The sequence below is a fragment of the Pomacea canaliculata genome, linkage group LG12 (genome assembly GCF_003073045.1).
Source record: "Pomacea canaliculata isolate SZHN2017 linkage group LG12, ASM307304v1, whole genome shotgun sequence".
NCBI lineage: Eukaryota > Metazoa > Mollusca > Gastropoda > Architaenioglossa > Ampullariidae > Pomacea > Pomacea canaliculata.
In genome coordinates, this window is record NC_037601.1 from 22,135,358 (window position 1) to 22,202,551 (window position 67,194).

Sequence of the window (67,194 nt, forward strand, 5' to 3'; positions counted from 1 at the left end):
TTCTAAAGGTGAAAAGCTGTGTTGATGAAGCATCAGGCTTCACTGAAACTAGAGGCAGCCATGGTCTGCTGGGAATGCACCTGTCCTCATTAGTCCCCAGTACCCGTCTGCTCTCTCAACAACATTGGCTAGAAACGGGGCTGGGCATCAGGAACTGAGGGTGAATGTAGTTTGCTGACAATGATACGAAGACATTTCATAGCAAGAGCAGACTTTGTTCAGATGCTGCACAGGGAGCGATGAGCCCACTGAAATCAGTTGACAAAACAAGATGAACCCTATCAACAGCAACAATGGAACCCAGTGGCAGTCTCGGATGGTTTTTCTCTTAAAGTATTTTTTTGATTTTGAAATAAAATGTCGATGCGTTTCACCGATCGTGCGTGACAATGTAGGGTTAGTGTAGATGAGTGAGTGAGCGAGTGAGTGAATGGTGAGTGAGTGAGTGAGTGAGTGAGTGAGTGAGTGAGTGAGTGAGTGAGTGAGTGACGACAATCATGGTGAGCATTCAGTGAAGTGATTACACCTCACCAAAAAACAAACAAACAAACAAACAAAGCAGCTCTAGTTGACGCGTTGGTCGGTAGCGGCGCTGTTAGACTGTTTACCTTGACTCGCCGCCATTTCAATGAGCCCCAGTTGCGTGAAGAAGGTCCAGCGAGGCAACAAATGCGGGCATCAATCGTAGCTGCCCTTCGTCACACAGAATTTGCTGTTGAAAGAGTTAATCGACATTGATTTCTTCGAGCGACTCTCGGGATGATTTACTTGGCGAGCTTGCCATTTGGGTGGCAGGCAGAGAGAGATAGCGGACTGGGGAGAACAGGGAGGGGGAAGAGAAAGAGAGACAGAATATATGGAATACACGGACATAAACACTTCAGCGAGAGCAGCTCGTAAATTGAATACCTCGTTTGAAGTGAAGCTGTTTGCAGTCCTAACATTGCACGAGTGTTTAGAATTCTTTCACATCTGTTTCTAAAAATGCACGGAAACAGTTTCCTGCACTTCAGCCGCACAGACACGATTGTCCGACCTGTTCCTCCACTGGCTCCCTACACCAACAACAAGATGGCACAGACTGAGACAGATGGAGCTGAGCCAGAGACAGGTACAATCAGAAACAAATGCACACTCTCATCATCTATACCTTCCATCCCTCCCCTGTTTACATCGAAATACCTGCAAAACAACAACAGGTGAGTAGACCAGACACATTATCTCATGTTTTGAAAGGCATAAAGCCACAGAAAATTAAAAAGACTTCGTTTTACAATGATTACTAAAACATGTCCGACGGGTAAAAAACATTTCTTCCATGCAACTGCGTCTTGTCAGACTGTCTGACACTAACAGAAATCTTGTCTCCAGCTTTCCATGTAGCAGTTAGGAAGCCATCTCTGTCCAAGGCAAACATCAGATGGAAGCAGTGAGGGACAGGCGGGACAACCCCGGGCTTCGTGTCGCTCTTATTTCCTCACAAAAAGCTATGAGTTATCGTTCTTGTCCGACTCGCTAATCGATGGAGCAGATGATGGATTGCGACAATATTCTGCTTAAGTAGTTGCATGATTGTTTTCCTGTGAGTTTTTGGTTGGAGACTTCAGTCATAATGGCTTTGTGTTTCACTCAGGCCTTAGTAATGCAGCCAAGCAACAAGAAGGCGATGATGCAGATAAAAAAAAAATAAATAAAAAAGAAATAAAGGCCGTCCCCAAACTTTTCGGTAGTTAGGGATTGATGGTTTAAGACCAGACTTTTCTCGCGAAAGCTGTTTGTGATGGTAATGCCAATCTCTTCTCCATTATAAAGTCTCTCTGGAGTCAGGTACGTATTCCCAACAGCTGGGTTGAGTGAAAGGTTTTCATTGTACCATACAGGTATCGAACCAGTACACCTCCACTAACAATAAAATCAATTACAGTTTTAGAGATGATTGTAGTAACAAGTCACGGACATGCAAATTTTTTTCTAAAACTAATATAGCCCTTGAAGGGCCAATCACTTAGTCATGAAGTAATTTGAATATAATTGGTTGGAGGAGTAGAAGTGGGCACGACTACAAAGCGTTAAGACGAAAGAATGAAGGGAAAGATGAAGGTATATTTTTGCACTCTCCGTATTTCCTCTCCCATTAAGGCTCATGAAGGTCTTTGTGTACTTTGCCCTTAGAGGCAGCGAAACGATATCTCGGTTATTATTTTTTATTTCTAATGACCTGGCTATTAAATCATGTCATGGTCTCAAAGCCAGCATCCTTAGCTTCTTAGTAAGTCTCTTTGTCCTTTCAGAAATATGATCCTGATAAAATATTCGATTTAACGGATAAAATATTATAAAATTTAAAATGGGTCAGGGTTTTGAATTAATAGTTCTTCGCTTTCATCCAATCGATTTTATCTTATTTTTTTCATCATTCCATGTTCCGGACATCAAGCTTTCAATCTCGTCTCCCATTTCAAATGACACTTTCCTGCTCTCCCTTGTGAAGATCAGGAGGACCTTTAGGTAAACAACATCCAGAGCACATCATATGTAGGTGTATACAAATATATCACCAGCAGTCCGTAATCTCTGAACTCGTTGACCAGACCGTCCGTTGACATTTTCTGGTAATTTCAGACTGAATAATCCACTGGCTGTAATAGGCTCTCACACAAAATTAAACAAACAGTTGGGTTTGTGTTAGTCTGGGCGGTTGTTGGCAATGTTTGTTTACATGAAGATGCTAGAGCGGATAAGGAGCATCTACAGTTTGGAGGAGATAGGTATAGTAACTAAGCTTTTAAATTAACAATTACATAAAGGGTTTTCTTTAACAGATATTTACAAAGAAAAATGTCTTACTAACAATTCATGAATAAAAAGGTATTGTCTTTGACAGCTGTTATTAATACAAATAAAGTATTTTTTAAAATATTTTGTGAGTAATTTAAATTCTCGTTAGATCGCAGTATGAACTGGTTTGTGGATTTGCGTATGTGTGCCTTAAATCGATGGGAGGAAAAAAAATAGTGAAGAACAAAGAGAATGATTGTGTATGCATACGTGAACTATAGTCTGGCTGGTGGCAAAAACAAACAGACGTGAGGCTGTGAGTGAGAGAGAGAGAGTGGAAGTTTGGACAGAAATACATACAGGAAGAAAAGTAAAAGACAGGTGGATGGGCATACAGAACGAAAAGCTGCAGACAGACAGACAGACAGACAGACAGACAGACAGACAGACAGACAGACAGACAGACAGACAGACAGACAGACAGACAGACAGACAGACAGACAGACAGACAGACAGACAGACAGACAGGCAGACAGTATGCTGCCAAGAAGAATCTAAAATTTCACAAAATACAGGGAAACATGAAGGCGATGTCTTATAACGTTTCACGTCCTCCGTCGTAGTCGTCTGCCCGACATCGATTTCGTGTGTGATCACGTGACATGGTTGTGTTGGAGAGACTGGCAGCATCGCAAGAAAAAAACAGACTTATCGACGGACGAGGTAATTGGCGGCCAGCAGCAACAACGACAACACTGCTGCACGCACCAACGAGCCAACCGACAGTTGACATGGGAGGGTGCACGCCTACACACTCACGCACACACGCACTCGCTGACGCACACACACACACACGCACTCGCTGACACACACACACACACGCAGGCACCAAACTACAGAAGTAACCCCGACTGCTGTACTTTACGAGAAACTCATTATGACGAATAGAGAATACCTAATAAAGGTTAAAGGTTACACGAGGCAGGGACTGAAGCTTTATGTGAGCTCAGGTTGAAGTTTGCGGGTTAGATATTGTATGAAGTGACATTATTTTAAAACATTAGAAAAATAAAAAAGACTCATCGTGGAGATTAGAATAAAAGGGGAAGGGTAACTTGTCATTTAAAGCTCTGTAGAATCACTGCTTGATCACAATGCCAACAAAAACCTGAATTTAAAAATTAAATATAATATTAGAAAAAACAATATTCAACAAACAAAATCCTTAATTTAAATATACATAAAGACATACAACAGTAAATCCTCACCTTTCGCGGTAAAACTCTTTGATTAAAAGTTCACTAATAGTACGCTTTCCGTTTTCAATAAAAACAAAAACAAAACAAACCAGAAAGTGTGTTTCATAAACCTTTCGCTAGAAAAATCAGCAAGCAATAAACTAAAATTATATTTTTCATTTTCAACTCCCCGACAATAGTATTTATGTTGAGGGGAAATGAAAAGAAAGTTGAGACTGACACCTACGTGTAACCAGAATACATCGCCAAGCCAATCAGTTCCCTGTGGTTGTCTGTGGGACTTGAATGAACTGATGAACAGCGCGTGGGCGGGTATCGACCTCCTCCCACAGCAGTCAGCATCTCTGTGCCACAGCCACTGCAAACAGTTGGACCTTCCCCTCAGCTCCTCATTCATCTCATTTAGTCCTAGACCCTGAATAAGTTGCTCCACACAGACTACAGAGCATCACGGGAATTCACAATGAACAAAAATAATGACACGATATTAGTCTGGTCATCAACTTTACTCTTTTTACAGACTAGAACTGAAATAATTGCAGAATTATGAAACAAACTGCGATATTTAGTGTCAGATGAAAGCCCACGAAACAACATGATGTAAGGTATGTAACAAAATAAAGTTTGTGTTGAAGATGCATTAATGGAGCTTGAAATACTTCAGCTCGGACTAAACAGTGTGTGAAACAAAATTTCTGGTTTTAAACTCGTCTCACTGAGCAAGTCGAACTGAATAACCGCGAACAGACTCGAGAAAAACATTCTCTGATGAAAGTAACCTTGTCACACCACACAAAAGCATAACCTCGCAGCTACATCACGTGACCACAACAACAAATGGTCAGAAATGATATGGGAGGGGGAGGATGGCTGAAGAGAGAAGATCTCAACAGAAAGAGCAAATGCTAGACAGACCCTACAGTCAGGCCAAAAACTCCTTCGGTGTTCATCATATCTTGTGTCATGTGTTTAAAAAAAAGCTGTTATAGAAACAAAATATCATGAAGCTTTTTTCTGCAGCATCGGAGCAAACAGGAAGTAGGATTGGGTGAGCGAGTGTGGGAGTGAGTGGGTGTGATCGTTTCTTGCCAACCGTTTTAATCATAAAAATGAAATTTTATGTAGCTCTGTGCAGAAATGATATACAGACTGAATCACCAATATTATATTGACACTTTAACACATATATACACACACATACACAAAGTAAATACAGACACAACATGTGTGATGATGCGGCAACTGTGAGGTCGGTAGTCACTATTTCCTGTTCATTCATTGTTTTGGCTGTGTTTTGTGTTTATTCATTTTAAGAAATATTTATATAATAGCAATTACACACTGAATTGTCCACTGTGTATTCCGAGGAGGATATCCACTAACGGTTATGTTAATGACATGCGAAGGAAACAATAATTTCCGCAGAAATGAAAGTGCTTTATTGGCTCTCATCAGCACTTACCGCTCACATGCTTTGATGCGAGCAAATTAAATACAAGCAGCACTTAAATTCACTAAATTATTTACACAGCATGAAATAATTATTTACACTAATACATTTGCGGCTCACCTGCGAGTTTAATTAGCAGGTGATTGGTAGGAGTGACAGACAAAAACACGTTCATCACCCAAACACATTTCTGCAAAGATCGAGGCAGTAATTTGTCTTTCTCTCCAGAGCATGGCGTAGCACGAAGATAATGAAAGTTTGGTTGACTCTTCCGAGAGACGACAAACATAATTATTTTATGTTGCATAAAAGTTCATTAAAATGAATGACACGAACAGAGAACAAACGCAAATGATGTATCGTCCATATATAAGTCAGACTGTGAGGAAGACCGTATGTCCTGCTGACCTGCATTAGTGACATCATCATCGTCATCATACGAAATAGATAAATTGTCTAGAATTTATGTAAATATATACATATTCATGTCATATTAAATATTGGATTGTCGGAAAAGTCATGATTTTGCTGTAGATGGCGCTTGTTCATTTTCGGAAGTACTAAATTCGTACAGTTGTACAGGAAAGAATTTCATCTGAAGTGCAATCAAATCGTTTTTTTTTAACTGAAAACTTGTCATGTTGGACACTTTGGCCTGTGGATTGTGTTAATAATAAACTCTTTCAAAAGATCATTTACATATGAAGGTTCAGACACTGTAACTGAGAATAGATTAATCACCGTTTAGTATTATTCTGATCGGGACTTCCTTTAGATATATTTTCTTACTATACGTACAGATAAGAGGTTAAAAAAATTGTTGGTGGCAGTACCACGATCAGCTCACCCGGAATAAGAATGAAGAATTAGAATACGTTTCCTGCTTTAATTCGATTTCTGTTTTCATTATTTTTGAGAGCTCATTACTCAGATAATAGGTAATCACAAGTTTGTTAAAGAGAATAAAATAAACTGATTGAAAGTTCCGAATGAGCTAAGATTTAAGGGGAAAAGTGTTTTTTAGAAGAAAACCGGCCACTAAAAGAAAAAGTAGGATAAGCTTTGGGAATTCGTGTAAGAAGGAGAAGATTTAATTACACTCTTCTTACATCTGCTCACTAATAACAAAAGGCAAGGAGAGGTGAGAGAACAACAGAAATGAAGGGGAGGAAAGGGTGGGATACTTATCTGAGTATTCATACCTGACCATGTAATTAAGCCAGATGTCGAAATGTCAGAGATAACATCAAAAGTTGGATCGTAGGTCTTGAATGTAAGAATGTAGACCAGAATTGTTGCACAAGAGACAGACACAGAGCAACCACAAATATCGCAAAGCATGGAATTGTACAAAGCTGGAATATCTTTTTTTTAAAAAAACACGAACTGGCCTCATTCGCCTCGTCCTTTATTGATAAAACTGACTTTCATCAACATAGACAAAATAAAAAAAAGAATGTTTTTCCACTTTATGGTTGTATTCAAAATGACCCAATACCGCTATAGTAGCTTACTCCGCACAACATTTGAGGAACCAGTAAACATGCAGTTCATCAACATGCGGCAACATGTGCAAGTATATGGCGATATCCTAGCAATTACCACACTTTTGCTTAGTTTATCATGGAATTCGGTAGTAAAACTGTCCAAAGACCTGAAGAATGATACTTCAGTACTTTTTTGTTGGGGAGTTTCTTAAAAGTCTTTTCACACTCCATACCGAGCTCTGCCATTCTACAGAACACTTTTCCACTAACAAACAATTCCACTGATCAGTTTTGCCTGAGTTTGCTTTATATGTTCGATCAAATTTCCCAAACGCTTGAAATTTTCTCTAAAACATGCAAAACCACTCGAATTACTGAAAGGGAGAGCTGGGTAGAGATCTTAGACTTTGGTTCTTATTGAAACCATGTCACTCTCGCTGGACCCAAAGTCCTCAGGGATGTGCGCCATCAGCAAATGCTTTTTGCCTTTCTTGCTGGAGTGCAGGCTGGACAGAGGCGTGTGCTCCGTGTGCATGGAGGTCCAGGAGGAGTAACTTTCCTTACTGCAGCATATCAGTTCCGCGATCTGCTTCCGGAACTTCTGTCCCGTGGCGCAGTACAGAAAGAAGTTGATGGAGTGGTTGACGTACATCAGCAGTTCCGTGATGGTCTTGGCCAGGTTGAACTGCGCCATCTGGCGTTCGCTGTGTTTCTGCTGATTCCAGAAGGCCGTGACGATCAACGAGATGTTCATGGGCAGCGTGGTCAAGAGAAAGGTGAAGGACACGGTCAGCAGCATGACGGTCAGCTTGGTGCCCTCCCCTGGGCTGCTGAAGCGTCGGCAGCCAAAGACAGTAGCTGCGGTCGAGCGCCGTTGCTGGGGTCGTTGTGGTCTCTGCTGATGGTAATGGTACTCGTTCATGCTCTGCAGGTTTTGACGGTGAGTGCGCGCCTTGACGACCTCGGAGATGATGAGGATGTTTAGGATTAGGATAGTGACAAAGGGTAAGAAGGAGTAGAAGCAGGCATCTACCCACGGCCAGATTTCGTCCACGAGGTATATGTGTGAAGGCGTCGCCTGGCAGTTAGTGACGTTGTTGCTGTCCTCGACCAAGCTGACCGTCCAGAAGAAGTGGATGTTGATGCAAAAGATGAGCAGTGCGATGAAGCAGATGACAACTTTAGCCCGGTTTGTGTTGCACATGGTGCAGGCTCGTAATGGGAAGCAGACGACAATATAGCGTTCCACCGTCACTGCTATGATCATCCACACAGACAGATCGCTGGCTATATATCCAAAAGACACCATGAGCTTACAGACCCAGTCAGAACTGTTGTGGAAATCCACCTCAATCAGCTCAATGAGCCAAAGGCGGAGAAGACCAATATACAGCACCAACGAATCGGCGACAGCCAGCGAGGCGAGGTATAGATAGGACGATACTTTGCACATGGCCCTCCGCCTGAGGACGATGAAGGAGACGATGTTGCCCAAGGTCCCCAGCACGATCAGAACGGGCGGCACATAGGTGAGCAGGAATTTCCTGGCCTGGTCCTCCGGCATCGCCGCTATCACCGTCGTCTCGAAGCTTCTGTTGGCCCCGCTTCTCTTCTGCAAATATGACAACAACTCGCTCTCGCTGCTGATGCCTTCGGAGTCGAGGAGGATTTGGAGATCATCATTCGAGATGCCCTGCAGCATCGTCAAAAGGTCGGCCAGGGAGGCTCCTTCATGAACCATCCTGGAACACAAACACATTCGTGTCAGATGATCTAAACACCAAACTAGTCCATCATAACATCACAGCGATTTCCACTGTTGTACAGAAAGTTTGCAACTTCGCCTTACCGACAGTCCTGCATATTTTTTACAGGTTATAGATTGTTAAAGTCTCTTGTCTAACAATAGAATCATATTTAAGGATGAGGGCTCATTTACAGATAATCCCATCATTCTAAATAAATATAGGTTACCCAACTTTTTATACAGTGCATAGATGCGTGTCATCTAAATTCTTTCTGACGATCTACTACACAAACGATACAATGTCTAGAATCTAATATGAAATTATAAGGCCATGGAAATGTCTGTAAGAACCAACGAAGAGCAGTGTAGTGTACAGCAACATTTCCTATTTGCCATTTGTGATTAAATGGAATTTAAGAACTAATATCACACTAAACAGACAAGGCTCGGTGAGCAAGAACATAGAGAACTGCTTCAATGAGTCTCAAAGGAACTCTGTGTGGGAGTTTATTTATGATTCGTTTGTCATTTTGAAACTCTCAGAAGGAACTTCAATCAATGTCCTCCGAGAACATTCTGTCATACTATGACTCCCAGAGGCAACATCAATTATTGCCATTGAAAAGCTGTTATGTCATATTTTTAACTCCCAGTTAATGTCTTTCTAGAATCTTTTACGCTTTACGATGCAGGGTTTCATTTCATTTTTATTGTTTCTGAGAACGAAGGATAGATGATTAATTGATAAAAACAAGAGTGAGATTTATTTCTCGTAACGCTAGCAACCATGTCCGAAATAGAGTTCGTGACCAACAAGAAGAAAGTTGTGAGTTAGATAAAGGTGGAAAAAAGTGATACTTTTCTGTCTTTATCAAACAGCATCGAATTAAATCTCAGTTTGTAGAATATAGTGACAATTCAACATGCGATGTATGAAAGACAAGCTTGAATGAAGATTAATAAACCTCAGCACAATATACGTAAAGACGTAGGTAAAATAAATAATAGTAACTGTGTTGATATAAAAGGTAGAAAAACGTGCCCCATCTAAGTAAAAACGACTCTACCAGTGGTGTCTGAGCGAATTATACAATAAGAGTATATACTTCCGGCGTTTGACTTTGTAATATAATAATGTAAAATAAAGAAGTTAGTCGGTTTTGGGTATGAAGGGCCTCCGCGGTCAAAGGGAGGCAACATGCCATATGAATAATAATTAAGGGTCCCCGAGTTTCTTCCCCATGGCAGAAGCTTCAGACTATTCGTTGTCAATTTTTTTTTACACAAAAATCTTTATTTTCGTTATTTAGGTCCATCCCATCGGCATCCAATCGTTTCCTTTTAAAAGAGAATAGGGCTCTATTATCAAATTTAAAATTTTTATATCTGTTTTGTTTTTGGTGTAATAGTAACCTTTTTGGGCTTCAACACCCCTTTTAATGCTTTCCTACCCTTTTTTTACATTTTGGTTACTTATTATGCTGACCTTTAAAATTTATCATGTTTATAAGAATTAGGAAGTTTTTATTCCAAAACCTTTAAAATTACAACTACTTTCTGCCGTGATATAGCCATAGTTGCTAGCACGGCATAAAACACAAACCATGGTCAAAGAGAGACAACTCTTGCAACAGTTGTAGATTTTCGTAACGTGTTAGTTTCCCTTGAATCGTGAGCCCTCTGCTCCCTCTTTACGCTGTCTTCAATCTTTATCGTCGTAAGAACTGTAGTTTCTGTTTGTCTGGCAGGACTTGTACTGCATGTCAAGCTTCAATTGCTGGTTGTTGAAGCATCCTTTCGACCTTTTACTCTTGTTTTTGGTCTTCTTGCACTATTTTGTTCACTTTTTTCCTTCTGCGTGGCGCAGCAGTTAGCGCCTGTCACCAAGTGAAGATTTGCTGTCCTGGGTTCAGCTCTCGTCTCGAGCACGCTGTTTTTACTCTGCATGTGGCATCTGTGGCTGGCTGCTTTGATATAGCCTTAGTTGATGGCTTAGTGTGAAACACTATTTCCTTCCCGCTCTTACTGCATTCCTTCCACCATTTTTTAAATATCTGTTACTTATATTAAACCTTGATCTCTCTATAAACATAGACGACATTATCGATATTTGGAGAAAGAAATAATGTGGATGTTAAGAAGAAAATGACAAAGATAACCGATCATGAACATAAATGAAGTACGGCACAAGGGAGAAAACTGTGTCCAAGTAATTTAGTTTGCTGTCTTTGTGTAGCCTGCGTTACCATGGAGACGGAGTTTGCACAATTACGATGCATGTCGCACGTAGTGTTGAAGTAGAGCAGCCCCGTTAGTTGCACTTGGCATCTCCGTTCACCTTAGTTTCCAGATCGAGCTTCTAATTAAACATCAACAAATAGCTCAGGCTGCAGGATGGACAGAAACGGTTGCAACGCACTGCACGCGCAGTTATTTTGAACCCGCCTTCACCTGCGGCTTCTAGTCATTAATAATGCTTTGTGAAATACTTCCTCCATCTGCAGGGAGCGGTTAGTTCTGCAACTCCGGCTTCAGTTCCAGAAGCTGGTTCACTGCCGCTCGATGACAATACAGCTTCTATTCAAAAGAGGTTTTTTTCTTTTGCAGACTGATGTTTTTTTCTGTTCCTTAAGTACCTCTTCACCACCCACTCTTCTGAGTAGTTTGAAGTAAAAGGGGCCACATTTCAAGTGCAGACTCTATGGACAAGCGAACACAAAACCATTTGTAGAAAACCGCTCACATATCAAAGGGACTATTCCCCCTCTCTCTCTCTCTCTTACAGTGACAGTAAAAAATAATGCTAACTCTTGTAGTCAGGCTTCCCGCTCTTTACAACCACAAAGACACAAACACAAAGCTCTGAACTGTAGACCTTTCTGTGGAATGAAGGGAATGCCAAGATGTGAAGCCTGAGATAAGGCCAACAGTTCAAGAAGTCATTTGACCAAAGCAGAGAAGATCGATGATGAATCAGGAAGGTACATGAAATTGTTAAGAGATTTGTAGTATTTACATGAATAACAAGCAGAGAAAATTGCATTAAAATGTTAAACCAAGGCTTTAAGGCTTTGATGTGCCTTAGCTAGAGAAGACTGGCCGCCGGTTAGAAAGTTAAAGTCAACTCAATCTAACACAAAGCTGAAAAAACAATTTAAAAAAGTGTTTGTCAATATAATGACACTAAAACCACAACAAACTAAAGCAGAAAAGGAAAACTGTGGAGAGCTGGCCACTTCGATCATGTCGGGCGAAGGGACACTCCTCTTAAAGTGCGAGACAACTGCAGGCATTCCTCAAAAATGAAATAAAAGTGCGATAAACAGAAGTGCTTACATAAATAAATATGAAAAAAGGAAGATTACTCCTTGATTTGTGCTCTGTAGCAGTGGTGATGCAGGGACAAAAAGCACCCGACAAAACCTGCTGCCGTCCTGAGGTTGACACCCGGTGACTGAGGTGGGCACCCGGACTGACAGAGCACTCGCCTCCGCCTTTGAACGGAATCCTGCGAGAATACTGATGTGTGGGAGAATGACAAGAAAAGGGAAACCATTCCCCAGTGAGAAGATCAAAGGTGCCCAGTATTTCTTCCCTTCCGAACAAAAAGTATGAACGAACGACAAATTCCTACTACATCACAAAAATGTCTTTTGAAACACGCTTTATGATTAAACCCAGAGCAGATATTATGAGTGTCTGACCTCCTTTGTATTTTTATTGACGAGTAATCATAATTTGATATTTTGGTTTTTGATGGTAAAGTTGTGATTGTTTTCATCCTAAGCTCTTGTTGTCATGGTTGTCTGCTGTTGACATGGCGCGTTGTTGTGTCGTGAAGCTTGTGTCACAACAAAAGAAGTGAGTTGTAATTTATTGGTTTCCCTGTACAAACCACAGATAATCCATATTTATTACATAGTTCTTCACAGAAAACGTGTTACACTAATGGTGAGGTTTCTCCTCGCAGTTTTGCTTTTTGCTGGCAGTGTTACCTGTGAGTGAGCAATAACATGCCATTGCGTTTGCCGTAACCATGGTGACAGAGCAAACAGATAAATATTTTAACTGCGTGAACACCTGCACGGTGCGGAGTCCTGCTTTCTTTAATGGGCCTCAGTTACACTCGCTATCTTAGTTTAGATTACAGCAAGACATAACAATAGGGGCCATTCACACTTCATAACATTAAATGAATTGTGGTAGCAGTGTCTGTAGTTAATTGCTTTATAGTTTTTATATTAAAAAATATCTGGAACATTTTTACATATGATGTTATGACACATAAAAGGATAAACAGAAAGGTTCAGACGCTCGGCCACAAAAGCGAGAAATGCTGCTACTTAACAGGCATTGGCTTCCAAACGACTGTAGACCGTTTTGCTGATTGGCATACTTCACACAGCTAACAGCGTATCGATCTGTCAGTCTGGATGTCGATATGTATCATCTGGGGCATGTCGATATGCATCTGCAGGAAGTCCGTCTTCCTACATTTCTGCCAAAGGAGGTAGGCTGCATCGAGCTGACGGAAATTGTGGCGAGCGACAGACCGACAGTCCCACAGGCTGGCTGCTAGTCAGGCGGACCTGATGACCAAACTTCAGACAAACGAGGGAAGTTTAAGACCTTCTGGGAACGAGAGTCACATCAGAGTCCTCGATCCACGCGAAGTGGACACGGGGAAGTAACTCGCCAGAGACCCACGATGCAGCTGATAATATGGCGTCTAGACAGCAAGACTTCCCTCCTTAGAAACGTTTCCATAATTTCATGAACGTCTTTAGTAGGATTGTCACAATCGGATGCAAACGTGGATGTCCGAAAAAACTGACGAAATGAAGTTTGTTTATTAAAATTGACTCTTGACATAACAATGTGTAGCTGTTAAATCAGTTTGTAAACTACGACAAACGGCAAGTATGTTCGAAGTGGAGTATTAGCTTAACGTTTTCATTATACGCAAAAAGAGGAATTGTAAAAAGTAGGGTATACGTGTCTACATCGGTGTATGAACAGGGATGTGAAGGTGGGGGTGCAAAGATGGGTACATGCTTGCGGTGTGTACATGAGCTTCAATAATACTGTAACTGGCAGGAGTGTTTGGACATTTGTGAGACTGCTGCACATCTGAGCCCCAGAACATTAGCAGCATCATCAACAGCTGCTCGGCCTGGGGTGGCGTGCTTCTTAGACAGGTCTGCGCCATGGTCGATGCGTTCGCACGCTGCCGTCACGCGATGGTCGAGTGATCTCAGGCCACCTACCCAGCGGCACACAAACTACAAACCGCCAGCACCTGCACCTCCAGCACCTATACCTCCAGCACCTGTACCTCCAGCACCTGTACCTCCACTCCACATCTAGAGAATTGGTTTTGTCATTTCGCTGGCATGCCCATCTTTGAAATGAAGTTAAAAAAGAAGCTTCATTAGCGTGGACGCATTCAAATATCCTGGAAAGTAGTTCTTACCAAATTGAAGCCATTCAACAAAAGGATGCCCCTGTCAACTGTATGAGTTAAAAGAACCAGGATGTATTGTGCTGATTGGTAAAGCTTCTGCCTTGGCAGCAGGGTAATGACACAAACATGGAAATTAGTTTACAAGACATGTGTAGCGCACTGACCTGTGAGGTCAAAGTATAGGCAATAATAAACACGCCATCTGATTATTAGGTGCTGCATGTAAACAATAACATAACAGTCATTCAGTAAAGGAAACATTGTCACACCGTAGAGGCCCAGTACCTCCTACATCATAAGACAAGCCACGCACAAGTAAATACAACAGTCTTGAGATTTCAGCAATCCAGACACAGGAGCTTTTACACGAACTCTAGATAAACTGAAGATTGAGGAACTTAACTACCAGAGGATGCACGTGCAACATTGTTTACCTGACTGAAAACACACGTGTCCGCACATTTCCGGTTTCATCACCTCATCTATTAATGATTTGTTATCCGTCATGACATGACATTGTACAGAATCATTCTTAAACTTCATTGGTTGAAATTCTTGTTTCTATAGGGATGAACTGCTAATGATTCAAAATTGCTGGGTGTAAAATTCTTAACAGAAAACGAAACACTGAACACCACATTGTAATGATGTTTACAGAAACATTTTACAGAAATATTGCCGACGATTGCACCTGGTGACAAGCTAAATATGTCCCTCTTTTGTACACAAGTGTTTACAGGTGATGGAGGTTTTGATGGTCTGTTTTTATTTGTGTGGGCCGTGAGTCTAGAGCATAATAGGCCATTATTCCAGCTAGCTAAACTTGTCTGCAAACCATATGGATGTGTTTTGATGGCTTGAAGCGCTGAATCAACGGCTCCCTGCTTGGGAAAAACAAATTAGCAGACAGCACATTTTTGGAATGTACGATAATGCGATCTGTGCTTTTTTCATTTAAATGGGTATCATGAGAAGGACTAGGCACTCCACATGTTATTTGCTCAGCACATAAAAATACACCTCTTGTTACAAGGACAGAATAAAGCCCAACACTGTTTGTGAGAGCTATTTGTAGTTGGCGAGTGGATGTCGCAGCAAATTAGTTTGTCCGACAGTTAAAAGCTCGTCCAGTGTTGGTTTGTCTGCTTTGTTGCTCCGTCTATTACACTTTCGATGTGAAAACTCAACTTTTAAAAGAAAGTTCTACATTGCCAATAATGACTCTGCCCCTCTTATATTTCCTGAACCGTTTATGCACGGAATTCAATTTCAAGACACGCATGCGTAGAAGTGGACACAGGTCGGCAGCTCCTCCCACAAAAAGTCCAAGATGAGGTTAATGTAGTGTAGACACCTTCTGAACAGGGCAATAAATGTCCTCGAACAACTGACCAAGCTTGGCAAAGTTGTGTGTGAAAGTCACTGGAAACGAATGGTTTGGAGCAAACGGTCTTTGGAACTTTGGTTGACATGATGTTTGTCAGTATATTGGCCAAACTAACCCTGGTATTTGGGGAGTTTTGTCCGGCATTTTGGAGGTTTGATGCTTAGGATCTTTGCCTTGTTAAGAAGAAGCCTTAAAGTAAGTGTTATAATTATGTACAGTAAACACTTGTTAGTGTCTAGGGAAAGCAGTTCATACTTTTAGTAAACATCTTCTGTTGTTGTGAGTCAACAATTATACACCAGAAGTGGGTAAAACTGTTTTTGATCATTTGGTGAGCTCAGTACAAGGAAGCATTTTAGTCCCCACATAGTCCTCTGTCCACTCTGTTCACACACACACACATATATATACGCACACACTTACGATGAAAGGTTAAGGTGTTCCTGTAAGGGTGTTCCAGATGTTTCTCGTTAGCTAGGGAAACAGTAGAAATGGAAATACGATTCTCCTGTGATAACACTGAGCCGACATTACGAGTGAAGAAAAACTCTGCAGATTGTAAAATTGCCCACATGCAGCCCACAGGGGACACAGTTGGCCTTGGGTGATGTGGTCGTTAATGATCGACGATACAGTCAAACGAGTAAAAATGTCTCTTGTGGGACATATCACTTGGGCGTCCCTGCAGCCAGCAGATGTCAAGTAAATGTGTGAGTGCGTGTGTGTGTGTGTGTGTTACGTGTGTGTGTGTGTGTGTGTGTGTGTGTGTGTGTGTGTGCTGGCAATGGAGTATGGGTGCAAATGTACCCACAGTGTAAAGCCCTCAGTACAAGGTCTCTGAAACAGAGAGCAGTCAGCCCCGTCTTGTGTCTTTGTGCTGTATAAGCAAAAGTAATTATTATATTAATAGTCGTCTTGTGATGAAAGTATGGACGGAATGTGTTTCCAGCTGACATCTCATATTACTTAGGTTCAAGTTTACATTGAGCTTACATTTTACTATGATTAACTGACATTTGGTCTTTTTATCTCTTCTCTGGGGAGATAACTCTCCTTTAACGTCCCTTCTAAATCTGCAGACATCAGCTGTCAAGAAAGCAAAATTTGTGATTTGTAGACATACCTACTAGTGAAAAGAAAGAAAACACAGTCGTAAACATTTTATAATTATACACAGAGGAGGACAATAAAGAAATAAAGTAGACCTGACTAGAAAAGAACAAAAAGCACTTTGAGAATTCTGCTGTGCCTCACTGCTGACATCATCTGCACCTCTGCATGGAAAATGTCAAGTGAAATAGTTTTAGAAGTTAAGAAAGATTTTTAAGCAATGTGTTCATACATTACATTTTGATGCATTATATTTAATTCATAACAGTTCCATACATTACATTTTGCAATGTTTTTTCTTGGGAAAGGAAGGAAGTCAAAGACATCGGGAGATAAAAAATGTATTTGAGAAGAGAAGCAGCCGACAGAAACATTCAGCAAGTGTCTCCACTGAGACAGGACACATCAGTGCAAATGTCAAGTAACCAAACCGAGGGACACCATGCATGCAGACAACATCAAAATTACTGCTTTTCTGTGTTTCGTCTGCTTGCACATCCTCAGCTCTTTGCCAGAGCTCTTTTCTCGAGGTGCACAGAAGCCTTTCCTATTTCCGGTTCCTCCAAACTGTCTACGTTGTCTCCCCTGGATCCGGTGGGAGAGGAATATTCTAGCGAGATCTCATCATCCTTCTTTACATTCGGCCTCGCCTGGTGAAGCTGGGATGGAGTGGCCGTCCTTGGCAGCACGGCATGCCGGGATTAAATGGAGATAGCGTAAACTGTGACCTCGGCCCCAAAGCTGTCGTCGTGGAAAGCCGGCGCTCAATATCTTTGATCAAACAACTCGACAGCCATGACTTCTGTCACACGACTGGGCCTCGAGACCAATTCGAATTTCCAACCGCGTCCACCGAGTATACAGCTTTTGACTTGTCCAGAAACATCAGAAAAAGACAAGCTTTATTGAGCATAGGATCAAATACAGAGTTTCAAGCATAAAAATATTCCCTACACCTCTTCTTCAGAGATTAAATTTTGCAATAAAATCGGAGTAAAGATATTTTTGCTTTGACGAAGAGAGCTGAGATACAAATGGAATGGCGTCTTTCAAAATTTGTCTCACTAGGTTCATTTCTTCTAAGACGCACATATTTCTTGAAAAATAAATTCTTTTTTCAGCAAAATAAATGATAAACGTTGGTAAGGGTTGCACCAGGTCTTCACAGCAGGTTGGTCTGTTCCTGGTCTGTTTCTGAAGATTTATCGAAGGAGACAACGATGCATCTTCCAGCATAGGAGGAGGAGAGAGGGTATTGAAAACAGACCCACCTCCTCCCCAAAAAAGCGAATTTCCTGCTTCACGGATGAAGTATGTGCCGCCATGTGTGTGGCGCTCGCGCTGGAGTAACGTATGTCTTCCCCGTGACGTAACAGAGGAGTAACCTATTGCTGCTGTCATGTTACATTGACTTACGAGCAAGTGTTTCCACCCCTTCACGTTTCTGGGTGGCATTAGAGGTCTTCATGGGATGATTTTCTGCATATCAGCATTGCGCTAGACAAGAACAAGAAAAGTCCAGGAAAACCAGAAGAAGTGATAGAAAGAGAAAAAAAGAGAAAGAAAAAAATGCAGCAAGCCAGGAAGGATAATTGTGGGTGATGAAAATAGTTACACATTCTGCTTGCGTGTTTCATTCTCACAGGAACCAAATCTCTTCCCTGCAAGTCGCAAATCAACACGAAGGAACAGCGCTTGGAAACTGATCACCTGCAAATCACGTCCACTTGGCAAATAATCATTTATATCGTAATGTGATCGTAATGTGATCGCCCAGCCATCGCCATGACACGAGACTCTACTGACCCTGCATGGGAGCGAGGCAGGGGGGTGGGACAGGGGGAGACGGGACGATGGAGGTCAGGGGGGGGGGCTGTATTTCCTTTGTCACGTTCCGCCTCTCGTGAGATGGCGAGGTTAGTAGTTTGTCGGGCTGGTACCCTGGTCAGCCCACCAGAGCAAATATTATCTAAACTGGAAGCAACTTGCAATGCAGACCGATTGCCAGGGAGCGGGTCCGACTGGCCGCCAGTGATAACGGCCTGTTGGTAAATCGTTCTGATTCTTTGACTGGGTGATTGCCCGAGACCTTTCCACAATGTGATGATCTCCCCTCCTTACCGGAAGTTGGTAGGAACTACACTGGCAGTGCATGGGCGATCCTGTTACGGCTGCTAGTGTTAACAAGATTATGTGAACGTTTGGTGTTCATTAACAGACTGTAATCCAGCGCCAAATCCAGACTATTTTTAGAAGGTACGAAACCATCGCTAAAAATAGCAAACGAGGTGTTTGTGGACACAAAAGTCAATCAAATGGCAAACATTTATTACACCTCTCCAAGATCATAAATGTAGTTGGTAATTAGGTAAATGTTTAGGACTGTAAAGGTCTGACCGAGCGTTAGTCTTTTTTTCGCAGGAAAAGACATTAACACAACAAACTTACATTTCTACATAGATACAAATGTACACTGGGGGGTGGGTGGGCAGCAGTTGTCTTCTGGTTAATACACTCGACTACAAAGTCAGCTATTCCGTTGAAAGGGAGAGATGAATTATTGTTTCACTCCAACCAAGCAAGAAAGAATATTTCACGGTGAGGCAGCTGGCCATGACCCGTTCGGTGCTCACCTGCGTGGATGGAAGCAGAAAAAAAATCTGTTTGGACATTTGTAGTTTCTCAGTTCGTGAAAGAAGAGGTGAATGTACTAGACGCAATAAAAATATAATCAATGAGCTAATTTCAAGAACAATAAGAGGAGTCCAATTGTTGTGTATCTTTTAAAAATCTTCGTCTAATGAAACCTTTATTTTTAACCAGGTCGTCTGCAAGTGAAGCCATTATACTTGCAAGAAGGCTTTAAGTATGAGGACATGCAGCACGTCCGCCTGATTTGTAGCTTTTAAACCATCATTAGCTACAAATAGCCACAGTTAATAAAGGGGACGGCGACACTTTTGGCGGCAAGAAGAACTGGGACTGATTGCCAAAGCGAGGCTCTGCGGTTCTTTGGTCTGAAGACGGAGGGATTGCCAGATGGCGGAGGACCTGCATCAACTGCGCCATGTCTGGTGCCGTGTGTCGGCCTCTAAACTCATTTCCACGAGGGCAGGAACAGCAATAAGGTTTCTTTAAAATAAGCGCACGGTAAGTGGCTCACAGTGCCAAACATCTACTGCACTTCATAAAATTAGAGTAAGAACTCGCGAGAGTACCTCGCTATTTTTGCCCGATGACTGGTGTGAGCTCAGTACAAGCAACTTCCACGAAGACCTCAAACCTGTGACGTCACAACATTTTTGTAAGTTAGGATAGTATGGTCCTCGCTCCTGCGCTGGCTGTAACCATGGCAACGAAAGGGTATCCATGTTGATTCCTGCCGTCAGGGGTAAAGTGTCCGTGCGTGGCAATGTTTATTGACAGCTAAGAGAGATCTTCATTTACATCTGTGGGAAATGTTTTTGTTGTTTTGGGCTCAGGCCAACCATTGGAGTTGGAGAAAAAGATGTTGCATGTTGGAAGACTTTGAAAAAGGAAAAGAACCAAAAGAGAGCATCAGGTGCATTCCAATGATGGGGGAAACTTGAAAAAAATTCTTGTGATCTCTCTTGTAATTCCAGCCAGTGAAACTCATCATTCAATTACTTGCAGAGAAAACTGTGTGCACGTGCACCGGGGACAGTGGCGAAACAGTTTATGTTTACTCACACAATATTACAAAAGGCTTCACGATATTACTAAATACTACCCTGTATCGCCCAGTACTACTCAAAAGCAAATGAGAGTGTTAAATCCTTGTATCCCCCTTAAACTTAAGCAGCTTAGGAAAGATGATAAGACTTCTGATGTTCTTTTTCTAGTCTTTGCATTAACTCATTTGTGTTTAACATTGTAAAGAGTAATTGATCACCAGTCAGATCCCACATTAGGATACAAATCACTTTGTTGATGATGAATAAAACTGAGAACTTGCTTCTTTGTGAAAAGATCCAGTAGTGGACGAGGATGTGTAGAAACTGGGGTGAGAACTGCGGTCATGTGACTACTTGGTGTTGATGTCCTGGCTTTGAGTAAAGAGCCTTCAAGAACTGTTAGTGTTAAGCGATGTTTTGTGAGGATGATGATGATGATGATGTGGCTTCTTGCCTGCTTCAGACTGACAGCTGAGTGGTGGAGCACAGAGACAGGAGGCGGGTATACAACACCCGCTTTGATGCCCGAGTGGCGCTGTAGTTTTCTCCCGCCATCGAAACCGTTCAACAGGAAAAACAGCGAGGCTGGACCTGAGATAAAGTCTGTAGCACTTGACTTCCTTAGCCATCAACAATTTATAGCATTTATTTTTTTCCATTTTCAACCTTTTTTGATATGTTGCATATGAGGACAATGGGACACCCTGTTATACCAAGTGTACGAAATCAGTACGAGATAGAAACATAGATTCCTGGAATAAACAGGACATCGTATGACAGGTGTCGGGTAGAAACAGGTAATTGTATAAATGTCAGAGTAAATTATTAGTGTATTTTAGTGTATGCTAAACGTAAAGAGTTTAGTGTGATGAACTAAATACCTGTTGGTGTACCTAGTAATCAAGAAAGAGTCGTGTGAGTGAACGAAGACTTGCGGTCTTTCCGACAAAGAACACATTGATAGAGAAGAAACCCGACTGTACACTACAAGTGACAGTAATTAAATCAACTCTTCCTCTAAAAGTCATCTGGTGCCGCTCTGAGGAATTACACTGAACATCCAAGAAAAAAAGAGAGCACAAAGATTGATTCGCCAGAGGAATATCCTGCGGCGAGGATGCGGTGACAGTAGAAGTCTGATGGTCTGTTTGAAGTCTGTGGCGAGAAGCACAATACAAAAAGACGATCCAGCGATGCTTTATTTCATAGATAGTCGCGGGCTTTGTAGTCCAGCCCGCAAGCCTTTATCATCGTTCTCAGAGGAAAGAGAAGTGAGGAGGATGTGACAAGCAAATTTAACTCTGCATTGACAGCCGCTGTTGTGTGGGGGAGGAGCCAGACCCGAGATGACAGAGTACTCTTGACACAGTGTACCACTCACACCATTGCCACTTCCAGCAAATCTCCGACCTTCAAGAGTCAATAGTCTTCTCAATAAGTTTCTGGAAGAGTGGTAGAGACACTTGAACATTAAAAAGCGGACTTCCGGTGGTGAGGTGGCGTGAGTGAGTGAGTGAGTGAGTGAGTGAGTGAGTGAGTGAGTGAGTGAGTGAGTGAGTGAGTGAGTGAGTGGTGGTTGTTCTGGCAAACATTTATCAGACATAGACCAGAAAAGGTGAGCCAGACAGGAAAATTCTTGAACGCTGCGAAGTCTCAGACACATTGCGCATGACAGGTAAGGAAGTAGGCAAAGAGTGATGTGCGAAGATAACTCGCGTGCAGGAATGTTCGCACTGCAAAAGTAATCCCCCCTAGCTCACATCCAGAGCCCGCTCCGTCACTGATAAAATCTCTGCTGCTCCCGGGGCTTACTGGGAGGAGACTAATGGTTCTTGGTCACATCTCTTTGCTATTTCTGCCCGACTCACAGACAACAAGAAGTTTGTTCTGACAAGGAAACCCTCGCGACTTCGCCCTGCTTACAACGGGGTGCATGGTACCCCTGAAGGACCAAGAAGAAAAACAAAATCTTGGGTGGTTCACTAATCTTGGATGACAGTTTCAATGAAGACAATTCAAGTTCAAGGAAAACTAAAGTGCAAATTGTTTTTGATGAGAAGCAGCTAAATATTGTTAGCAGAAAAGGAGAAAATTATTTTGTTCACCAGCAGCTCGGAGTAAATGAAATGCTTAATCCACCTGCCAACGGGCGAGAGTGGCTTATCTCAGTTGTGTCCAACAAACAAAAACATTTGACGAGAGAGAAGAAGAGAATAAAAAGGAAAGCAAAACGAAGAACTAAGATCGTGTTCAGCCTGTCCTGTTAATTACTAGCATCTAAACAACAACACGCATTCATAATCAACAATCTTCTCCGGAAACCGAAGACAACAACTGACATTTTTAAATGTCATCCGTAAGCTTCAACAAAAATTGTTTAAACTTCAAGTCTTGATAAATTGCATTAACTGTAGTTTTCACAAAACAATTTTCATAATAATGATTTTCTTAGTTCTTGTCACTTGGTGTCTTTGTGTTTTCTGTTCTTGTCTTCTGTTCGTCGTGCCGTCCATGGTGTCCATGTTTCATTTCTGTTGTAAGTACTACAAGCATGCGATATAGAAATCTTCATTTTTTTCAGTAATGTGTAAACATTCCTTCGTTTTATCCAAGTTACCTTACGCAGCTTTAATAATAACATGAGAAAAAGCTCTTTAGGCGGAAAATATAAATACCAACAAATAAACCTGAGTGCCAGTGTGTGTATGTGTTTGATGGGGTGGATATGTGGGTATATATATGTGTGTGTGTGGGGAAGGGTGGATATGTATGTCTATATGTCTGTGTGTGTGTAGTTACTGACATAATGTTAATGTTTTTGGATGCACGTGTGGGTGTATTCTGTTGTTTTTGTCAGAGCCTCTCGTCATCAGCTCTCGTTGTTTACGCCAAAGTTTTCAACGTTCATAAAGGAAAGTTTTAAAAACGAGGTGAGGTTGTAAATCTCGACTTTTTGCCTCAATAAGCCTAATGAGGGAAAGCGACCTGAAACCCGCGGCGCTGATATATTGCTTTCAAATGCAGAGTGGGATTAAACTCGCTCCCTCCCTCCTCCTCTCCACATCGTCTGCCGAGGAGTCAGAAATGTGAGAGCTGCAAATAAATGTCTGGGATGACTAGTGACTTCTTGTTACAGAAGTTCTGCTCTAGTGTTGCCAGGCGTGAGTATGGCTCAGGAGAGCAATTTATTGTGAGGTCCACGGTGAGGAAGACGAGAGAATTTACTGCTCTACACTCACCTGTCCGTCTCTATGGTTCTGCCTTTTCTTTATCTTTCCCCTCCTGCTAACTTACTCTTCCCTTCCCCTTCAAACCAACTCTAGCTGCAATTTGCAAGCAGCCTCCGGAGCTGCATCAGGCGGCCACAGGTGTAAGAGAGAGAGAAGTGAATTGAGAAAAGGCAGCTAATCGATTCCAGACTCAATCAGCAGACATCTTGTCCTCCTGTCTGACCTGTCTTTCTGTCGCTTCCAACACACAGACCTGGACACAAACCTCTCTAAAGTTTGTTGACACCCGTTAAATAAACACTTGGCCAAACCTGTTCGTCCACATGTGTGCGAGGAGAATCTTCTGTTGCTACAGTAGCATCCTCACCTTCCATTAAAACCTCTTCAGCTTGTTTTGTAACAAGAATCCAGTAAGAAGTCTGGATACAGCTTAAAGACACATAAACACACGAAACTTACTCATTTACCACAGTACATCATAAAATAAACAATTGGTATTCGTATTCCACACTACATTCATTCCAGGTGTGCTCGTGCCTACCTGTGAGTGGATGTGATGTGTGTTCACTATTCTTTAATAACTAAACTAAAATTTACCTGTCTTACTATTTATAGCATACATTTATTCTACACGTCCTCTCTTCCCCTTCTCATTGCTGTTTTGGAAACTATGATCTGTGTACAAACACTAATAGTCCAGGTGCACAATCAATAACAAGCAAGAAAGCAGCCTCATTATGAAATCCTCAAACCCGGGTGGTTTACCATAAATAAGACTATTACCCGTTTATTGGCCATGTCGGCGCTGTGGGGAATGACAAACACTGGCCAAGGGGAATATTGCCGGCGATGGCGATACCCTGATACGGATTCTGATTATTTTTGTATTAATGAACAGCGATGATGTCTAATGCACAGGTTTTGTCCCCACTCGGGTGGATTACATAGACATTGCTGGCTGGAGCGGAAACTTCCGTCCATGTCTTTGGACCGGTGACATTTTAATTAATTAGTCATCCATATCTCCAGAGGTACAGCCGTGCTCTTCAACATTGAAACTTGGCACACCGGAGGGTAACATTTGACATGTGACACAGGAAGTGAAATAATATGATGTGGAGCTTCTCTTCATTTTCCATTTTATTATTTTTCTTGTTCTAGTCATCTGTCATCGCCCGGTCACCGGTTTTTGTAGTCTACTCCCAGGTCGCTGTTATGGAAGCCGTTGCATGTTTACTGGATGTTCAAACGGCAAAGTTTTGTTTCAGTGTGTTCAGTGTGTTTGTCCTCAATTTCTTGGATCGAAACTTGCATTCCGCTTTGACTGTCTATTTCTGGGACTTTTTTTGTTGACAAAGAAAGAGAACAGAAAATGTGTGTGTGTGTGCACACGAAACTCACTTTCTCACTATAAAATACTTGTGTGATAGAAAGACGAAAGTTTTACTTTTTCTAAAGCTAACAGACTGTAAATAAACTAAAATAAATTGGCAGAGAGGAGGAGGCGTGCCTGCAATTTCTCTTCTTGTTTACCGAGGACATTTAATATTCTCTCTCTCTCTTTCTCTCTCTCTCTCTCTCTCTCTCTCTCTCTCTCTCTCTCCTACAGCTATCTGTAAGTCTTGCTTCTCGTTGTCTGAAGCACGCACACCCACTGACAAACACGCACGTGTTGCTGGCACATCAGACGAGAAAAGCCGATGTAAGTACAAACTCATCTCTCTAAAGTGCCCCACCCCACGCAAGCCGTCTGTGCCAAGACCCCGGCTTACCCGGGTATCCTGGTCTTCAGTCACCAAGTCACAGGGAGGGTCAGCTGATGGCGGGGAGGATACTTCTGACCACTGGACTACCACACCTCCTTCCCTTACCATCTCGTCTAGATGGCAAAACACAATAACCGCCCCGAGGACCAAGTCGATGAGGAATACATCCTAAAGGACGAACAAGATGGGATCTGGGTACACCTTTGTCACTTTGTAAACCACCAGAGGTGTACGTCACCCATGAAATGCTGGTAATGAAGGTAATGCTGTAATGATGTCCGTGTCTAAGAGCTGTATATATCCTGCAAGAGATTTACGATCTGATCGTCTCAAAGGAAGCCGACAGTCAAAGACGCTTTGTGTTCTGCTGCATAATCTCTTCTTTGCTTTCTCTTCCTGTTTGTCTCTTTTTCTCCTCTGCCTGCTCTTTCGTTCCATCGAGGGAGAGAAGCAGTGAAAAGTTTCCTTATTTGCTTTTCAAAATTCTTTATGCATCACATGATCACGTATACACACTAAACATTCAATCACACACTCATAGGTACTCTTTGTCTTGTATATATATATACACACACACATACACATGCATACGTTCACGCTCACGAACAAACAACGGATCCATTGAGTGCTACATAATTAAACAATTATCAGCGACTACACCTAAGTGACTCTCAGCCAATCAGACAACCTGTTAGCAAAGCATGTTTCCGCACTTTCATTGTCATTGAATACTCTACACACTGCTTCACTCTCACCAACACTACTCAGCTCTCACGGCTAACAGTTCGTCAACAACGGCGATCTTCTTCCCTCCATCGAGCTTTGAACACACCACAACAATCGTCAACCATCGTCAAATACTAACACTGTCTAACGATCTTTGCCCAAAGCCCCGATCTTGTAAGCATGTAAATGAATTTTGTTGTTTTTTCTGTCTGCTGTCTGCTGTCTGCCAGTGGATTATGCCGTGTGACGGGGATTAGCTCCCCTGACAAACCCTGTACACATGACTGATGTGTCTGCTTCTGATCTGTTACTAGGTTTCAGTCGTTCCATATCAAACTACACTCATAAGTTCTTTGTCACAAATCATGAAATAATGACCTTTAATAAAGTATCACGTGATTCTAGTCATCGACTTCTGCAAACAACCAAATGATGATGATGATGATGATGATGATGATGATGATGATGATGATGATGATGATGATGATGATGATGATGATGATGATGATGATGATGATGATGTCGATTTGTAATGCGCAGGTATCCATTCAGAAGAATGCTCATTGCGCATAAAAAAACAAAAGAAGAAAAAAATAAAGTGAACAAATATATAAAACACCAGGAAAGTAAAAAAATATACACAGAAGTGTTTCTTGGTTGTTTAAGACTGGTTTGAAAGAAATGACAGAAACTTTTTTCATGATGAGAATCTCTACACTCACACACCCAGCAGTGTGCAACACAAACAGAAACAAAGTTGAAGTTCTTAAAATGGGAAAGCAAGAAAGTTGGTGAGAAAATGATAGATACTGATATTGTAATAATGTGATCAAAGTTCAGGTTGCCCAATGCTGGGTTCATTGATAGTCTGTCGATATTTTACAGTTGTGGACCGACTCAGGACGGCTGTCGTGTTTTGCGGACTTGCAAACAGACTGACTGACTGACTGTATGATAGTCTCCGACATGTGTGAACAATGTAATGTTGTAGTCGTGTGAGCAGTTTTGAGGCAAACCCATCTGAGAGGAAAACTGAAGTCTTGCTGAAGGGAGTTCATTAAGTTTTGCATGAACTTCTACTTTTCTCAGAGACCGTTGACCCGACAACGTCGTCCACAACCGTTGCCATCAGGACATGCAGCAGCGACAATGAACTTTGTAACTATTTGCATGCTTATTATTTTCAGTCAGTATTCTCCTATTCGTTGACGATCCCTGTGTCTACTGCACGATCTCCACATACAGGAGAGTAGCTTCTAGACGACCACCACTCAGGGGACTCATTGCGCATGACCGTTCAGTGACGTCATCCAACAGCACAACATGGCGGTCTACTTAAACCTGTGTTTTAGAGGCGTTTGTGAGTAAACAATCCTTTATCGACTTAAATATTTCTCAGGTACAATTCAGAATGTCATTATCTATTATGTAACTTACAGTTTATCTTGAATTTCTCTTGTATTTCCTGGGTCGGGTGCATCGGTGGGCTTAACTGGTGTAACCGGGTGTAACGATCCTAAACACGTTTAGTTAGCTGGTTCTATTGCTGTATAGCTATCTACTGTACAGCTATCTACTGTATAGCTACAGGAGCTGTATGCTATGGTTGTATAGCTATCTACTGTATAGCTATCTACTGTATAGCTACAGGAGCTGTATGCTATGGCTGTATAGCTATCTACTGTATAGCTATCTACTGTATAGCTATCTACTGTATAGCTATCTACTGTATAGCTATCTACTGTATAGCTACATCAACTGTAAACACTGCCCTCATCCATACCACCTGCTGGGCTCAATTGCACATGCCCAAACCTTACAAATGTTTTGTAGAAACAAATTTGGAATGTTTTTAGGGAATGGCCTCTAAGCAGTTCACAACTGCGTTTTAAGAAAGGTTTTTTGTCTTCTAAATTTAAACAGCCCGGAGCTGTTCTAAACCGGTTACAATAATTGTAAAAAGCGATGATCGCGGCCATCAAATCACCTTCAAAGAAGAACTTAAAGTACAGACAAGCAAACAACAGACTCGACTGTGAAATAAAAGGACATTGTTTCTGCAGTGTGGATGTTAACAAACCGATATAACGAGTTATTACTGAGATGGCAATAATTAAACGGCTGTAGTCCGCAATTTTTCCGAAAATAATTTGTTGGTACGTACGCTGAGAGTTCATTAATCAAGATATATGAAACTGTTTTTATTTGAACAAATAAAGTTTTCGTTTACATAACCACGGTTTCGTTTTGTACAACACTTTTTCTCCTCTAGGCAATGGTAGCTTCTGGGAAGTGGTCACAGTGACCTTTGGAGTCACGTGACGATCTGTATAAACTCTGTATGAACTCTGTACAAACTCTGTATGAACTCTGTATACACTTTGTATACACTCTGCGGCTTTCATGTTCACTATGTTCACCACATGGACAAGTGGTACAGCTTCATTTGTTATATTATTGTTGAGTTTGACGACTAAATAATCCATTCGATAATTCTGCTCTGTGTATAAAAATTTATCCTTCGGCTCATTTTCCTTGGGAGCCGTTATTTTTACTCTAAAAATTTGCTAACGGAATCGATATTCCGGCTGGAACAGTTTTATCTTATTTCAAAACCATTTGAATTAAAATGTTATTAAATTGTCTTTTAAACATATACTAAAAAACACCATAAACATAAATAAATTTTAAATTCAAAATCCGTTGTGCAAATGTTTCCTGGATGACATGGACGATAACGATGACGATGTCTATTTTTGATATAGGTCTTGTGGCTCTGACAGAAGTGCGTGCGTCCGTGTGTATGTGTATCCGTGTGTCCGTGTGTGCGCGTGTGTGTGCGTGTGTGTGTGCGCGCGCCTCCTCACGTAGCCGCTGGTGCTCTCTGTTTTCTAAATTTAACTGAGTTTCAAAAAACGCTCGACTGATCAAAGACTTCAGACGCCGCCCACTCGCGCCATAAGAAATGCTATCACACGCCCACGCCCTCTGACTGCAGGCTGCCTGATGTATCACCGAACATTTGCACGGTGGTAAACAATCCCAGACAATGAGCCTGCAAGGTATTTCGCCCTCCACTAACCTGACCTCGCAATCCCTCTTTAGGTAGATCAACACTCCTTTGTTCACATTACTTCCCACCGCTGAGCAAATCACAGTTTTCAATGTTCTCAGATGTGTGTAAATAACTTTGATGATATGTCAAGGGTTATTTGTTGACCTGCACATGAAATCAGGTTTTTTGAATTGATTGCCTAAAATTTTCTTGTAGCAAAAATTGCCTAAAAGATGTTTGGAGTGTAAAATTTAATAATTTGTCAGTTATTGTGTCCATTTAAAAAAAGTGTTGAAGAGATGTGTGTGTGTGTGAATGCATGTCTGTAGTGAGTTGAAAAGTCCTGCCAGAGTGTTGGCATGGGCAGGAACACCCACACACACTGAATATAAATTACATTTTTAAATGTACAATCTTTTATGTTTTTCAAATCATGTTTATAACGAACCCGTGTTTTCTTGTTGAGTGCATCCTAAATTGTGTTTTCCGACTGAACACTGGAACCAAAAGGAAAAAAAACACAGGCAACAAACAAACATATCTCGGAATGAATCTCCCAGATTCACCAAAGGCACCAGCAAGGCCATCCATAAACATCCATGTCTCCACCTCTGCAATATAATGTAATGCATGAGATAGCAGACAACAGTAAGGGAGGAGATACAGACGCCTCACAAGATGACACCATCAGGGATTTGCTGTCTGCCAGATGGGAGAGGGCGCCACCAAGACATGCACGTGCTGCTGCAGCAGGAAGCCAAGATAAGCCATTGTCCAGCGAGCCCCTAGGGATGCTATTGATGCACACTGCAGGGAGTGATGGTTGGAAGATGGACACACTTCTGTGACTAAACCGTGTTTTCTTACTGCATCCAATGTTTGTCCAGATAAGAGAGAACAACAAGAATGTTTACAGCGCCTACATGACGAGACCTAAATACTTCAATATATATCATTTTCCCCTTACTCTATTTCTGATATCTGTGGACACCATATTGGTTTTGCTGGTTCCGTGCACGCACACACACAAAAGGACAGGACGCGACAACAACAAATTACAGCCAGAAATAGTCGCCTTCCCCACTCACAGGTCTGGTCCACACGAAAACAGACATTTGGATTCCACAGAAAAAAATACCATGTTCCAACAGAGCTTCTGACTGTGACATTTTGATGAAAATTTTTTGCCTTTTTTTTAAACCTTCCGTTCTTCAACAGCGAGAAATCCTCGTTTTCACCATCGCACTGACACTAATTATTGGCCCAAGATTGAGAAGCAATCCAATACGTATTTTTAAAGCGGCGTGGAGGCACGAAGGAAGAAACTTGTGAGACTTCTTGAATGAAAATCGAAGACGGACCATAGAAATAAAGACGGACTGAAAGGCTCCCGTTGCTGGAAGTGGCTTTTTGTCTGATCCCTTGGGTCTGGCTTCTCCAATATTGCTTGTGAGGCGTGAACATGCGAGAAAGCTGATTAAATCACACATTCAGTATGCAGGGACACATTTCACGGGTAATGAACTCTTATTGTATCTTTATCAAAGAAACACTAACAGCCTCCGATTTTACTTTCCTTCCATCCTTATCTTTTGTCTCATGGACAAACACACACGCTGATTCGCGCGTGTAAATGATGTCTACACACGACACACAGAGGACAGGCAGGCCTGGCTTTACTGGTAAAGTATAATTTGTACATGTGCACACTGTACAGAATTCATCCTGTACATCTCCTTTCCTTAAACAACATTGTACTTTCATTTCTGGCAGACATTTATTTGTGAATGTGTTTTCTTGTTAATGTATGCAAATGAGTTTTTAAATGTGTGTATCCATGTGTATAGTTAAAGACAGTGCACACAACGGGTCACCACAGGCATACAATTGTACATCAGTATGTTTACGGTTTGCAAGGCTTCAGCCAATAAAAAAGCTGCGAACCTGTTAAATAGACGAATCTGTGTACAAACATGACGTCATCATCTTGACTTTTTCTGGGCAAGGCATGATGGGCGTGTATCTCGAGAACGAAAGGGTGTATTTACTTCTATTTCGGGAAATAGTATTAATAAGCTTTACAAATAATTAGAGGAAAACGATCCCTTTAAAATGTAGTGGTGCGACGAAAGAAATCCGCAAAGTATCCTCCTTGTAAAGGATAATAAGGGGGCGCAACTCCGCAAACATCACTTTGAGCGTCAGTGAGGACCAGCAACATCTCCAACAGGACATTTCGCAGTCTCAACATGCCTGTGCGCCATAACAAGATTTCCTGCTCGGATTTCAAGCGATCAGCTTTCACAGTGCGTTTTGTTCTTTTTCAGATAAAAGATTTTGTTAACCGCTAATTGCCCAGGGATTTGGTTTGAGCACGTGTCCGTTCGTGAGGAAACCTCGCCAAGTCCTCAACTGTTCTGTAACCAGCGACTTACATCGTGACATCGCAAGACATGCGCCAACTACAGTCGGGTACAAGGAATTCTAAAACAGAGAGTTTCCTTTTCATAAACTTTCATTTTGTCTTTGGAAAACAACTAGTTTAGAGAAAAATTACTGGAAGTAGAAAACATTCTATTTTCTTCTCTATTTCTTGAATTAACATTTCTCTCCCATTTCTCTCTATTCGTTGATGATGGCGGCTTGCTGAGGCAATACAGAAAACAAATCCCATGGATTTCGGGTCCCATTACTCCACATCATTGGTTGTGATAACGGTAATTGAAAATAAAAAGTCAATCAGTTGTTCTAGCTTGTAAAAACAAAAGACAGATTAAATTATGGAGTGTTGTGAAATGATTAGCCTCTGACATGTCGCAGGTTTTTAAAATGTAGTCTGACTTTTTCGAATCCCTGCTTTGCCCTCCGTCATTTATTGCCTATTTCCCTCTGTGATGTTTTATTAATCTCCTAGCTAATTAACAATTTGTCAAGCTGGCAGGTCGTTTACTTATTATTGTGTTAAATTTTTCATAATAAGAAATGTGTAACCTAAAATAATCTTACAACATCATTAACTGCCTAATGCACAGGGAGGCAACACGGATGGTTTTCTAACTCACAGATGAATTTTCAATGTAAATGTATTTCACACCAGAGTGTGTTGCAAGCCATGATTAGAGAATTAAAGATACACACTAATACACAACTATTACATAATTACTTGTTTATGTTAATTACAAAGTACTCATTACAAGAATTGCCAATGTTAAGTATTGGAGCTTTACTGTTCTGTTTGAAGAAAAGCAAAAACATATTTGGTGTAGAAAAAATTAATATTTCCTGTTAATCTTCACAAAGGTATTTTACTTACCACACTTTGTTTTAAAATGGAAACAGATGTTGATTTGCTGATGACATGGATACAGTTGCTAACTAGCCACTGACTGTATTGGTGATGCAATTGTGAACAGGTGAGAACAAATAATGTTAAAGACTGGTAATAACCTTCTGACTCATACCATATGCAATATTAAAAGGTGATGTGAATCAGTTTTATGCCAACAGCCTGTAGAATAAATAATGAAGACAGAAAACAAGTAGAGACACACACAGGGTGTGCACGCATATCACCCACTCACCCACTTCTCTCCTTTAGAGAGAGAGAAGGAAAGAAGAGGAAACGGACTGATAAAGAAGCTTCAAAGAACATTACTTACCAAATCAGATCTTAGAAAGAAGGTAGAATGTATCAGAACTATTCTGTAGTCTCTCCTGTACAATGTCAAATGAGTGCTTACCTTGACATTTGGTCCAAGATAGACCCGACTGAGAGAGTAGTAATCTCCATTTTCTACTCAGGATTTTTTTAAAGCAGTTTGTAGACAGGAAGAAAGCAGCAAAGATGCTGGTCAAAGGATGCTTGTCTGGCACCAGGTGTGATCTGTGAACACAAATTAATTGCTTTATGTATAGTTTTTCTCAAATAAAAAGTTCATTCAATAAATTGGTTATAAAATACCTGGAATACATAAACTCGCTCTTAAGCACGTACATAGCACACACATACACTCAATGATCTCTCTCTTTCTCTTTCTGTCTCTCTTTCTCTTCCTGTCCCTTTTTCTCTTAGACATAGAGAACTAGACACCCAGGTATACTTGCCCTCGTCATAGGTCAACAAACTAAATGATTATTGACCAAGAATAATTGAGATGTGAAACATTTGCATGTGCTGCTAAACCTTCGCTAGGTGGTCCACTCGCTTTTTCGATTTAAAAGTAGATGCGACTGGACTAACACTAGATGTCGCGGTAAGTAACTGGACTAACACTAGATGTGATGGTAAGTAACTGGACTAACACTAGATGTCGCGGTAAGTAACTGGACTAACACCAGATGTCGCGGTAAGTAACTGGACTAACACCAGATGTCGCGGTAAGTAACTGGACTAACACCAGATGTCGCGGCAATCACCAAACTTGTCCAGCACCCAGGCCAGGAGATCTTCACCCAGCACTAATCCAGCAAATGAAGGCAGCCAATATCACCTGAGATAACAAAGAAATGTTTCCACCTGAGCAGGTGGTGTTGAAGACTGTGCCCAGGGAACTGTCATCGCCTATCGTCGTTTATCGCCAGAACAAGAGAATGCCACACTTGCGAATGGACAGAAAGCACGTGCATGTGTTGGTGTGCGCATGAGCAGCTCACTAACAGGCGCAGGCCTTGGTCCTTCCACGTGCACGAGACGAGTTTTTCTGGCATTCTGTCTCAAAGAACAGTTTCCAGACAAGAACCTTCTCATCCGCGTGCAAACTGATAGCAGGGGTGCGAGCATAGAATTAATCATCCTGTCTAGGGCCGCACTTCCGACACATCTACAATTTATTCCTCAAACCTGATATATTAGACTTTACATGCTGAAAATACAAATGAAGAACTCTTTTATCTTCCAACAACAATTTCTCTCTCTCTCCTTCCAACTCCGCCTCTCCTCCGCCCCGCCTCGAGCTCACAAATAACACTCTGGAGCTTCCTTTAGGAATATTTACAAAAGGGGATTCGTCAACAGTCCATGCATTACCAAGGGTAAAAAGAAGGCATGGTAAATGAGTATGTAGTGTTTTTCTCCACCAAATGCTCAGAACTTTGCCCTCACGTGCTGGACGAGGCTAATTTCTTGAAACAACAGACCCTCGCCCGGATTGGGTGAACTCTCTACAGGGCTATATATTCTCTCGTCTCCTGCTAACTTTCTTGTCAACATTTTGTTGCTTAGGTGTCAGGTTGTGAAAAACAAAGTTGATTTACATCTTTAGGCGGAATGTATTGTCATTATTTTTTTTAAGCCGAAGATATATTTTGTCAATGGCTTAAAATCTAGAAATGATATGGTTCACACCGAGAAATTCAATACCGAAAAATATGGCTGACAATAAGCCACAAAAAGTGCTTCCCTCCTAATGGTTAATGGTTAATGGTTAATGAGCATAAACATCATGCCTGGATGTGTTCGTTTATGTGGGTGGGAGGGTGGACGTGTAGGAAGGGTGGGTGTTCTTGTGGGGATGGGAGTGTTCACGGGTAGGAGGAGGAGAAAGGTGTGGGTGGCGGGCCTGCGTTTTTTATCTGAAAAATATATTTTCCGGGAAGGAAGGAATGCTTGTAAACAAAGTACCACGATGGGATAAGATTGTGTTTATCTGTTTGTGTGTTATCCGCGTTCTTACCTAAGTGTTGACAAACCTATATATCACTAAAACACCTTTTCTTTCCTTCTGCTTCCAGAATTGACACTGGTTCTGTCTCTCGAAAATGACGAATATGTGTTGCCTGGTCCAGCTAACCTTTCGGTCCACTTTATGTCTATTTTTGAGCCTCGAATGCAATATCCATTGGTAGACGCTTTTATACACTTTATTTAATAAGATATTTCAATATATTTTAAGTATTGCAGGATTACACCCCACAATCACTTTCGTCTGTCTCAGTCTCCAAGCTAGAGTCATGGAACCTTCTGGCTTCTGGTCTAAGGTGAAGCGGCCATTTTTGTTATATCGGTGACCCGGATGTACTCTGCCTGTGATCAAGTCTGAGCACTCGACTAGAAGGAGGTTTTCTTCTTCCAAAGCTTTCGTCTACGTCGTCTGTACGAAGCGACCTCCACCCAGTGGAGTAAGTTGTTGGCTTCCCATCAGATGATTCTTGTTTATCCAGATGTACCTCCGTCCTGCTGCTGATTGCCTTCCTTACCCTTGGATCCACTTTTGGTCCATCGGACGGCAGTAAGCGGGTATTGATGTTTGAATTCATATAAGACAGGCCTCGATGTGTCAGTTCTTGTAAGATAAACGAAGTGAGATTCCGACACGTTTACCTGTTGGTCGGTCGCTGACCACATTACTCGGAACTTTCACCGGACTTTTGTGGTGGTGACAACATGTTTACAATGTTGGTATGGTCTGACGAGGGTGCCGCACTTTGTTAGTAGGTGATGTATGGTACTTTTAAATACTGATGCTTGATATTTTGATTCTGATGAGTGTTTGAATGAGCCGCTGTACCATACATTATTTTAAAATGTTTTGTTGTGAGGGTCGTTTCCTTAACACGACGATGATTTATGTTGTTTCTTCTCCAGAGATATTCTACTGTCGCCTCGGAAATATAAACCCGATTCGTTACTCGTGTCTTCAGAGAAAATTATTTTGTATTTTTGTGTTACAGTTTGCTCCTCATCAAGTGAAATTTGTAGAATATTGATAGTCTGCCACAGTTCCAATGTTATACATCCCACCGTTTGTTATTTTGCATTAATATGAGGAAAAGGGAGCTAAATGCATTTAAAATTGCAGCTGTGGGTTAGGTTTTTGAATGTCCCCTGGCAAATATGAGTTTGTTGTGGCAAAAACCCGACTGTCATAGACATGCGTGCAGAGCAAAGTGAGCACTGCCCTGCCCTGCCCTCCACCCACGTCCACCACACATCCTCCGGCAGTGGCTCGGTGCTCTCCTCCCAACCATCCCTCACATGATCAATACATTTCTTATTTCAGCCAAATTCATCTGAGCTGGCGTAAAATTAAAAATCTTGATATAAACCCTCTCATCATCATTAGGTCAGTGTCCAATAAGCTCTTGTCACAGTGGGTGGACATTTGCATGCACCAGATGTGAAATGATGCCTCTAGATATAAAATTTTGGTTTCAGTTATTGTATCGAGCTCACTCTACGGAAACTTTACTGCTTTCAGTTCTTCTAGCTTTGCTATGAGTGACGAATGAGTCGAATATCAGTTCTTGCTCTCCAGTTTGGCATTTTCATGTATCATGTTAGCAACCTTACCGTAAAGTTTGAAATGAGATTATTTTCCCTCTGATTCTGTAGCCCTCGATGTCCTCAGACCAAAGTTGCTTTCCCCTTGTATCAAGCCTGTCCCTGAGGTATTTGGATGACACTGTCTGTCATTCTGACTTTGGCGATAACACGCAACTGTGATACTCTTCTGAGGATGCTTCCATTGTTATCCTTCTCTCCTTCACTGAAGCTTGTATTTGATAAGTTGAAAGCTGGGTGATTCAGAACCAGCTCTAGTAAAACGACTCGAAGTCGAATCTCTCTCTCTCTATTAACACCGGTGTTGGGGTGATCAGTCTGCGATTGGGACATGTTTTGTTTGCTGATTTTCTCCTTCATCAAGGCTTTTTAGTAAACAACAAACTTGCTGTCAAGAATCGTGTTGAAAAGGTTGATTATCTTCCTTTTTGTGAAGTATGCAGTATCAGAAACATCGGCCACATTTCTTTCCATCTCTTTTTATCACCGTTGATCTTTCTTGTATTGTGGAGGGAAACCCTTGTCCTGGTGACATTCTGGATGATGGGAGAGTGCAGAACTGTGTAGACAAACTCATCTCCGTCCTTTGTTGCCTCTCTGAGTGTCAAGTTCCCCAAAGAAACTAAAACAACCTGTATATTAGGGATGTTCTCAATGTTCCTTCCAGGTCTGTGCGTTCATTATCTAATTCTTGACATTTTCTGCTTCCTGGTTGCAACAAGAAACCTTAGACTACACGCTCTTTCTCTTGTATTATTCCTGGAAGTGTGATTATTTTGTCAGAGCTTGAGTGTCTGCGAAGTGTTTTATGAATGTGGGTAGTGGTGTGCGAGGTTAGGATGTGATGGATGTGTTGTATCAGTGCTGTTATGTTGTATTCTGAGATGCATTTGATAACAGTGAAACAGTTGCAGATTATGTGTTTACCATCTTTTTCTTTACCAATGCCAGGAGGGTCTTCTCTACATGAATATGTCATTAGCAAAATACAAAAAAAAACCAGATATCAAATGTCTGGTCCTTACAAGAAATGCTCCCAGCGGAGTAGAAAAATAACAACAATGCGGCTTATGAAAAAACTCGGAGATAAAAACAAAGATGAAGGCAAGACAACATGTCCTAAGGATCGGGGTTGCAGCGGGAAGGAGAGAGATGAAGCCAGCAATTACGAGACGAACAGGCGGAAGAAATAGGTTTTAAATCTTACTATCGTGCTGGAAACGGTAAAACAAAAGAATGTAAGAGCTGCCAGGAGTCCCAAGCAATGAGACCCACACAACAACAACCAGCGCCGACATTTTGTTCAACGTTCACACGAGGGACTAAAGTGGTTCACCGTCTCTCTGGTCCAGAACATCCACCCGAGTGGTAAAAACTTGAGTTTCACGCTCTCCTTGATGCTCTTCTATTTTCCCCTCTCTACCTTTTCTCTTTTCCTTCCTTCCTTTGCGTTTATATGCAAAATCGTGCGCAAAATGCAAGAGTTAATTTTCTGCAAATGTGATCGTGTTTAAGAATATTGAAAAGGTATTTGTCTTGTCCGGCTTGCTTTCTAGACTTAATTTGTCGTTTTGGGCGCATGACCTTAGCACCAGCTGTTGGTCAAAAACTGTTGAAGAAGTCGATTTGGAAGGAAATGTTGCGAGCAGACGTCAATCGAGCTGCGAGCCCGGATTTTCACCTCAAATGTTTCGTTACACCCTCATTAGCCCACATCCGACTCGTGCTCCTATCACGATACAAAAAGTTATTTTCATTGAAATTCAGAGAATTTTTAAATGTCTAACGTTGTTTCTATTTTATGGAAGATTTGAAGAAATTTTTTCCCTTAAAGTATTCATGCGCAGAAGCTCCTTTCTTGATGCCATACACAGATAAATACATTCTTTCAAAAAATGCTGCTTGTTGTTGCAGACACAACATAAAGGGTTATGCTGCTAATTTCCAAAGACTGCATCATGTTGAATTATCAGAAAAATTATTTTCTTTTTCAAAAGCTAAGATAGATGGTTTGAATATCCAGCGGTGTATTTTTGACTTATTATCTAGAAAGGTTGTGATTAATTTTTTTGACGAAAGTTTTGTTTCCTGCACTTGAATACCCAACCTGCACGCAATAGACTCTGTGTGCATGCAAACATCAGTCTCACTCAATCTTGCAATCAAATATAAAAAGTTAATTATATTTTATTGGCAAGGATGCGACCCACAGCCTCTTGCCATCAGCCACAGCTCTCGTGTTTCCTCCATCAACCCTGGAGGCTTCTGCGCCTCGTTATGAACCTGACTAACCCCAGACATTACTCACAACTCTTACTGCTTGTCTACTGGTTTCTTATGTATGGAAAAACATACAACATTTTATCTAAAATCGACAAAAGGCAGTAGTTCTTGGTCTAACCTAAGATATTTGTACTCTGACATTCTTTGTTCAATTAATAATTAGGTATGTAAGACCTGTTTATTGTTTCTCTCCTACTGGAAATAAAAGCACTGTTGTCAGAATAGAGAGGGTTAAATAGTCCTCAGACTATGGTCGTCAATACAAGAAAGTTTTTACTGTTTTATTTACAGAGGAACGGATGCGAGAATAAAGTGATTGATGACTACAGAAACACTGGGTGATTTGTGTGTGAATTGTGGAATATCCTGTCTGTGAGCTTGTTGCCTTGCCTCCCAGCAGCCAAGAATCAGTTTTATGGGTTGTTTCCTTTCTACAGTTAAACTCTATAGCACGGGGATGGAACCAACAAAAGTCAGAAACATGAACATGAGGAGATAATGAAACACTGAATTAATTTGTAATGTGTGTGTGTGTGTCTGTGTGTGTTTGTGTTTGTGTTTTGCACATTTTAATGTACGGGCGCATCATCGGATGAACAAAGCTCTTTATGATTTTCGAAAAATGCTTTGAGCCAGTTGTTTTGCCACATATACAAACATACAAATATTCGTCGTCGTCGTCGTCGTCGTCGTCGTCGTCGTCATCATCATCATCATCATCATCATCATCATCATCATCATCATCATCTTGTATCTATGCCAAAAGTAAACAACTTTTGAGACCATTCCTATCAATTACAGACTGCCAGAGAAAGCACTCTGTCTTAAGTGTGACCGTGGGCAACACGAGGACAAGTGTCTTGTTCTCCAGGGTGTGCCTACCCCCGAGATGTGTTACCTCTCTAGTACCCTAGTTACAAAGCGGTGGCAAAGATGCCCTGGGGTAAAGAAACTTGAAGTAATACCCTCGGGGTATGGGCATCGAAATGTAACTAAGAAAACAAGAGTTTTTTCTCCACGTAGCCCTGAGAATATGAGTTTGTCTCTCTACAATCTACAGAACCGCGGCTACTGGAGACATTGATGCTGAAGGCTGAAGAAGAAAAAGAACGAAGGTGGCCAGAATAAGTGAAGATAAACGAAAATGAAGAACAAGCAGGGAGAAGATAGTGATGAGTAACATTGTCTAAATATGCTTGCATAGTACAACCACATTGTTGACCTAAAAGTTACAACTATTTTAATCATACAAACCTGTAGAGGCCTAAAATATATTTTTGAAAATTTTCTAAACTTACACAGGTGTTGTGCAAGCTTGCCGCACCTTCTGCAGCTGTTTACTTCAGGTTGGCAAAGTCTGGCATCCTCACCTCTGTCTGTAGAAAAAGATCCAGTGGCATCGTCAGAGGAATTAAAACTAAAGTTTATCTTCTATTCCTGCCCCGACATTTGTTGGAAGAAGACCATGATAGACTACATGATAGACTACATTAGTCCTGCCTGGGAAGGAGAGGAGAGGACAGCAGTTCTCCTGGTCAAACTTAGAGCTTGGTGCACTTAAAAGGACACTCAAAATTTATTAATCATTTTGTTTAATACACTTTTTAAATCAGCATCTGTCATTAAATATTGAACAAGATGAACAACTCTCTCTGCCCCCTGGTGCAAAACTAAAGTCAGTTACAAGTGTCAGGCATTTTCTGTGATAAGTTTCCCATCTATCCACCTCATTTTTACTTCTAATCTCTTTCGTTTGTCTGGCTACCTTCATTAATTATTTTTTTTTTTGTTTCATTTTCTGGCGCATCTTTGTCTAATTTTCTATGAAGTGGTGGATTTTTGGTTTGGAAATATTTTAAATTACTTAATGATATAATGAGACACGAAAGCACTTTGTTTTGAATACATTTTACAGGCAAAGCCGCTCTAACAATAAAATTTACAAAAATGTCTTTTTTACAGTTTTTGAAGGAGTTGGACAATGTATGTTTGTTGTTGATATCATTTTTTTCTGTTTGTTCTTGGCTCTAGTAAGTATAATTTTCTACAGTTGCAGACGACTCTGGAACACGGAAACATTTGAGGTTAGTCCGAGAAAACCATCGGTAGCCAGAGGCAGGTAACCACACTCTCTCAAGCCAACAAAACCTGTTTCAACAAGATGCCAGTGAACAGTCTGACGCCCCACCTGGCGTGACATGCAAATACCACTGAGCAGCAATCACCACAGGACAAGATCACCGAGGCCCGCAACTATCCAAACAGGATCCGGTCATCTCATTGAAGACTTCAGCTTTTTCTGTCGATTCCATTTGCTTTAGGGCAAAGTCCGACTTAACAGACCTCCGACTTTGCTTTTTTATTGTCTAAAAGTCGATGGGGCTAAATGTCACTTTAAATGTTATCTTTGGTGAAAGATTGCTCAAAACTAAAAAATTTTCCGACAGTGCAAAAAAGCAACAAAAAGAAAAGTAAATAAATAAAAAAGGTTCCTTTTAAGTATTTGTCAGGCCAGGCTCCTTTCAACCATTAAGTCTCATGCATGCAAGAAACAAAAAAGACAATGCAAGCAAATCTCTCGCCATTTTCGTGTTCTCCTTTGTCCCACCCACTTAATGTCCACATCTTTATTTCCTTACATAAGTAGATGTGAGATGGTGGCATTTCTCAAGCTTGACCTTATTCCTAATACATTTGGTTCACCGGACTGAGGTGGTCCTCGGGATGTATACTACTTAAGTGCGACAAGTCGAGAGCTTTGCCCTTTACAAGAATCGCATAACACTATAAGTTACAATGGTGATTATACATCTATCAGTGGTTGTGTGTAGAGTTTTCTAGAAGACTGGCTAAAAACTAATCATTTTTTTTCCTTCTTAATAAAGAACACTTTAGTGACTGCGTATTTATCTCTCATTTTCAGTGTGATTAATTAAGACAGACAGAGGGACCACACATCAAAATAATCTGTCAAATGAGATCGAATCTCAAACACTACAAACGTGCATCGGGTCAGAAGCCCAAAATGGAGGAACCAGTCACAGTAAGTGTTGTTCAGTTAGGCCAAAAGGAAGGACGAATGAATATTTACAAGCATACTCCGAGCTCTGCCTCATTTTGTACAAGACGGGCCCCGGCAAATTTGCTCTGGACCATGAGGACAATGAAGTGTATGGCAGGCCAGTGATGGCAAAACCATCGATCGTGAGAAACTTTATATCTTGAAGCTGCACTGCAACTGTCTGTTGTTGTTTCCACTGATGTTTGGCTCCGTGCGGTTAAACAGTAAGTGCGCCGTTCAACGGTCGCGGATGGTACGAGTGTGATTAGGTTTCTGTTCAACAACATTTCATTTCGGAAAGTCCCTTGTTGCCAGGTAACAGCGCAAGGAATTGCGAAGAAAAGACTAAGTCTTCTGTGGTACTTAACTGTAGACCACTCCACACTACAGTAGTTCACCAACAAATTCACCAACAGAAGTTTGGCAATAAACACGCTTCACAAAGTCTGATGTACAGGGTCCTGCCTGCTGTACATAAGTACGAGATCCTATTTACAAGAACAAAGCCCATATCTAGTAATGGAGCAGCTTTACAATTCTCTCTACAGAGTTGTCCACCCCGCTCTTTCCTTCTGAATACAAGTGAAAGGACGAAGGTGCTGTTTGCGGGAAGAATAATTTCTCTTCATGCAACGGCTGCTGTTTCGAGCTAACTGCTCCTCGACACTGATTGGTCAACAAATTGAATTTGGGACAGAAAGCAGGCAGACAAGAATACTAAGGCACTGAGCTCACGCACTCGTGTAAACACATTTGTTTATTTTTTATCTGAAGCCAAACCTTAGATTTAAATATACTTTGTAAATTAAAATGTGCGTCCTTCTTCTCTTTGTCCTTCTGTCTTTTATACAAGCACACGCGCGAGCGCAGGCACACACACACAATATCGTGAACAACCACGAGGATTTTCCAAATTATTCTTATTGTATTTGTCTCTATCACAAAGGATTGAGCATAGAAAGACTACAGGGAAGACACTTTTTTTTCTTCAATATTTTTAATTTTGTGAATCGCTGAGGCTGGTCGAAGGGGTCTGACACTTAATTCTTCACAGTTTGTGAATCTCTATTCTTCCCGTAATTTTTGTTGATAAGCGAAAAAAAAAAAAAACAAAAAACAAAAAACACAAAAAAAACCACACAAAAAAATTAAAAGCAAAAAAAAAACAAAAAAAAAGAAACAAACAAACAAAAAAGCTCCAACTGCTAGGACTTAAAAATCACTGAAGGATAAGTTATAACCTACTCTAGCTAAAAATGAAATAATTTAGGGGTACAGAATCCTACATGGGATGTAGTGTGGTTACATTTCCTGTTTATGTTGCTTGTCTTTATCCTTCTCTCCTTCTTTCTCTTTACTGTTTACTTTCCATTCTTCACCAAAAGTGAGTCCAAGAGTGAGATAACATGGTTACGACAGATATTTCATTACTCATCTACAGTCCTATCTCCTACAGTCCTATCTCCTACAGTCTATATCTCATTCTACAATATCTACAACTTTTAAATCCTCCATTTATCACAGTAAACAAACAGTGACATGTCAGAGAGGAAAGCGTACCCAGTAATCACGATATTACCGCAAATCCAATCATATGAACACACGGATGTCATGACAACTACTGCCATCTATAAACACCACACACGGATGTCATGACAACTACTGCCATCTATAAACACCACACACCGGGGTGCAATGGTCGCTTTTATTCATTACTGATGCCATAAACTGAACATACCAATGTCAGGCCATTAAACTGTGGACAAGACTTCCCGACAGGCAAGAGGTGGACAGTTCACTGACCAAGGTCTTTAAAGAAGTGCGGACAATGCACACAAACAGCAAGTGAGAAACACTGGAACTGCTCCAACAATGTTTCAAGAAGTTCCAGAGTGTGGACAGGGTCTGTTGCAATAAGTAAACACAAGTGCCAGGTGGACGGTTGAGGACAAGCAGCCAGCCACTCTACCGATATCTATCGACAATTTTTAGCATCCAAGGTCCTTACAATTCTTGTAGCACGGTGTGCTGCCCCTGCCCCATGTTGTTGTCAGACTAGTCAATCTCTCATGTACACAATTCATTCGTCGGATAGCCACAGATTATTATTTTTGGTACAAACGTGTTTTTGACAATCTGTTGAAGTGTCTACATTTTTTCCACATTGAACCTGATAAAAAGCAGCGAATGAGGTGGACAAATCAAAACATCTTTTACTACGCATAACTGGCCGAAAACAAACTTTTAAAAATAAATACCGTGTCATTCGCTTCTCCATTCACCGAAACATCACACCAAGCTCATTCAGTGGTCTGTAAAAAGCTCTTTAGCAGGCCAGTCAAACTACTAATCGAACGCTTACCTGAGGAAATCGGTCTCTTTGTTTGTTGACGAGACAGTCGATATTTCAGGAGAGAAAGTCTGAGCTCGAGAGGAAGGCGCAGGTATTGTCGGCTAACATCCTCTGGTCCCACGATGCAAAGATGAAGTCTGTCCAATCAGAAGCAGTCGCGTGTACAACGGAAAAGACACGCGCGCCTTACACTTGGTGCTTGGCCGCCATTCAAACGTCCGCCACTAACATCGACCTTCCCATCGATACGTGACGTCACAGCTCGCCGCCACGCGCCACGACGACAGAAGCTCGTTTTCTTTACCGAGAGCTCCACACAGTCCGCAATCCTAGATATTTTCACGGTTACATCCACTTTACCCAGGAACAGATTGCTGGTCTTGAGTTAGACTACTCAACATCAGTGAACATTTTGAAATACATAACCGTTGTGACATGCGCAGAGAGCTCACAATGCTGGTTTAGGGTCTTTTCATAACTTATAATCAAGGTTGTGGGCGGCGCTTAGAACCTCATGAACTCCATATCGTATGTCCAATCCTCACCAGATTTGTCAGGACCATTACCTTCCGATTATGTCTCGGCTTCCTACGTGATCCTACGTTGTTTCTACAGTATGATTATTGTTTTATGTTTATTTTGTTCATTGTCGGAGGTTATTGGCGGGTCCAAATGAGACAGTACTATTCAGAAATTGCGACCTACTTCTGTTATGCAAAGCAAACGTGGAAATCGTCGTAATTTGAGACTGAGTGATGAGACAGGGAGAAGGTGAGGGGGAAAAGGGAGGAAGGCCAAGCAGAGAAAGAAAGGAATAGAGAGAGCGACAAGTGATGGAAGACTGAGCGAAAGAGTTGCGGAGCGGATAGTACCACAATTTCTTTTGTTTTGTTTTCACTACACATCGCCATAGATTAGCATATACGCATGTATGTACAGACATTCTCATACTAAAACAGTAAACAATGAATAAATAATACAAAGCCACACCCTCTCTCATTCTCAAGTACATATTAAAGCAGATACCTGACTTTTGAAAATAAACTGCTCATTAGAATACTTAACTGGGTTTATGAGAGCTTGTGGAAGAGAAGTACAGTTCAAATGAGTTCACTATTGCAGTTGAAGTATTTTAAAGCATGTATGTGTGTTGAATGTGAAGTTCCAAGCTATGTACTGTAATGTAAGTAACAGCTTCAGATGCCAGCCTCCACATTCAAAGTGAGCCAACCTTGTCAACAATGACTTCTATCACGAGCTTCTCTTTCCTTCTGTGAATGCATATGGAAGAACTGCTTTTGTTAGCGGGCATTTTTCTTGTCTTTCATTTAATTAATGATCCAGTCAATCGCAATGTAATTTATACATATCATTACTCCGGTAACTGAAACGCATTGACAACTAAACAAATATTAAAATCGTGTGAAGAGGACAATAAATTTCCATTAAGATTGGAAGGTTCTAAAAGTTTATTTTAAATTGCCAGTATGCTAGTCTTTAAGTTGATGCTACAGGTTGCCTGGCAACAAGAGACGCCAACATAAGTTTCATGTCCCAAGACTCGGTGCCAGACTACTTAGCAACAACGGGCGTCCACGTGAGCTCGCGTGCTGCCGTCTGCCGAGCTGCAGTTGTCTAAGCATGGCTGCAGGACAAGCCACCCATAGATTTCCACGATAACAGCAATCAAACATGATTGGGACCTGCACATGCGCACAAAGACCGTGTCCCCTGGCAGTGACCGTGTACAAACCAGAGGCCAGATGCACGGGACGGCACTAAGCGCTAGCTGCATGCTTAACTCTAAGCAGTCAACTAAGTGTCAAGTACCAGTAGTTTAGTTACTTGTTGTAGCAGTATCCACCATGGCTCCGTGATGTGCTCTGGCCCCAGGCTGCTTGATTGTGTTCATGCAACACACATCGAAATGTCGTGTCGACAACTGGATTTGAACTCCAGCTACTTGAGCTAGCTTCTCTACATGTACCCGCTGATGTAAACTTCTGCTTTGTCGCTGTCATTGATCATAAGTTTGAATGACTCATACCAGGTGACACTCGTGGTCATGCGGTAAGTCTTGATGGTGTGTTCAGTCCATTCCTTTATGTGTTTGCGAGCCAATTCTTCCACTGCCCACCTGGACGTCGGCAGGCCTCCAAGACAACCTCAAAGGGCGCTAGCAGCCGAAAGTGTTGTAATGGTCGTCCTCTTCCAACTGATTTGTCTTGATGTGTATCTCTAACTTACTGAGGTCGTCAGAATTAACCACAACTTCCTAGTTTTCTTTGTTGGTCTCACACCAGATGCCTCCGGCGCTGTTGCCGCCTGCCTCCAGATCAATGTCGTCTGCAAAGCGCATCTTCCAACTAATGGAAAGATAGGTGTGGTATTCATTAAGGGTTTATCGCATCATGTTCTTGAAGAACGGATACGAGAATCAACATCCATCATCAATTTAGAGTATTTTCTCTGCATAAAAATGCAAAAATCCTAAAACCAGGCTTTGATGATATTGATGTATACTATCCCTTCGGGGACTTGAAGTGTGCCATAAGACACGACAGACCAACGATAATATGGCAATAATGCTGGGAGGAAGGGTAGGGAGGGACAGTAAGAGAGATATTGTATTGATCTACTGCCAAAGTAATCTTGAAAAAAAGCAAAAACCTTTTTGCTGTTTGTGCCTCTCATCGCACCCTGAGAAAGTGATGAGTGCTTTATCGACCATTTAACACCATGAGGATGAGTTCTTCCATCTTTCCTGTCAGCATCAAAACACTCCTCTCGTCATGCGTAAAACCACAAAAGTACACTGATATTTCTCAAGACATTGATAATAGATATCACTTTTCCCCAGTTGTAAGAGTTATTCCTTCTGAAGCAAATTTAGTTTGTCAGTAAAGGTAGGATTAGACTTCCTGTGGTCTACAGAAGGTTGCCAGAAACATCCACAAAAATTCAATTCCAAAGAATATTGCCAACAGCTTCCAAGTCTTAGAAGCAAAAAACCATAACTCACACAAGGTTTTGAAAAGACCAGAAGAAACCAATACGACCTGCTACCAGGTTCCACTCCTGGTGCCTCTGTCTCTCCTTCTATCATCAGTTAAATAATGTCAGCTCATACTATCCAAGAGAAGTAACCAAACTGCGGCTGTTAAGTGCTGGAACTGTTGCACCTATTCTGGAGCCTGTACATCAAAAGACCAAAGTGCTGCCTACTGAGGGATGCCACAGTTCGATCCCGACAACATAGTGAGATTTTTCGTGAACTCCTGGAAACATGGATTTCCCATTGGGGCTTCACTGAGGATGCATTTATCGAAATCTGTTTCCAGCCCAGACTGTGGACCTCTGCAACTTGACAAACCAGACGAAATGAAAGCTTTTGTGGGAAACACTTGGAAGATCATCTTAGCTGCAAGTGCCAGACACATCTGGCTTGAATGTACGAAACTTTTGTTTCTGCAACAGGGTTCTTCGAATCGAAAAAGTTATGTAAATAAAAAAGTAAAGGGATCTATTTTAAATAGAAAAACATTAACAATACTGCAATGTTTTGTTAAAGACATTTAAAATATGATATTTTGTTATACATCTAAAGCAGTCTAAGACTTGTTTGTGATGCAGACAATCACAGTTCAGGTAACGAGGCACCATGGCCTTTGCACCTGAGGAGAATTCATTTTCATTTCTCTATCACAGCCCGTGTATGGGGGGTCCAGCCCTTTATGTATGTGAAATGCATCTCCACCAATGGCAGTGCAGCCCGAATATTTCGCACACAAAATAAATAGCAATTACATAAAAAAATGTCATCAGTCGTCTTCTAAAACAAATGTGGGGAAACTGATTAAAATAGATTTTTTGAAAATATTTTAAAGACTGGGAAATATGAAACAGAAAAACTGTGAACTGGTGTTTTTCTCAGCCATTTGAGCCGTAGGATGCGAAGACAATAAAAATGTGGAATCAGTCAGAAACCATTACACGTTTCTTACAAAGTCATGTACAGCAAAGCTGATTAAAAGTTTGTTCTTCTTGCAGCAGGAAGCCTGACACTAATTAGTTCCGTTTGGAACAGATTTTTGTGAAAGTGTAGATAAGATGTTTATTGAGATAATTTCCGCTTTCTAATCTCTTTCTCATCTTCAGCGGAGCTATAAAGCTTGTTTTTTGTTGCGCTCTGGAGGTTTCGCATCAGCTCATATAGATATATATTATTAATATCACCAAATCATACTGGCACAGTCGCTAGCCCTTCAGAAGACTTGACCTCATCGTTGATTAAGTTAGGAGTCAGAGACAGCATCCTGACACAATCCTGTGCGGGAAGGGACGTGGGTTCAAAGGGCACGCTCCTAGTTGAAGATATTCTCCCCGGAATACCTCACATGGAGGTCAGTACTAAAATTAATTGCTTTAGATATTCGAGAGATTTCTCACACATTGTATTACTTTAATGTGTAAAAAAAATACAAAGGCACAGAAAATGTGCAAAAAGGTATGGAAGGATGAAAGTAAAACGAAAACGTCGAGAGAGGGAGAGATGCTGAGTGTCATCAACAGGTGACATGGCGCAGGTGTCAGCACACTGCCAACAGCTCCAACTCCACCTTGCCTGAATGAGAGACTGCAAGAGTCAGTATGTCAAGTCTTTTTACAGAATACTGTTTGAGATATATGTCGAGAGATAAACTTGTTAAGAGATCTGTCGAGAGAGATAGAAAGGATCTGTTGAGACAGAATGAAAGAACCATTCAGAGAAAGATGTAGCGAAAAAAAAAAAACCTTCCTGCCAGAGACAAAAAGAAAAACGAAAAAGGTGAGAGAAGAAAGAGAAATCATCCTTCGAGGTTTTACTAGCCGGAGATAAAGTTGTGGGGTGGCTGTAAAATGATTTATCGTTAATGTCTTCATCACCCTCACACTGAGTGGCATCGCAGCTACTTACTAATGGCGCGTAAACACATCACTGAGGATCGCATTATGTTTTTGTTTCTTCTGCTCGCCTGCGCTCGGCATCCTTCCTATTTCAAAGGAAAGCTCTCACACCTTTGATGTGCGGATACAGACTGGGATAAAGCCCGAGGAAGCCTGACTCTGAACCCACACAAAGTCACACCTTCACGCCCTCGCCACGTCCTCCAACTAAATGCGAATAATACGTCAGCGAGACACCGACTGCTGCATCATTTCACGATTAGAACCTTGTACATCATCAACAGCAACCACACCACAGTGAGCCCAGAGTGGCGATAGCCAAAAACAAAAAAACCACAAAAACAAAACTGAGAATTCTCGCATCAGCTTTAATATTTAATAGTAGGGAAGTGTGGACCTGTGACTTGCTGGTGTTTGGTTGGTTTTTCTCTTTGGATTTGTGAGAGATGTTTTTTTTTAAACTTATGAACGTGCTGGCTGCCTGTAACTGTGAAACATAATCAGATAGTTGTTTACCTCAGTGCACTATCACACATTTGTGACTAACAATGTTAAAAAGTAAACTTCACAAACTGTCAGGGCGGAATTAAATGCACAGTTCAAGTCCGTTTATACACATTGGAAGACTTTTCAAATTAACCAGAAGTCAATCATTAAAGTGAAAAACAAACCAGAAGATTTGATGCAGTTAACTCAAATGGATCAAAAAGAAAATAACCTTTAGCTCTTTTCCTTGAATTGGTTCCGAGGAACTTTAATCTGTGTTTAGAGATTTGTTTCTACAGGTGATGCAATCGTGGTATTTCGCTGTCCTTTAAACCTGATTCGCTTGTCGATTTGCATTTTCTTGATGACACCAACCTCTGGTATCTTTTGCTGATCGATTAAAACCATCTGCATTGTATTGTTTCACTAAAAACTGGATAGTTACACGCGGCATTTAGGGAATGTCAGACAGACAATTGGTAGGAAGCGGGTAGTGGATGAGAGAAGCTTGACAGATGACTCTTCTGCCCGGCGACATTCATCACAGCATCGACACAGCCAACTAGCCAGTCAGAGAGAAAGAAAAAACAACAGAACCAAAGAAAGAAAAATACGCAAAAAAGAATTAAGAATAGAACGCAAACAAAAAATAAATGGGAAAAACAAAAAGCAAGAATATTAAAGAAAGAATAAAAAAAAACGAAAGGAGAGGTTAGAAGGACAGAAAAGAAAAACAAAAAAAAAAGATAAAAAATAAGAAACCAAACAATGAAAGAAAGAAAAGATTAGAAGGAAAGATGGGAAAGAAAAACTAAACTACGCACTTATAAACAATGAGATAAAGAAAGCTGCAAAGAGAAATTAGTCGAACCTGTTCCTTTGCATGAGAAATTCGAAGCAGCAATGTCAGGCGGTCCTAACAGAGGATGCTCACAGTTTTTGGCTTTCACAGCCAGCGCTGCTTTCCACTCCTTCCGCCCATCCTTCTCCGCTTGAGACTTTTTACTTTCGGAAGCAATAACAGCGAAGAGCGAACGACTCCCACGGTTAACTGCTTTTTTTCGGGTTGCAGACCATAAGACCCGCAGCTGAGTGTACTTCCTAGCAGCACATCAGTGGCAGGGCAGCATCCGAGTCTGGCACGCAAGGCACAATGGTTGCCTCGCATCCTACACGGGACTCATTGCCCTGATGCCCTAATGAGCTCACCTTACAGACTTCCAGCGCTTGGGGGCCGACAGGGCCCGGACTTTGCTAACTAAACAAATCAAACGCAATACAGTGGTGGTGAGAAGGTGTGGGTAGAAACCTCGTGTCCTGGTAGCATGCTCCCCTCCCGGCCCACCCAGCTGCAGGGGTTACCCGATTTATCAACCCAGGCGATGAAGACAGAAGGCTGCGCTACGCCTTCGCATACTCCGGCCGAGACGCCACGAGTATTTGCAGTTCGCTATCCCTGGGGCTAGTTAGCATAGTTAACCTTTCCACACTTTACAAGCAAGCTGTCGTGTGGGTGTTTACTGGTTATGTGATAGTTTGAACATACACTGGCCCCAAATGTACTTTGTTGCACAAACCTCGTAAAACTTTCCTAATACAACACAAATTGTATTTGGTTAAAGTGTCCCTCCCCCTCAGTTACCTCCACTACAAATAAACGCCTTTTAACGAAAGAAAAACGGAATTTCAAAAGCTACTGTTCTGTTCTAGCTAATTAGTTTAACTCTTGATTATCAAATCATCTCGCGGCCCATAATCCCTGAAGACATTGACCTGTAGGAACGGACTGACGACTAATTAGTGAGAAAACTGGCCTCAAGTGAACGAGGAATCGAACTTTGAGTCACTTGACACAAAACTTTCTGCAACAGAGAGCTGATGAAAAAAATATTCTTTTCGGCAGCGTTTGTCAAGCGGGTCGTCAGCTGGAAGTAAGACGAGAAGAGGACGAGAAGGACGAGAAGAGGACGAGAGGAGACAGAGTGGGTGACAGCGGGTCTCGTGATGACATCCCTGGCGAGAATAATCGGATAAGAAGCATTTCTTGTGTGGATACTCGGAAATTTTCCACTTTTACGACCAAACGTAAATTTGCAAACGAAATCAGTTGATACACTGGAGGACAAGGCGCAGGCTGTGCATTGAAAGACACTAAGGACACCTCCTACAAAATGATGTCCTCAGTGCAAGCAACTAATGTCCCTGGTCAACCTGGATATTAGCATCCAGTTTTGTCCCAGTATTCGTCTTTCGTTTTCTTCTTCCCGAGTTGCACAATTTTCCTATAAAATTATACAGTATCTCATGCTGTTTCTGTTTTATGCAGCATTCTCTCCGCATCTTCCAGCCAAATATCTTTTGTAAGAGACAAATATTTTTGAATCAGGTATACACATTTTTGTTATGTATGAAATCGTCCGTTTCAAAATGTGTGATGATAATCATTTAGTTTTAATATGTTGTAAAAGTACTGTTGTAGCTGTAAAAGATTTTACAGTTCAGCTAAAACAAGGTTAAGGAATAATTCTATTAGATAATTGCTTTCACTCTACACAAATCGGCTTTGTAGGATGGGCTTGTATGGTTTAATGCAAGTATCTTCTTTTAGAATTTCATCGACTCTTGGAATGAAGAAAAATAAGACACAAAAGGAAAACCAGACGAATTATTTCTTGGCAGATTTTTCGTGATTGACTTAATCGTTACGGAACATGAATTTGCAAAAGCCAAAAACATCCCACAGGCAATTTAAAATGTGTAATCTGAACTGCAGAATGCAATTAAATTTTGTGCTCCTCTAAAACATTAAATACACTCTTCGTGAAATTCCTCTTGCGTTAAATGTCAAGCCTCAAAGTTTGAAAAAAAGGAGAAAATGGAAAGAAAAAGTAAACAATCAAGGGCCCGGTGTAGCGACAGATAGCTGTACACAACGCGCGCGAGTTTGTGTGTGTGAGTGCAAGTGTGTGTTGTGTGTTTGTGCATATGAGTATGTGTGTACGTGTGTGTGTGAGCGTTTGTATGCGTGAGTGTATGTAAATGAGTTGAGGTGTGTTTGAGTTTGTATGTGCACAGAGGGAAGGACCGCATGCTCTTCACACTTGGGGCAATTCTACGCTTCCTCTTTGCGTTATTTTTTCTTTCTATCTCCTGTTTATCACACTTCTTTACGATTTGTGGGACAAGAGTTGGATGGTTTCATGCCCTGGGCGTGAGAGCTGGACGACTGCGTTGTTTTACAAACTGACAGTCAAACAACATCTACTGCTGAGCCGCTCACATGTCGACGAAGCTACAACCACCACCAGCATCACCACCACCACCACCACCACCACCTGCCGCTACTCGTCTCCATTACTGCCGGCAAAGCGACGATGTTTAAGTGGGTATCGGGGGCAGATGCAATCCCCTAGTCAGGCAAAGCATCTTCCCACAATGGCTCAGAAATGAAAGACGGCTGTGGTGATCACCAGGTTTAGCTTCTGGGTATCCTGCTCCTAGCATTCTGCTCAAATAAAATAAATCCTCAGAGGCTCGGGGGTTGTGAAATGATGTGCTAACAGAACCCATTATGTCTCTTGAAGCGGCTCCCCGGGGTATCTGCAAACGGAAAGAGCAGATCCACACTCCAGCTGCAAGGCGACAAGAGTATTTCCTCAGCCAAACTCTCGTACACTCCACATCCATGTCCTGTTTGGCATTATACCTGTACTCAATCAAAACTGAATCAAGGAGAGAAAACCAAAATTAAAAAAACTAAGCTTGTGCTGGATGACAACCGGGTGGTGAGGCGAGAGTGGACAAGGATTCAAAATTTATTTATGGTTTATGAATTTAGTTTTGTAGTAAACAAAGTTTTGTACTTCCAACAAATTTGTAATTTACAAGATTATCTTTTATAATATTTTGCACAACATTTTAACCAACGGTTTAACCACAGGCATTACCGGGCAGTTCAGAAACTGCAATTTCTGCCACAAAGTGAAAGTATGATGATGATGATGATGGGGTCTTATAACGCGCAAAATCCGTTTCATGGAGAAACGCTCAATGCGCCGAAATTGTACATAAAAGTACACCAATAAAATTCAATTAGCAGCCACAAAAAAACCAAAATGAAAGTTCACACAGTGAAGTTGCACACAAGTCAACACAATAATTATAATCTCGGCTTTTCTCGTGACCCCATCGTAAGGAAATCGGGGCACTGCGCCTTACTTTTGTCAGACTCTCTCAAAGGCCTGAGTAATCCCTAATGAGATATCAATCTGGATCGAACACGCTCGAACTCGTCTGTACAGAAATAAAAAGAGCATTCACCCACTTGTTTAAACAGAATATTTTTAACATCTGCTCGTGTAGCTTTTTTTCTTTTTTACCCCAGGGAGGAATATTTGAAATGCATTTGAAACTTTCAAAGATACACAAGTTCTGTACCCTCTCCCTCCTGTGAGATTTTCTAAAATATTCAAAGCTGACAACTAGACGACATTAAAGACCATATTTCGCAATATTTCAACCTTTGATAACAGAGACAAATCAGCTTTTAGAATGTTTTGCTCAGTTTCTTTTTTGTTGCCTAATGTAAGCCGCATTTTCTCAATACCTCCTTCTCAGTTTACTTAAGAGAGTGAAGCAGCTTATTGCCGACTACAAGCGACTTTACATGTAAAGTACCAGCAAGAAGGGAAAGCGGAAGGAAGGCATGAAGAGATAAAGAAAATCAGGAGATCAAAGACTCGGCAGGTACAAGCAGTCGCAGCAAACCTGACAGCAGGAAACAATGAATGAAGAGAAGATGCTGGTCGGAAAGCAGACATGAAGACAGCGGGAAACAATGAGTCAATAGACGATGTCGAGGGCAGACATCATTAGTTCTCTGGCCGCTGAACGAGAACTCTCGAGGCCATGAAGATACAGTGTTGCTCACTAGAGAACGTCTGGAACTGCTTGATGATGATTGATGATGCTGATGGACAGGGGAGGTCAGACCGCTGCTCTTTTCCTAGCCTTGGAGATTCGATGGTTCCTATGACAATATCTGTGATAACAAGGCTCCAGACAGTCGTCAGTATATATGCATTAAATCGTTTTCTATTTATATTTCTTGAAGAAATCGCCTGTTAATGAACATTGTCTTCTTTCGAGGTGTGGCAACGGTTTAATTATATAAAAAAATGAAGACCTATGGCAACAAATGTTGTTTCTTTCCCTGTGCACAGTCCACACGAAACTACACAACGTCCACCCACACAAGAAATATCTATTGTGCACGTGAGTGTGAAAAATTCATCTCATTTAAAACTTTTAGTCCAAGTGACCGAAATATTAAGCAAATCTCTAAAGTACTGCAAGTGCATCATCAGGGGAAGACCAGTCCGCGAAACTCAATCACAGCATCTGGCCCCCACTATCCGGACTTTCCATTAAAATGAAAGGCGTTCAGAACAACAAACTCCATTTCCAGAACAACCTGAAAGAGCATGGGATCGACGTCTAGACTTTCAGGAAAAGCGTCTGGCCAGTAGTCTTCCGCTTGTTTGCCCGAGGGGGCGAAACTCTTCAAGAAGGGGAGACAACATAAGGCTTCGTAAGAAGCGTCCTACTGTCTGCTGAGCTCCAGAAACTGCAGACAAGGGAAGCGACAAAGTGGGAGGATCACATGACTACGAGCATCACATGACTGTGGAATAAAACCTTAGTAAAATAGAATCTTTGTGGCGCTGCCACCACGGAAGTGGCCAGACAATTGTTTGCCAAATGAACTAAGACAACCTTCAGGTCAGGTCAGACGATAGAATCATTCCTGTGTGGATTTAAACAAATTATTGTCGTCGTCAACGATAACATTTTTCACTTGTTTTACCTCCTTCTCCGCCAAGGCTTTCATTGCTGTCAGATCTTCTGGGAACTGTATTCCAGTACATGAAAGTTAATTAATCAATTTTGTTAAAAGCTAAGATTTAATTACTTTTACAAACAAAAGTTTCTAGAACTTTACAATCTTGCAGTAGGAGTCCAGATGGAGAGATAGGCATCTAACATCTGTTCTTGAAAAACGCACAATGAAAATAAAGAAAGCCAAACATGGTGTTCAGAGAGAGTATGAGCTGGAGGTTCAGAACATGAGTGCTTCAACACAATCTGTTGGTGAAACGTGTCAAACATGAACATCATGGCAGTAATGTTCATGCATGAGTAGTAATGTTCGTGCCCAACATGAACACGATATTCGTGGCACTAATACTCCGGCATTAACACGATGTGCATGACACTAATAATGAGGAATGAACCCGACCCACACACATTATCACCGACATCAATCACAAGCGTTTCGGTGCAACAGAAGAGTAATGTTCTCTTTGAAAATTATATTAGACCTCGCATGGAGCCGCGATCTGTTCGTGCGGAACGAATTACTGCGGCCAGAGAATATCCTGATGGCCTGGCGACAAAGTGTGATACCAAAGAGCACGCCACCCTAAGAAGATTACATGAGATGCTTGCCTTCAAGAGCACGAACGCTGGAGCATTGCAGGCTCGGGAGGACAGGGGGAGGAGGATGAGCAGAAGAAGGGAGGTAAGCTTCCAAGGGAGGTCAATATGAAAAGCGGAGGTAGTTTTTTTCTGGAAGAAAACAGCAAGACTTGCGTTCTGTGCCTGTCCTTCAGTGCCTGTTGCGAGCTTGATTAGAATGGCGGTCTAAAACCTCGGAACTTGCCGAGCGCGCTTCTCTTGCCTCCTTTAAAGCCCTCGACAGAATGACATGTCGGCTTGAGTCTGGATTTCTTGTCATCGCCGCGGATGTCTGTTCACGTTCCAAAACCGCGACTTTCATTTAACTGCTTTTTCCTTTACTATTTCGTTCAACTTCTCTCTCTCTCTACCTATAGCTGCTGCGTGCGAGCATGCCTCTGTTTCTTCTTATTCATCTTTATTTTGAAAATATTTTTTTTTAGGAAAAGCATGTGAAAGTTGTTAGCTGCTGATTTGTTTAGTCATGCAATACAGGATTTGTTTTTTTCGTCGGTTCTGAAAAAAATATTCTTTTTTTGTATGGCATTCCATTTTGGTTCCAAAATATTCTGAGTAATCTAGCGTGAAGAACTTTACTAGCTCACGCACGCTGGCAGACAGAGAGCCCTGTCTGTGGTCACTCACTGACCTTTGGCCTCAGTGCACTTAGACATGCGCTTTGCGTCCTGTCGTGCTTCACGAAAGATGCGCCGGTGACTGGGTTCCCACCAAGGGATCCTATTAGTCAGTCTGACTTGTAGGATAAAGCAGCCGATGGTGTGGATCCCATCAGGATCCTATTAGTCTGACTTGTAGGTTAAAGCAGCCGATGGTGTGGATCCCATCAGGATCCTATTAGTCAGTCTGACTTGTAGGATAAAGCAGCCGATGGTGTGGATCCCATCAATACAAAGATCATCCATCTTCGCAGAACTTCCAGATTGTCTCAAAAGACTCTAAGGCGTCCTGCAGGGTTCTTTCAAAATATTGATATTTGCACATTAAATTACCAACGGGCTAACGAAGTTTTACAGCAATGTTTTTACCAATGGATTATCCTGTTCCGGATTCTAACCTTTCATCTACACACATCTACGGACTAAATGACCAACTCCAGCATGTGGCCAGAGGACGTCAGTTGTTGCCGTCAACCAGCGGAACACTAAAGTGACTTTTGTGGTTGTTTGTCATCGGATAGTTGATTCTGAGTTGTGGTCGTGAAGCTGCCGATCTCGTTCTTGTTTATTTGCATCCAGCGCTGGATGTATTGGTCCGAAGCCTCTTCCTGTCGCGAGCATGTTGTCCAGGAGGAGAGCTTTGAAAAGGGTGCAATGATGTTAAGTGTAAATCTTATGCTTGTAATAACAATATTTGCATTTGTGTGAGTGCTTCTGCTGCCTCTAGACAGAAACAGTGAGAAACGAAAGTGTGTTTTGACACAAGTCCCCCCATCCCGCGACAATGTGCTGCTTATTAGATTGCTTATTACTGGTGACATAATGACATGTCTGACCTATCGAGTCCTGAGGGTTGTTTTGCAATTGTACACCAAGGACTTTGACGGCCAACAACCAGGAGACAGAGAATCCACAAACTACTCTGGATACAAGCGCCACGTGAGCTCGAAAGCCACTTTCTCCCGCGAACTGAATTCAGAACTACCTCCTCATAAACATTCTCACCCTGCCGCATCATAAATGGTGTTCTCATAAAGCACCTCTTAATAAACGCCTAGCTATCTCTTTCTAAAAAAGTTTCTTGAATGTAGTTATTTCTGTCGAGGAGTGAGACGATGTTTTCACTTCTTTACGACCAAAGGACGATAGCGGGAGGGTATTGCACTTTGGTGTGCTCCTGCAGGCATCATATTTTATTACCAGGGTATTACTGAGCCCCTTCACTCGGAAATGTCCAAGCATTGAATTCTTTGGGGAGAAATAAGGAGGCCAAGACGGATGGACCAACGAATGCAGGGTGGCAGATGAATGCAGTGAAGGATGCCTTCTGTTATAAATGTTTTATAGTTTAATTAAAATTGATTTAAACTGAAATATGTTTGGTTGTACTAGTCTGGCATTAAAGCAAGAATAACTTTAATCAATATCGTAGGTCATGTGGAAGTTTTCGATCAAGATGATGAAGTGAAATTGAAAATAAACATCGCCAGCAGTGTGAGAGAGGGTTGTAATAAGTTTCTCAGTTCCCGCGGTGCTCGTGGGTTTTGTAAGAAGCAAACACCAGTCTACCCTATAGTCTACCCTATCCCCCGGCTGCGTCTCCTCCGCAAGGCGGGTGGGCGGGTGGTCTTTGCTGGAACATCACTGAGATGGGATGTATAATGAGTGAATGCCTAGACTTTGTATGCTTGGGGAGTGAACATGAATCTGTTTCAATCATTCTGCTCGCTCCGTGGAGCTCTGATAGACAAGGGTGGGACACATTCCCTTCTGATCGGGGTGGCTGGTGCACGTCCAGATGATAGACTGGAAGACTGACCTGAAGCAGTCAGCTACACTGCTCATGATAAACAAGAGCTTTTTAACTGACTTCTTCGAGTTAACCCGCCAGCGAGGAGTTGTGTGTCTGTGCCAAGTTCACTGTCAGCGGAGGAACAAGTGAACATAGTTCACGCAGAAGGAATAAAAAAGCAGTGGACAATTATTTTGTGACCAGAAACCGGGCTAGACTGAACAACATTCGAGCTAGACGATTTTCTAAAATTTTGTTTGTTGCAAAGCAACAGATGGAAAAAACGTTTTAACGCTAAAAACAACCCCAAACCATCAACAAGCAGTGCAGGATGACACCAGTAAATAAAAGTATTCCCGAGCATTTTCTCATGTGCATGAATGAGCATAACTTGCCGGAAGTCGTCAAACACAGGATGTGCACTGCAACTTTTGTAGGCCTCGCTGCTTTTATACTTTTTAAAACATCTGGAGGTAGACAAATAAACATCTGGTATGTCCCCTGCTAAAAGTGGCAAGGAAGCTGCATATGGTCATCATCTCCTTTGTCTACCTGTAAACGTGCGGACCCACCCAGGTACTGACTACCACGTGCAGACCTGAAGGATTTGCAGATTGTTGCCATCTTTCCTTGTTTATTTACAAATGCATGCTTGGAGGCAGTGTCATTTCACAGGTCACTTTCACTTCAATCAGTAAATATTGACTTTTTTTAATAAACAAAATACTCAAAATAGAAACCAAACAAGGGATACAGATGCGCGACCGAGATGCGCGTGAGAACGAGTGTGGGCTTCTATTGGCTGGCGGCACAGAACACTCGACACGACTCGTTCTTTAAGACAATTAGCTAAATACTGTGGTAATGACTTCATTACATACTTCTTTCTTATACAAGCATCAACAGGAGTAATATTTGTGGTTCGCAAAAGCCAGTACTTCTGGGTTCCGAGAAATAATATTCCGTTTTTCTACCAGTAATTATTGTAACTCCGTGGACAAGTAACCCAGTGAGGCCTTCTCCTCTCCTTCTCGCCCTCAGTTAACGTTCTTCTTTGCACTCAACAGATTCACTGCCAAGTATTTCCTTTTCGTTTTTAATTTTCATTTAATTTGCTTGATATATTTTTTACAGTTTTCTGTTAAGTACTTTTCGATTAATTAGCAGGGCCGCCGAAAGCCAGCACTCCTTGGCAGACGACCTTTCCCGACCCCATCGTTAGACATTAATTGTAATCATTTATCATTTTTCAAGAATATACAGTATGCCTAAAAATTAAATTTCGACTGGCAATAACAATATCTGGGTACAATTATTCGAGATAGCAATAACTCTAGTAGTGGTGAAGCCTACACTTTATAGCTTTTATTTATTTTTTCTTCGTGATTCCTTCTCTTTTGCTTCTGTTTAAAAGAAACCGAAAAACATCTACAGCGACGGGCCCCACTACACCATCCCTCCTCACCTCTCCCCCTGTTAATTAGTAAGAGGAAATATACTTTATATATATTTATACTTTTCTTTCTCATTTGTCTGTTTACATATAAATAAGTTCCGGTATATTTCTGTCTTTAAATGTATTACCGAAGCGGGTTGCTACAGACAAAAATAAAATATAAAAATTGAGAGGAACATTCATCTGACCTCTTGCATTCTCTACCTGCACATCAGATGAAAGGAGAAGAGAAAACAACACTTTGATGACAGCCTCATCTGCCATTAACTGAGTGATGACACTTTGATGACCCCCACTCATCTCCCCTTGAGTGAAAGTTGCCTGACAGCAACAACAGGTGTGAGTGTCGGGTGGTCGTCACAGAAAAAAAAGCTTACCTGTGTGACGGCGGCGTTTCACGGGCTTTGACCGCGCGATCTCCAGAAATCACGGAGGCGAGGGTCAGCAAGCAGCAGTCCGCCTGCTGCCACCTGTAGTCACGTGACGTGCAGCAGGATTCGAGGTGCAGCACCGTTGCGCACAGCAGCGGATGACGTCTGGCAGCGCCCCCTGTGCATCCCCGCAGGCCAGCTGCAGTTGTTGCCCGTGGAGAGGCGGCGCCACAAATCGAAATGCAAATAGAGTTGGGAGGCTGTGAGCTCGGTGCGCGGGGCGTCTTCGGATTTCCTCCTGCACAGACCCGTCAACAACAAACATTGTCAGGGATGCTCCCCGACCCTAGACCAGTGGCTTCCTTAGGGACACGTTGTTCCAAAGACGTTGTAAGACTTGTAACAGCTCCCCAAACATAACACTCACTCAGCACGACTTTAATAACAAGGTCTCCTTATAAAAACACTGTTAAAAATATTATTTGTTCTTCACTTGTTTTCATTTATTTTCAATTCAGTATTTTCTAAGGGAAATTTTTTGCTTACTTTTTATGTTTTTATGCTATCGTATTTCAGTCTGAACAATGCCAATAAGTACACAAGTATTTTGTTTTATGTGTTTGTGGATACAAATTATCGTCTTGATTTCTGATATGGTTCACTGCGTGTGCTTAGGACAGTACAGTTTGGTATCATACATACATAGTGAACATTCTGTGAGTGAAGAAACTTGTGTAAGAACATTAAATAGTCTTCTTTGAATGCAGACATCAGCAGGAAAAGAAGCACCGACAGAACTTGGCGTCCATGTCTCTCACCACAGGCAAGTAGCAGCACCAGGACCTGCACTGAAGTAGGTGACAGTGGCTTTGTTTATTTGTTTATAACTTTTCTTTAGCATTTCAATCTGGCCCTTGTGTGCGTGTCACTTCTCCAAAGAAATTCTGTGTTTGAGGCCCCTGCGATGACAGTCTAAGTACAATGACAACAGCAACAGCAATAACAATAACAATAACAATAACAATAACAATAACAATAACAATAACAATAACAATAACAATAACAATAACAATAATGTGTCAGGGATGATCATAACGGTAGATGAACACAAGAGGAGTTTACCTGACAGATAACAATTTCTCTCTATCACCATCTAGTGTAAACAAGAACTATTCTTGTGGCATTGACACCAACGCCTACACCTTCCCACCCGGGGTCTTCTTCACTTCTTGGAACCATTTCCAACGGTAAATAAGGTGTTGATATTAGTGAAAACTTTTCAGCTTTTTCTTTTATATGAATCTCTCTAGAATTAAATTGTCAGATTTTGCCACAAAAAAATGTTATTTTTGAAATAACTATTTGCTAAATATTTTTTTTTTTTTGCAATCAGGGTAATGGTAGGCTTATATAGATTTTTCTGATTTTTCAATTTGATGTCCGTTAACTCAGCTGGGTCTTTCTAAATATGAGCAAGCCTGAAGACTTAAAAACTTTAAAAAATGGAAAGAAAAAAGATCGATGATTTTGTTATCTGAAAATAGCACTCACAGTATTTAATTTACATAAACAAACCTCGGAGGCAGCATAAGTTTAATACTTTGAGGAATTTTTTTTCATGTTTACAGAAAAAAATTTTGAAAGTGTTGCTGTTAACTAGTGTCATAAATCATGATCAGAAGAGAATTTGTGAAACGAAATGACTTATCAAATACTTTATCTCAAACAAATGAACTTTATCATACAAGGAGAAAAATATTTCTTAAATCTACAAGGCTTTCTAGCTTGGTTAAATAATATTTCCCTGAATAAGAACGGCCTTATGATACGAAAGACAAACTTAGTTGTCAGGTTTGTCTCGATCTCACAGCACAATTTTCTCAAATCGAAGTATTTTTCACCTATATATCGTATTTACCCGAAAATATAACCTAACCTGAAATGATTTTTCAGGAACCTCGTAATATAAGCCCTACCCCAAATATAAGTCCAGAAGACGGTGGATTTCGTTGGTCCCTTAAAATAAATAACAAAATAAATGTTAACGGACAAGGATCTGTGAAAATTAGCCTTACCATCTCGTTTAAAGAAAAAAAAAACTAACAGAAGAACCAGTCTTATTTTCGGCGAAACACGGTGTGTACTGTGTCCAGACAGGTCTTGTAGACAGGGAGATGAATGCACGAACACATTAGTGACAAATAAACAAGGTGTGGACCCCATGTGTATCTTGAGAACAGAACAGACGTGTTTACACACATCCCTGCCCACATTTTGTGAAATAATATTTTGTAATGAGCTTTGCCCAGTCAGTGGAAACCATTGTACACCCCAAGAGACCGTTAAAGATGATGAATGTTAGGGTCACGGGAATTGCAGTTTAGAGCCAAAGGTCAGCGAGAAGACGCAGGTGTGTAGTTGTCTGCTTGATCAAACCATTTTTGTTGTGGTGGAGATGAGACTAAGTCCACTTCTATACCAGAAAGTCACAAATAAATACAATAGTGAGCGTGTTCTCAGGTAAAACGTCTGTAAAGTGAATGTAGTCTGGAGTTAGTGCATTCATTATTTTAAATTGTTTTAATCAAACAGGGAGGTCCATTTTCCCTGTGATGTCAGAATAAACTATAAGCCAGTGCTCGAAGCCAGAACATATATGTTTCTAAGGTCAAACAACAAGGCCGATACCATGCAGGGCTTCTGTGTGTAAGTATATCAGCTTATGAACTTCAATACTGGATTACCCTAGAGAAACAGGTTCGTTTGTTACAGATCACAGTGGGGTCAAAAAATAGAGTACACGAGTTTATTATCTATTATCTGATGACCTTTTTGCACTCACAAGTCAAAGTGACAGTTACAGTGGTACTTAAAAGCACCAATCCACTCGGTGGATCAGTGGCCATATCTTCTGAAGGACTAAAAGCATTAGAGGCGTGTGCACCATGATGAACAGTCGTTCACCGTCTCCTCGCCGTCTGCTGAAGTCATCCCACTTCATGGTTTGATGAAGGAAACGTGCCTCAGAGCTTTATTGACGACCATTCTCTACAGCGACCCCACCACTGGGACCACTGGTACTAACAAGAGACTACAATAGCTGCTTCTTGAACTGTCAGCCCCGATAGAAAGGGAGGAGAATTCTGTTGGAATTAAGGACCATTTCTCAGCTTCTCTACCTTCAGAACGCAAAAAGAGCGGAATGAAGAGATTTAGTGAAAAGAAGAACAGACTTACTAGTCATTGCAGCTTGCTGTAAATGCACAAAAACAGGTTCATCACACTAGAAAGGGTTTGTTTTCCTTTAGAGTCTTTGCCATGTATGACAAAATTAAATAGAGAGTAGTTTGTCATTTGAGAAATGTTAATATATTAATTTAGTCAACTCTGAAACACGGAAGATGAGCTTTGGTAGGGAAATGGCTAGAGTGAAGGATGATAAAGGTTCTCCTACTGATTGTTTTTAAACGATGGACTGACTCGAGGACCGAATGACAATGAAGCACTGACAGCAGTCATTCTGGAAAAGCCGCTTGAAAATACTTCTTTTCCAATCCCACTTTGCACGCTTTTCAAAACAGTAATTCGCAATCAAAGTAATGATTGTCCTCGCAGTAATTACAGATGTTAGGAAGTATCTCATCAGAAAACCCAACAAAAATAGAAATCAAACGGGTCCTAAGTTTTCCGCCGACAGGACAATTTGCAATTAGGGATCCCATTAGAGATAGAAAAGGAACTGCAATGTGCCATTAGGAGACCAGAGGGCACATAAGGCTGTTTTTTTAAATGCCACCCAACGGTAAATGTTTTCATGGCATCGCCAGTAGAAAGTGTGTCTTTGTGTTGTTACCAGTGTAGTGAAGCTTCTATTTCTGTAAATACAAAATTATTCGAGTGAAAATACTTGTGGCGCGAATAGATAGTCTGGAAGAAACCATTGATTACCGGTAGTCAATTTTTTAACAGCAAATAAAGTTAATTTTCTCTAATTGTACAATTATGGTCAGATATTCTGTTCCAAGATGCTGAATTCACGGGAGATGAGTTGTGTCCATCTCGGAGCTTTGTCCTTGTGTGAGACATTTACTTGTGATTTGTTTCTAGCCTGTAGATGATAGAACTTCACAAAGACGCTCTGGAACATTCCACTTGTGGTATTTGGACATTCGTGATGTGTGACTAACCTCTGTACTTTCGCAGCTTTAATCATCTCATACAGAGATTAATGCGATGTGCGCCTCTTTCTACAACACTTACCACAAGAGGAACGAGGAACATCCAGAAATGTTTCTCTCGGGAGTGGATGCGCGTGATACATCGAAAGCCACAAAGATTTACAGTTTGCTACAGAGGAGTTATAGCCCATTAACAGGGGAGTTATCTCTGATCTTCCTACAACAGAACTCAAGAAAAACGGCTTGTTTGTGAGATTGGGTATTATGGACGCCTATACAATGATTGTATGGCAAATACAGGTAATAATAACAGATGGTGACAAAACTATCTCTTCTGAATCAAACAACTTGTCAAATGTTGAATACATGTCACACAAATTCAAGAGTGTTTCTTCTTGAGTGGAATCATCGGGTTTAGATGAAACAGAACAGTTCAACAACTCTCCACGCCAAATATAACCAACGAGGGAAACATTGATTTCTGATGCAAATAAAAGCGATGGCTCCTTGGGGTCCAATTTCCGCCTCTTAAATAGCAAGCAAATTCTCGATGTTTCATTTAAATAATTTTATTAACGCCTGCGGCAACTGATACTCACAAATACAACCAACGATACATTGTCCCTGGGCGCCATGTCGGTGCTATGGACGTTTGGCGCCATCTGCCGTCGCAAGGTTTCAATAATTTGTCAGTGACGCCTGTTGCCTAGGTCTGGTCCTCCATCTCCCAACAGAATGCAATGCCGACAGATAGTATTGGGGTCATGACCCGGCGCAATCAAATGATTGAGGGGGAACTAAAGTAGGGGTGGGGGAGCAGAGGGAAAGAGCAGTCCTGAAACATAAACTTTGACCCAGAAGTTAATCTGATTAAACTTTACAATGAAAGCAGCCAATCAGACAACCTGAGACAAAGGGAAGTAGAGGAGAGGAGGATGAAGCCCCCAGTGCTCGTTTAGAAAAATAGAGGGGAATAAAAATATAAATAACAGCGATTCTTCATAGAGATTGCCGTTGTTATCAAATAACATTTAGTTTGGTATTCATGAGAGCCCTTGGTTATGTGTAACAGGGTCTTCACAAGGCCCTTCTTCGCTCAACACTCTAACAGGTTTTTGAATTTCATGTCGGAAATTCCTTTCACTTCTGCCTACGTTCCGCGCAGGTAACATCCAACAAGCCGTTACTTCAAACGGGAGCATTTGATTGGCTGTGTCGACTTGATGGAGTCTGCTTAGCACGATCATTGTGTGTTCTGGCAACGACTCCTTGCAGGCAACTCCTTTCTAAAGCTAGTATTTCAGTACAGCTTATGATGTCATCCCGGGGCTATACTAAACATTTCTATACCAAATGAAAAGTCTTACTGCTGTTAATAAACTGCCAACCAGTTACTTGACCTACTTGAATGGGATGTCAGTCTTTATACCCAACTAATTGTACAGGATTCCAGTCGTACGATGGTAAATCTGGGATCGCATTAGGGTAGTGGTTTCAATAGATAATATATCTTCATGTAGCACCTGTTGCCTTTGGCGATTACTTTTGCAGATACTGTAAGAAACGAACTGTTTTACTTTCCGGAAAGTTCTAACTGCTTGCCAATACTGATCTTACCCTGAACCACTAAAGGTCAGAGTTTCGACCGGTTCCGGTTATAAATCAGTTCATCAGTCCATCAGCATTAGGCATGTTTCTGTATTCAAAGCTCAACAGACTTTAGGTAAACAAATTTATCAGCTGAATATAGTGACAAATTGCTATAAAAATGACTACTTCATCCATAAGCTGCAGATGTTTATTCGATTTTCACGGCCATAAAGGAAAGCAATTTACTGTCTGCAATTTATAACGAGGTCCTGACGCTGCTGTTGCCAATGTTTCTGTGTTTGCCAGAGACAGTGCGAAATGATAAAAATTGTTTTACTTACTGTAAATGTCAGATCAACGCTTGTAAAAATTTGTCAAATGTAGGAGACAGTAGTCAAACTGAACGGAACTCATTTCATGAAAGAAACCCTCGCCCGCAGCACTAACCATCCATAAAATACATCAACAGACCAAATCCCTGCAAGAAAAGGAAATGCTTCCCCGAGCAAGAAAAACAATTACTCTTAATCTGTTTGAGGGTACGATATAAGCAGCTTGACTGCATTAGAAAAATGTCGAAAGATGTAAAGTATTAATTTATTTGATGTATATATTTCATGTCTTATAACTTATTAGCACATTATTTGCAGGTTAATGACTAAAACTGTATTTTTTTATATTTAAGGCTGGAAACAATTAAAAGGATGTTGTCTTATGGTGCGTTGCGAAGTTATGTATATGTTGATGGCTTTTACCTTCTTTGTTTTGAGATTATTATTATTTGTTGATACATTTGTCACTAGCCTTTCATGTGAGGGTAAAGCGCTCTATAAATAAACTTTATTATCATTGTTATGATTATTCCCAAAGAACGTGCGACTGCTAAACGATGAAGGCAAAAATACTCCTCTTCGCGAACTATTCGTGAAGATTTCAAAATTCTGGCTATGAAGGTGACCAGGAAGCACGTGACCAGCTTCTGCCCCTCGAGATCAAACGTTTCCTTGCCGCGTGTGTCACGCGATGCACGTGTTAATTCACGGCTCAGTCC

At 41.3% G+C, this 67,194-nt stretch overlaps 1 protein-coding gene across 3 annotated transcripts; it reads right to left on the reverse strand.

Annotated features, from left to right (window-relative positions):
• Window positions 1-5,464: 5,464 nt before the first annotated feature.
• LOC112553346 (growth hormone secretagogue receptor type 1-like) lies at window positions 5,465-60,710 on the reverse strand. 3 transcript variants are annotated; one of them, XM_025220497.1, is made up of 4 exons: window positions 50,435-51,473; window positions 40,015-40,092; window positions 32,895-33,037; window positions 5,465-8,716 (listed from the first exon to the last, which is right to left on the reverse strand). In XM_025220497.1, the coding sequence occupies exons 3-4, from the start codon at window positions 32,942-32,944 to the stop codon at window positions 7,375-7,377; spliced, it is 1,392 nt and encodes a 463-aa protein (XP_025076282.1). In that variant the 5' UTR covers window positions 32,945-33,037; window positions 40,015-40,092; window positions 50,435-51,473; the 3' UTR covers window positions 5,465-7,374. The 3 variants fall into 3 exon arrangements, with proteins under 3 accessions (XP_025076282.1, XP_025076283.1, XP_025076281.1); XM_025220498.1 differs by lacking the exons at window positions 40,015-40,092; window positions 50,435-51,473 and adding an exon at window positions 60,382-60,710; XM_025220496.1 differs by lacking the exons at window positions 40,015-40,092; window positions 50,435-51,473 and adding an exon at window positions 44,140-45,331.
• Window positions 60,711-67,194: the final 6,484 nt, after the last annotated feature.

What these genes read in the sequence shown, in the direction of transcription:
- LOC112553346 (XM_025220498.1), bottom strand. Translation starts at nt 32,944, where the DNA reads ATGGAGATTACTACTCTCTCAGTCGGGTCTATCTTGGACCAAATGTCA. An exon ending in ATCTTGGACCAAATGTCAAG is followed by an intron (nt 8,717 to 32,894) that starts GTAAGCACTCAT and finishes TTTGTGTTCCAG; the next exon opens with GATGGTTCATGAAGGAGCCT.